Below are 60,948 nucleotides of genomic sequence, written 5' to 3' on the forward strand. Positions count from 1 at the left end.
AAAATCTTCAAGAAAACATTAGCAAACTGCACTTAACAATACATTAAAAGGGGGCACCTGGGTGGTTCAGTCGGTTAAGCATCTGCCTTCAGCTCAGGACATGATCCCAGAGTCCTGGGATCGAGCCCTGTGTTGGACTGGATGGAGAAAAAGAAAGCATTGTGCACTGTTGGTAGGAATGTAAACTGGTGCAGCCACTGTGGAAGACAGTATAGAGGTTCTCAAAAAATTAAAAATTGAACTGCCATATGATCCCATAATTCCACTACTGGGTATTTACCCAAAGAAAACAAAAACTCTAATTCGAGAAGATAGATGCTCCCTTATGTTTACTGCAGTATTTACAATAGCAAAATATAGAAACAACCCAAGTGTCCATCAGTAGAAGAATGGATAAAGAAGACGTGGTATATAGTATAGATATGGGAACATTACTTGGTCTTAAAAAAGAATTAAACCTTGCCATTTGTGACAACATGTATGGACCCAGATGGTATTATGTTAAGTAAAATAAGTCAGATAGAAAAAGACAAATACCATGTGATTTTACTTATATGTGGAAACTAAAAAACAAAAGAATAAATACAAAAGCAGAAACAGATTCATAAATACAACAAACAAACCAACTTGTGGTTGACAGAGAGGAGGAGGTTAGAGGGATGAGCCAAATGGGTGAAAGGGACTGGGCAGTACAGGCTTCCAGTCATGGAATGGGTAAGTCACAGGGATGAAAAGTACAAACAGCACAGGGAGCCCAGCAGTCGTCCTGTAAGTGCATTATATGGTGACGGAGGGGAGCTACGCCTGGGTGAGCGTAGCCTAACACGCAGAGCTGCTGCATCACTGTGTTGTACACCTGAAGCTGGTGGAGTATTGTGTGTCAACTATATGCCAATGAAAAATTTTAAATTAATTAATTAATAATTAAAATAGGCAAAGGATTTGAATAGAAATGTCTCTAAAGAAGATATGTGAATGGCCAATAAGCACATGGAAAGATGTTCATCAGGAATCATCAGGAAATGCAAACTGAAACTACGATGAGATATCACTTCATACCTGCTAGGACGGCTATAATTAAAAAGAAAAGGAAAGTAAATGTTGGCAAGGATGTGGAGAAATTGGGACCCTCACACAATGCCAGTGGGAATGTAAAGTGTAAATTGCTGTGTACAACAGGAGCCAGCCGTTTCTTCCCCCCCCCCAGGTACGTACCCAAGGTAGCTGAAAACAGGATCCACACAGACACTTGCACACCAGTGCTCCCGGTAGCATTGTTCGCAACGGCCACAGGTAGAAATGACACAAACGTCCATCAACAGGTGAGTGGATAAAGCCAAATGTGTGTATATACCACAGTGGAATAGTATTCAGCCATAAGATGGAAGTTTTTGCACACGCTAAAACACAGATGAACCTTGAAAACATTATACTAAGTGAAATAAGCCAGACACCAAAGTATAAATATTACATGAATCCACTTATATGAAATATCTAAAAGAGGCAAATTCATAGAGACAACATGGACTTGAGGATATGGGGAGTTGGGGGAAAACAGGTATGAATTGGTTGAGTGTCTATTTGGGCGATAGATAAAGATTTGGAAATAGTAATGATGGTTGGCGAACGTTGTAAATATAATTAATGCTTTTTAAATGTACACTCAAGGGGCTCCTGGGTAGCGCAGTCATTAGGCGTCTGCCTTCGGCTCAGGGCGTGATCCCGGCATTATGGGATCGAGCCCCACGTCAGGCTCCTCCGCTGGGAGCCTGCTTCTTCCTCTCCCGCTCCCCCTGCTTGTGTTCCCTCTCTCGCTGGCTGTCTATCTCTGTCAAATAAATAAATTAAAAATCTTAAAAAAAAAATAAATAAATGTACACTCAAAAGTGGTTACAAATGGTGTGCTTTATGCTATATACATCTTACCACAACACAATTTTTAAAAAGAAAACGAAATTTGATTTTTTAATAACATCCCCCAACAACACAAATTCAGTCAACATTGGAAAAACAGGAATTCTGACGTGGCAAATGGCTGACTCCAAATCATTGCCTGGAAATGACTTAAAACCAGCAGTTTGCACATAACCCACTTGAAATAAGGGGAAGGAAGCACAGGGTGGTGGTCTGAGTTTTTTTCTCCCAACCCCACTGATCCAGCTGTACCCTAAACTTGGGCCCACTGGTCTCCTTTACAGTCTGCCTTCGGAAACCACGGCACCGTGTGGGCATTCAGCCAGGGGCGGCAAAATCACAGGGGCCCTAGGCTTAGAAACAGTGTGCAGATGTACACACTGGGGGCTGTGCAAGCGGTTCCACCGGCTCATCTGAGCTGAGAATGAATCTCCTTAAACCACCTTCTTGTCTAAATCTGAACCTAACTCCACGGGCGGAACGGACAGGATTTCGACAAAAGGACGCATGGACTAGGAGACGGACTCCCAGAGCACAGAAGGTAAAGCACAGCGAGGCTGGCAGAAGCAACTCAAAGACTCAGGGGCTCTCGCTGCACGTGGGGAATCTCGTAAGGGTTCAGTCTATTCCGGGAACACGCTTTAGGCTCAGACTTCCCAGGGTCTACCCTCTTCAGGCTGTGTTCATCCCCTCGAGGCTAGTCCTCCAAGTGTATCTGGTTGAGGATGAACTGAAAGAAAGGAATCCTGAGAAATAGAAGGAGAAAGAGAAAAATCAGAAAGTCACTGAGATAGGAAGACATCATGAAGTGGAGACAAAAAGAGAAACGGATTTTAACAAGCAGTCTCAAATTGTTGGTGTTTGGTGTTTACTGGGTTTAGAACAACCGGTTTGGAGCCAAAAGAAATCGAAGGCATAGTTCATGCTCTTTAGAGAACTATCATTTTAATGAGTACCTGCTTCGTACCCAGCCACTGTGCTGGCCTCTGCACAAATTACCACATTGCATCCTTCCCACAACTCAGGGAGGGGGTGCTGCGTTGTGAACTTGTAACAATCAAGATGGAAAGACAAATGAGAGTTGCAAAACAGAGAATATGGAGAGCTGGAAAGAAAACACAGAAGGGCAGTCAGCTGGTATTCAGGAGAAGGATAATGGATGTCTCCATATGGGTAGCCAGATAGACTCACTGAATGACAGAAAAGGTAAATTAAGAAGAGGTGACATCGCAGGGCACCTGGGGGGCTCAGTCGGTGAAGCATCTGCCTTTGGATCAGGTCATGATCTCAGGGTCCTGGGATCGAGTGCCACATCGGGCTCCCTGCTGAGCGCGGAGTCTGCTTCTCCCTCTGCCCCCACTCGTGCTCTCTATCTCACAAAAATAAAAAATCTTAAAAAAAAAAAAAAAGAGGCGTAAAAGCTTTCCCTTGACTAAGTTAAAATCTGGCTGGGTTCACGGGTGCGAGGACAATCACGAGAACTCAGGAACAAGATAAGTACAAAGTGAGGACGCTCTCAGGTGATGTGGGGTCTGCCTGCGTGGGAGTCTTCATCCGCAGTGTGGGCTTCAGGATCCCAAGAATCACAAATGTATCTTCCCCGTGGACATAAGAGAAAGTACATCTCTCTGGAGTCCACCCTTGGTGCGAGCTTAGAGGTGAGCTTAGAGGTGAGCAGGAAAAACCTCACCCCTTAGCCCTTCCTTTAAATATCCTAGGAAGTTCCGCTTCGATCTTGATTATGTCCCGTCCCTAAGAGCATCCGTGTTAGTGCGCGTCCTAGTAAAATATGCCTGCCTCTTTAGTGTGTAAGTTGCTTCGAGGGATGATTAAAAAAAAAAGAGAGAGAGAGAGAGAGACAGCATAGTGTCTAAGGAGGATTTACAACCTTTTCAAATGGAATTCCTATGTATCTATAAAATGTATCCTTCAAAAAAGCTCATTGATCACTTCCCTCTACAACTCGTCAATTCTCCACATCTTAAATTGCCAAATGCAGCTCATACCCCCGTCCTGCCGACCCACTTGCCTGATCATGCTTGTCCAACCAATGTAAATCTACCATCTACTTATTTGAAGTCACTTCCCATCCAAATTCACCCTTCCACCTAAGCGTGGCCCACCCCCGACACCTCCGCTGGGCCCTGATCCTCCCCCTCCCCCAGACGTCCAACGCCTTATTCTCCTACCTGCCATTAGCCCAAACTCACATTTCTTCTTTCCCAAATCACCATACCCTATTCTTTCCAAATATCTGACTCCAGCCACAGAGATAACTCTTTCTCTCCTATAATCAGATCTCATTATCTTAAAATACTCACAGGATCTAACTCTCTCATGTGATATCTTCTCACCGTCCCAAATAGAGGCATCCTAGGAAGGTGTGGAATTTTCCCCGCCTCATGTTATCACAAATCCTGCTACTTATAAATGAATTCCTTTCACACAAGTGTCTCTCCTTCCACACAAAGGCTACTTCTAGGGCTGCCAAATAAAACACAGGATGCCCAACTCGATCTGAATTTCTGATAAACAATGAATCGTTTTTTAGTATAGATAGCCCCATGTAAAAAAGCTTAAAAATACATTATTTATCTAAAATTCAAATATAATAAGCCGCCCTGTATTTTTTTTCTTTCTAAATCTGGCAACCCTAGACACCACACACGCTCCTTGGGGCCGATGTGGCATCTCATTTTCTAGCGTCTCATCTCAGAAAAAGGTCTCAGACTGATGAAATGTGCCTGTCCAGGGTTGTAGGTCACAATTTCTAACCATTCACCCCTACTCACAATGGTTGTCCCTTACCCTTCATCTCAGTCCCCAAACCCAGATGCTCTTCAGAACCAAAGCAACCAGATGGTGACTCCTTACCCAAAGTGAATCCCCAGATGGCAAAAACAGGTGACTCTGAGGGAAAAAGGGGAAAGGTCTGGAAGGATGCTACCAAAATGAGGCACAAGAAGGAGAGTGTAATGGCAAAGACAATAAAACATCAGCCACAAATATTCTGAGGAGGAAATGGGAATTCCAGCTTGGGACAGGGGTCAATTCTTTTAGCCTCCAAACTCACATGCTATCCCCCCTCCACCTGCCCTGCTCATATCACACACTGTCAAGAGACGGGGAGCAGAGCTGAGAGAGAACTCAGAGAGGAACAGGTGAGCTCAGGGGCAGGATGCTGGAGGACTCAGAGAAGATGAAGAAGGTAGAGAGAATGGAGGAGTTTGGGTTCTGGGATGAGAGGAGTTCGGTAAGGGTGAGAGCTCAGTCTGAGCCGGTGGCCTGTTGGCACTTACCTGGAGGAAAGTCTACCTGGAGGCCAGCATTTCTTAGAGTCTTCCTACTATCACAATGGAAGATCTGGGTCAGGAACACCCACTGCATAGGAGACCTAGCCTACAATAAAGGAACCACTCCCTACAGTTGTCACAGGGTCCTGCGTTCCCTTTGCACCAGGAAAAAGTCAAAGATCGCCTTCAAAACAGATGTCACAGACACTGCTGAATGTCCGCTTGTCGAGAACATGACAGGTAGCCAGTCTAAGGAGATATAAGTCTATCTCAGCAAGAGGATGGCCGTGAAATTGAGGGCCAAGCCAGAAACTTGACCTGCTTCCTTGAGTTCTTCTTGGGGGAGATGCGTGTTCTGGTGAAGATGGAATGGAGCCACTAATGGCATAAGACAAGACATGCTTGGCAATAGCCCTCCGCTATCTCCCCTCCAGACTGGAGCTGGCTCCTTCCACTTGAGCTCTTTTGAAAGGAGACTTCAGATATGGCCAAATCTCCCGTTGCTTCCCGTCCGATTGCCCAAAGGAAGTTCTGCACTCCCCATATAATCCACTCCCTCCCTGTGTAGGGGACACTGCATACTACCGACTTTATTTCTGGTTACTTCCTTAAGCTGATTCTCTCTAGGCTTTTGTTTTGTTTTGTTTTCACCTCTTAACTCCTCTTACTCAGTGGATGTCACTGTTTCTTCATCCTCTCTTGCTGCAAGGGAATTCTTATTCCACTGTCCATTTACTTATTTGGGGTTCTATTCTTATGGAAGAAGACAAATACATATATTACATGTCAGGGGTTGGGCATTCTACATACAAGAGTCATGCTGAAAATAAAAAGAGACCACTTAACTTGACAAAACAACCATTTATGTGACCCCCTCCTCCCCTTCCTCCACCCCCGTCCCCAGGTAACGTCCATATTCATCTTCTTCCGTAGGAACAGAACTTGCGAGTAGGTGTGGCTATGTGACTAAGGTCTGGTCAGTGAGATGCAGGTGGGCTCCCTGGGCTGCGGCTTCTTGAAGATTTCCTTTAATAAGAGCTGGCAACACCCTTTGCCTTTTCTTGTCTCTTCCTCCATCTTTCTGTCTGAAATCTGAATGTGATGATTAGAAATCCACCCACCAGATAAGGGATGATAGAAAATGAACTGGAAGGAACCCGGGGCCCCGGAGACTTTGTGGAGCAAAGCCATCACCACAGCCACAGACCGCCTACCTCCGTTTGTAAAGCTTCCTCCGATCCCCCCGGGCAGAAACACCCTCTTCCTCCAATGTTCTTACTGCCCTTCGCAGGATCTTTCCTCTAATACATATCTTTTCGAATTAAACTTTCTCTTATGCGCAGGGATTTACCCAAATCAAAGCCCATTCTGACTGACAGGCAGTGGGTACCGTGTTGAGGAGGAACCAAGCCTAACTTTTCGTTGCTTGGAAAAGAAAGTCACAGGTGATGGGTGTTACCTGCCTTGACTATGGCGGGGAGACCGGTAATAGGCCCATAGATTTGCCACCTCTGAACTCGGCGTATATCTATTTTATTTTTAACTATTATTTCTAAAGCGTAAGGAACCAATCTTTTCTTATTTTCTATTTCCAGTGCCCAAGTAGACTGGAGGGTAGGATGCAAACTGCATGACTTTTAAAGACAGAATGAGACCCCTGAATTAATGCTCCTGGCGAGGAGCGGCGGGGCTGCCAAGCCACATGGGCAGAAGCTGCCGGGGCCGCCGGGCCCGCACACCGGCCACAAACAGCACTCCATGGGCCAGCCGGGGGCAGGGGGAGCTGGGGTCAGCGAGGCACCCACAGAACAGGGAACAAGCACCAGCAGAGGTGGCCCCGCGCAGCTGCTCCCTTCCCCTGGTGACCAGCGGGAGACTCTGCAGGAGCCACTGCTGGACACCATGGAATACGGGGCCGGTGAGCCACACAGGACGCGACCGCTGCGGAGCAGGACATTGGGACATTCGCGCCTCTCTGGTCGCCACTGCAGGATCTGCAAGAAGCCGCAGAACAGAGGCTTCCTCGCTCAGGCTTCTCAAGCCCGGGGCGCCGAGAGCGTAAGCACACGCGCATTCAGAGCACGCGGGGCCTGGCACGCCGTCCAGCCAAGGGAACAGACCGGTCAGAATCTCTGAAAGAAAGAGTTTTATTTGAGCCCAGCTTAGGCCAGCCGCCGGGGAAACAGGCTCTTCACAGGGCAGAAAACGTTCTGGAGAAGGAACAGTTTTTACAGGGTCCTATACTTTTTTGCATCTTGTGAGAGCTCAAAGGACGATAGATGGGCACACAGGCAGGAACGAGTTTTACTGCAAAGGAATGCCCGGAGCAGGAGCACTGACCGCTATCTCAAGGACAAGCTGGTTTTCCTTCAGGCCACCCATTTACAAAGCAGATGTGCAATGTATGCGTCGTGGGCCATGCATTAGGCTTTCGGTTCAACAAAAGTTTATGCACCATTACACTAACTTAGAAAGAAATTAAAAATGGCTTCCCTTGTGTATGTGGTCTTTAGAGTTTTTCTCTCATCACCTTCCGTACAGCGGTGTCATTCAAAGCTTTTCCACACCCCGCGCACACCCCGGGGGCTCTGGAATGGCCCCACACTGCCTGGAGGAGGGCACCGTGTGGAGCGTGGTCGCTGAGGGATTCCAGGGCACGAACTGGGAGAAGGCCACGAAAGAGCCCAAACGCATCAAGACCATGTCTGAGTGAGCTCCTGCTTCTTTCCTCAAGTTGCAGCGACTGGGGCCGGCAGCTCTGCTGCCCCTGCTGCCCTTCAGTGCTGCTCGTGAATGTGGCTTGTGAATATGGGCCCAGGCAGCTGGTTCCACAGGCCAGGGGCCATCTTGACCTCTGTGGTTTGTTCCAGCTGCTCATTTCTTCCTCCTCAGCCCAGATTTGGACGCAGGCTAGTTGACATCCGTCTTTCTCTTCCCAGCTTTTGTGTGACCTATTAGGAAAATAAATATTTTTAACAGTGCAGCAATTACTGTGGCTTAACAACAACAAAAAGATAAAATGAGACCCTTGAATTTGGCACCCGTGACAAGGCACTTTGAGGCACGTGTTCATTTTCCTCTTGCTTGGGAGTCCTTCAGTGCGAAAATCCGACTGCTCTAGAAAATCAAGAGATGAAGAACAGCAGTGCTGTTCTCCTGGAATTGTTGGACCATCAACATGGTGATGGTTGTTGGTGGTTACCTTTGGAGCAGACCAAACAAGAAATACTTTTGAGAGAATATAACTCCACTGAATCAGGGTTTTGGTGACTAATAGAACAAACTGGAAGCCTGATGAATATGGTACCTGTGGCTAGTTGGGATTCCTCCAAACCCTAAAAGGGTTTCTGAACAAGACCCAAGCAACGCAGATGTATTTTCCTTCCTCTGATCTCAGATCGCTTCTCTGGTTAAAGGATTGATTCTCCCCAGCATTTTAGAACCCAGCCTCTCCTATCTCCCGAGTGGCCTCAGATACCCCTTTTCTGAATCTTCATCCTCTCCACTGGCATTTTTCCTTTAGCAACTTAATAAAACCTCTTGCACCCTGAAGCTGTAGGCTTCCTTGTACTTCATTTCCCTCCTCCATAAGATGGGTTGTTGTGAGGATTAAACAGCAAAGGGTTCTTGGATGCTTGAGTTAGTACATAGAAGGAGCTTATAACATGCCTAGAACATTGGAATTCCCAACTGATCTCTATAATAAATGACACTGCTGTCATCAGTCTTTTATTTGAAACTCTCCTCTCTTGGTTGCCCTGACCCATTTCTGTTTGTTCATTTTCCTCATAATTTGCTGGCTGCTCCTTCTTATTCTTTATCCTTATCTTCAGGTTTCCTGTTTTGCTTCTCTCTATATTTTAAAATAAAATCATCTTTCTACACAAATAATAAAAATAAAATAATCTTTCTAAAGATCTTCAGTTTGGAGATAATTCGGCTGTCTTACGAATGTTTTCCATTTCCTACAAGTCCATTAACTGAAATCACATTCAACTACCTCCTTTTTCCCATCTTCCACTCCAGTCCCATCTTCAACTCATCGCTTCTATTCTTTTAAGCTTCACCTCATATTTCATCCCCTCCAGAGTCTTTTCTGAAGTTTTCTCAAACAGATTCTTACCTAAGTTCTCCTTCTCTATGCTCCCAGACTATGTCATGTAACTTTTACCTCTACAACACCACTCATGACACCTGCTGTCTCCATGCTAGGGTGTGAGCCATTAGAGGAATGGGACTGAGTCTCACCTGTCTTTAAAGTCCTCAAATCTAATATAGAGTCACACAAATTGGTAGTGCTCCATAAACATTTGTTGAGTGAATGAAGCAATAAATAAAATGAGCACTCTGATTGCGCCAATGTGTCTTGAAAGAAAACGCTGAAGAGTTCACCACATATTGAGACCTTCTCACATGCAGTGCGGGGATCAAAAGCATTTGCTTGATTTTTATTCCAGTACTTTCCCACAGTACACTCACCACTATCGAGGTAGCTGTACAAGGAGAGTGGTTGCAAGCACAGGCTCTGGTATCCGGCTGTTCATCTTTCAGCTTTCATTACGTGTGTGACCTTGAGCAAGTCACTTAATTTCTGTGCACACCAGTTCCCTCCTTAGAGAAACATAATAACGCATATCAGAATTTTTCTTACAAGGTAATGAGATAACACATGTAAAGTGTTTAGAACAGGGTCTGGAACATACCACATATACAAGTTAAAAATTATTATTTCAAATATTAAGACGACTCTGGATAGAGTATTTTGGCCTTACATCGTTTTCATTAAAAACAAATACCAAACTATGGGGCACCTGGATGGCTCAGTACCTTAAGAGACCCACTCTTGATTCTGGCTCAGGTCATGATCTCAGGGTCCTTAGATCAAATCCCAGGTGGCCGTCCCCTCTCAGTGAAAGTCTGCTTGAGGTTCTCTGTCTCCCTCTCCCCCTTCCCCTACTTGCATGCTAAATAAATACATAAAAATCTTTTTAAAAAACATTAATCTAAAATAAACTGCCGCTCCCCTGGAGAATTCCAGAATTAGAAACATGATTGGTTAACCCTGAAGGCGTGCCTGGTAAAACGCTGATGATGTTCTCACCGCTCCCCCATCCCCATCCCTGGCTCACAATCGAATTCCCTGGCTGCATTACCCAGGCTTTATTCCTTTATTTTCTCAGTATTCATCCTTCCTCTTTGCTGAGGGCTTTTTTTAAAAAACTTGTGTTCACTGAACAACTGAGCAGGGAAAACAGATCTCCATTGATATTTCACTCTGAAGGGAATTTCTGCTCCAACCCGAACAGAAGTGATTACTCTTCGTTCATTCCAGCCCAGAGACGGGACTGGGGACCCTCCTGATGCCAGCGCAGCCGTGGCCTCTGCGGCACCTGCCTCCACCTGCACGAGGCCGCCACCACCCCGGGTAAAGCATTTCCTCCGTCTCGCCGGCCACATCTTCGCTGACCGAGCGCTTCCGCTGCGCTTCGGGATCCTCCATTTCTCCCGGATCCTTCGGGGTGTTTTTCTCAGGGTCGGCGTTCGTCCCCGTGACGCTACTTCTGGCTCGAGTCCTCTTTTAACTGCTTTGAGGAAAGAGCACAGGAGTCAGACACTGTGATATAATCAACGTTGTTTCTTCTTAGACAAAGTGGCAGGGGAGGCCTCCCCTCAGCCCAGGACCCCGCAGCCTCCCGCACGCTCCCCAGTTCCCGGCCCGCTCCGCCCTGAACCGCCGAGGGCCTGGAGCGCAGGCGCCCCCGGGCCCCGCCCCGTCACCGGGGCTCAGCCCCCATTGGCCCAGAGGCCGGGGGCGGGGCGCCCCGGCCTCCGAAGCAGGGGTGGTCATGTGACTCGCGGGGGCGGGGCTGCGCCGGCCGCTTCCCAGGCTGGCTGAAAGGGCTCGCGTAGCCGGCCTTGTCGGCCCTTAAAGCGCTCACCGGGCGGCCTGGCCCCAACTCCCCTCCCGAGCCGCGCAAAGGGAGCTGCTCCTGGCTCTCGTCGGCCCCCCAGGTTTGCTTTCCTTCTTTTCCCGGAGGTGGGCCCTGAGGTCCACCGCCGCGAAGCCTGCGGCCGCCGGGAAGCCCAAACCCGAGAGTCCGGAGACTAACCGGAAGTGCGGTCCCAGGCGGAGGGGCGGTGCCGGCTGCTGCCGGGGTAAGCGCGGCCCGCGGGGCCTGGGAGGGGCGCGGCCGCGGGGCCCGGGGGAGGGGGAGGGGCGCGGCGGGACCAGAAACCACCCCCCTCCCGCCCTCCTCGGCCCCCCGGCCTGCGCAGGGGAGAGCAGCTCCTGCCGCTCGCCGTCGAGCGGGGTCCGGTACCCCCACCCCCCAAGACGGCGGACCGAGAGGCGGTCAATGAAAAGTTGAAAGAAGAGCCGCTGAGCACGACCGTTCTTGGAGAGATAATAGTAAACATTACCAGGCACTTTTCTAAGCGATCTGTATCTCTCATACTGGGAGAAACCCAAAGACATTGAAGTCCCCCCACCATCTTTAAGACAGAGATTAGTTAGGTTGTACTCAAATCTATATACAGAAGATTGTTCAAACATTTCATGACCACGGTTTGGAAAACTGCACTATATGTAACATTTATATGCACTTACCAACCACGTCTTGGGGTTTATAGTGGTAGAAGAATGGGTCCTTGGCCTTAGAAGTTGAGGTAATGCAAACAAAAAACAATCAGCAGAAAGAAAAATTTAAACGAACAAGGAAAACGGGACTCAGGGCTTTCTTAAGTTAAAGTTAGCTAGCCATTATCCAGAAGGATTCTTGATGTTTTATCTAGTGCTACTTGAGAAGGAAGTGATGGCTACCAGTGGCAGCTACTTCTTGCAGGAGAAACAGAATGTAAGCAAATGTGGGAAGAGGTAAGATGTGGTTGAAGGATGCCCACTGAGGACTAAATGAGACCGATATTTAGATGTCCAGCTCTAGAAAAAATAAAAATTTCAGAAAAAAATTACAAATTTTGACATTATTGATTTTTCCTCTAGGAGAGGGAAGAATTAAGTGTTACAAATACTTATGGACTAGAGACCTTTTGAAGCCAAAAGGAAGACGGTCTTGAGTCTTCGTCGTTATGGTAAGTGACATACCAGGCTGTATGTTTCTGTATACATGTGGATTTTGGAGCAGTTGGTGAGGGTTACTAGGGGAGGGCAAGAAGGATTGGGAGAATATAACATGAAAAAGGGATTGATACTTTCTTAGCTCCTGAGGTAGCAGAGTGATAAAACAATCCCGTTCCACCAATTTGAGTGTATTTTCTCCTTGTTTCCAACATGTGTATTCACAGTAGGCTTGTAGTAATTGCTTCCTGATTGATTTGCTGCCCAAAAAAAGGCGGTATGCCCAAAGCTTAGGCTCCATAGTTAGAAGATTGAAATTTAAATCATGGCTGTGCTAATTACTAGCTGTGAGTTCTTGGGTAAGTATTTAATTGCCCTAAGCATCAGGTTTTCTGTTAAGTGCAAGTATTGGTATTAATACCTATTTTACAGAGTTCTTGGGCAGATTAAATGAGGCAATCCATGCAATCAATGAAAAATAAATGGGATAGCCCCCCGCCTCTGGCCCGATGCAGTAAGCAATCCATGCAATCAATGAAAAATAAACGGGATAGCCCCCCGCCTCTGGCCCGATGCAGTAAGCAATCCATGCAATCAATGAAAAATAAACGGGATAGCCCCCCGCCTCTGGCCCGATGCAGTAAGCAATCCATGCAATCAATGAAAAATAAACGGGATAGCCCCCCGCCTCTGGCCCGATGCAGTAAGCAATCCATGCAATCAATGAAAAATAAATGGGATAGCCCCCCGCCTCTGGCCCGATGCAGTAAGCAATCCATGCAATCAATGAAAAATAAATGGGATAGCCCCCCGCCTCTGGCCCGATGCAGTAAGCAATCCATGCAATCAATGAAAAATAAATGGGATAACCCCCCGCCTCTGGCCCGATGCAGTAAGCATTATTTATTTTTTAGATTAATGCTTTATCGGCTTTGCTTGTCCCATACATCCTTTAACTGTAAGAATAACCTTGAGCTTTGAAGTTCTATACTCAGCTTCTCTGCTTGGACTTTTATTGTTGCCTGTTTATTCTGCACACTCTGTCCCTAGCCATGGAAGGGAGAACCAGCCTCTTCCTAGGGTGAGGTAGGAAAAACCTCTTGGAGGAGGGTACCCTGGTGGGCCAGCCAGGGCTACTAGCCTAGCCTGTTGTATTGCTAGGGGGGCTCTAAGGATTATGGTGGTCCTTTTTTTGCTGCGGTATTTATCATATTTTTCATTCATTCAACAAAGGTATTCTAGAGTCTAGGGATATTGTAGTGAACAAAAGACTAAGTCCTAACCCTAATGGAAGTTACATCCTAGTAGGAGAGAGAAATTAACAGATGTAAAAACATGCCACAAAGTTGGATGATGATGACTGCTACGAAGAGAAATAAAATAGGATAAGAGAACACAGCTGTTTGGTATAAAGTAGTCAGGGTGTGCCTCCTTTTGAGGAATTAATTTTCAGGCAGAGACTTGGATCAAATAAAGAAGCAAGCTACCTGGGGGAAGAATATTCCTGGCAGAAGGAACAAGTGCAGACTGAGGTGGCTTGTGAGGCTAAAGATAGGCGGAGGTGCCTCATTATATGGAACAGTGAGAACCGGGTTTTATTCTGAGTTTGATAGGAAACATTTATAATATCTTGAACTAGGGAAGTGTCATGGTCTACTTTAAGTTTTGACAACCAGACTATATTTTATTTTCTAGGTGCTGACATCTAAAAGACTTAGATGAGAATAAGAAAATGATTTCCTTTTTTTCTTTTTTTTGGATGCCCCACAGTTTATTGGCTACTTTGGGCAAATATGATAGCCTGGGGTGATAACTAGAATACTTTATTTCTACTCTGCTTTCCTTTTTACCTGAGCAGTAATACAAATTTTAAAAGACAAAAGCTTCCATAAACCCACTATCTTATACCAGCTATTTGTCTATATGCCTGCATATCTTTACTTAGTAGTGATTCTGAATTTTTCCTTTTCCTCCTAACATTTCTCCATAAATGTTTTTCTAGTTTTTTCATAATCTCCATATTCATTATTAACTGGCTGAGTTATTTTATTGTTCATGATTTAGTTAATTATTTTATATGGATTTTGATCAAGGCTTTACAGAAGAGGCAGGTGCAGAGGGTGAACTCGGTAAATAGAGTTTTTGTGTGTGTGTGAAGATGGAATTCAGAAAATAGCAGAACCTGTCATTTATCGAGTGGGTATCTGTTGAGACACAGGCCCTGAGCTGAGTCCTTTAGTGGCGACATCTGCGTTCTCGTGGCAGCTCCGTGAGGCATGTAGTAGTATCTTACCTATTTTATCAGAGGAGAAATTGAAGCTGAAGGAAGTTAAGTAATTTACCCAAGTTCTTGCAGCTACAGAGGAGCACAGTGGGAATTTGAACCAAAATCTGATTCCAGAACTTGAACATTCAGTTTTAACTAGCATAATATATCAACTCTCAGCTGCCATGTTCTTTAAAAAACAAATTAAAATACCTTTTAATTTTGAAATAATTTCAGGCTTATGAAAAAGTCGCAAAATAGTACAAAGATTATTCATATACCCTTTGTCCGTGGTCCTAAATGTTAACGTTTTACTATATTCGCTTTATGATTCTGTGTGTCTCTGTTTACACATACATAATACGTTTTTCTCTGAACCTTTTGAGAGTAAGTTATAGACCTAATGATTCTTCTCAAACTATGAGGGAATTAAGCCCTCAAGTCTTATGACATGCTAAGCCCTAAAGTCTTAAGAGAATTAAGCCCTAAAGTCCTAAGGTATGTAATGAATTAACTTCTCTCCTACGCATGTACAGTGCTCCTAGCTACATACCATCCTTGGAAGAATTAAAAAAACAATTACTCAAATCATTTTCTATAGGGCTTCATTCTTTCCCAGAACCCCAGTTAAGAATGCCTGTCCTAAAATATACAACAGTGTATTTCCTAAAAACAAGGCTGTTCTCTTACCATTACAACTATCAAAGTCAGGAAATTAACACTCAAAATACTATTATCTTATTCAAATTGAGCCAGTTCTTCCACTAGTGTCCTTTTCAGGAAAAGGAAAAAACAGTTTTTGTTGTCCAAGATCAATGCATCATTCCCCATTTCATTTAAATGTCATGTCCTTATTGTGGAATATATATCCTCAGACTTTGTCTTTTATAACCCGGACCTATTTTTTTTTTAAGATTGTATTTATTTATTTGAGAGAGAGAGGGCACAAGCAGGGGGAGGGGCAGAGGGAAAGAGAAGCAGACTCCTCCCAGGACCCTGGGATCATGACCTCAGCCAAAGCAGATGCTTAACTGACTGAACCACCCAGGTGCTCCATTGACCTTTTTTTTTTTTTTTTTTAAGTTTAGGCCATGTATTTAATAGAGTTTGTCTCAACTTGGGTTTGCCTGATGTTTCCTCATAATTAGGTTCAGGTTATACATTTTTGGCAAGATAGCACAGAAGTGATGTTCTGTTCTGTTCTTTACATTCTATTAGGCAAACTGGACACCATGTTACTGGTAATGGTAACTTTGATCACTTGGTTAAGGTGGTGTCTTCCAGATTTCTGTACTGTGAAGTGACTCTTCTGGTCTCTGTAATTATTAAAGAACTAGTAGGGAGATATTTTCAGATTGTGTAAATATCCTGATCTCATAAACTTTTCACCCACAGATTTTTACCTGAAACAATTAAATATTCTTCCTTTGATTGGACATGGTGATTTTTAAAATTCCATCATTTCTTCTACATTTAATTGTTGGCTTTTTTAATATAAGAAAAACTCTTCTCCATCTTTATTCACTTTTTTTTTTCGATCTGTATAGATTCATGGCTTCTTACTGTGTTACTAACTTATCGCGGTTACTGTTTATCTTGATGTTCTGTTTGCTCCAGATTTGTACAGTAGCAGCCCCTTTAACGTGGCTTCTGGGTCCATTTGGCACATTGTCACCACTTTTTGAGCACTTCCTTATCCTCTGGCACAGCAAGATGTTCTGGGTTCATCTTGTACTTTCTGAGCCATTTCTCCCAGGAGCCCTGATAGCTTTCAGTGGAGAATGGTGTTTAGAAACCAAGACCTCAATGTATGGTATGCTCATTACTACTGAGATTTCATTCTTTTTATGATCTTTCAGCAGATGTTACTAGAAAAATAAAATGAACACACACTTTGACACATACACGTATTTCTATTTTTTCTTTATATACTGTAAAACCTGGGCGTCGTACTGATACTTCTAACTCCAGTTAAACACTACAGGGTTCATTCTTGTCTTTCCCTTTTCTATATTTATAACTCCCTTCTCTGACAATGAGGAATCTGTGTGCCATTTTACCCATAGTATATTTACTCATTTGTTCAGTCCTAAGGTATACATTAAGCAGTATATCTTTACTACCTTGGGGAGAAAAAAACCCTTCTAATGAGAATTCAGTAATTGTTTATAGTTCTTTTTATCTTTAGCTTGAGTTTATATAGTCCTGATACTGTATTAAAGTACTATTTGAGTTATTTGAGGGTTTTTTTCCCCTTCTGGGTGTTGTGTTATTCATTTGAAACACAGACTCATTTGTTTTTGTTTGTATTACATTTTAACATTTCTCTCTAGTATCTTGTCTATTTATTTATTGAATATGTGAAATGTAACAGTTCTAAAAGTAAAAATGTGTGTGTTACAAAAATGTATAGTCCTAGAAGTGTGACTCTCCCTCCCTCCACCTGTTTACACCAGTTCCACATGTCTTTTTAATACCATTTCACCTACCTTGTGATGATAACCACAGTCATTAGTTTCTCTTACCTTTTCCAAATTTCTTTTTGGCCAAATGAATAGATACATGTGTAGTTGTTTGTTTTGTATAGATTTTATTTATTTATTTATTATTTTAGAGAGAGAGTGCACTAGCAGGGGGAGGGGCAGAAGGAGAGAGAGAGAACCCCAAGCAGGCTCCACACTCAGCATGAATCCCGATATGGGCTTGGTCCCACGACACTGAGATCATGACCTGAGCCAAAACCAAGAGTCACGCTACTCAGGCTCCCACAGATAACATGTGTAGTTTTTTATTTCTACTACATTCTTATACAAAATGTAGCATACTTTTTTATACCATTATTTTTTTAAATTTACGGTATGTCCGGAAAATCACTGCACATCAGTTCATAAAGGTTTTCTTCATTCTTTTACAGCTTCATAGTACTCTGTTATACGTGCATATCTCAAGTTTGTTCAACCATTTTCTTACATATGGGCATTTAAGTTTTAAATATTTTCAAATTATAAACATTGCTACAGTGAATAGCTTTATACTTGTATATTTTTATATTGTTGGAGGTGTATCTTCAGAGTCAATTTCTAGAAATGGGATTCTGAGTCAGATAAAATGCATGTCTAGTATTACTAGATGTTGTCAGATTCCCCTCCAGAGAGTTGTACCAATTGACTTTCCGTCTAGCAACATAGGAGAGTGTCTGTTTCCCCACAGTTTTGACAACAGAATGTGTTGTCATGCTTTTCAATGTATGAGAACTTGATTGGTGAGAAACAGTATTTCACATGCCCTTTTCAATTATTTCATTTTTTATAATAGCCCTTTTTTTAGAGTACTTAGGTTCACAGCAGAATTGAGTAGAGAGTACATATTGTTGCCGTATGTCCTCTGCCAGCCCCCACCCGGCCACCCTGGCCTCTCCAGCTATCAACATCTCAGCCCAGAGTGGTACATTTGTTACAACTGGTGAATCTGCATTGAGATACCATTGCCACCCAGAGGCCATGATGTACTTTAGTGTTCATTCTTTGTGTTGTACGTTCTGTGGGTTTTGACAAATGTAAAATGACGAGTATCACCGTTTATAGTGTCAAACGGGAGTTTCACTGCCCTGACAATCCTGTGTTTCATTTATTCACACCCCCCCACCCCTGACAACCACTGATCTTTTTCACTGATTCCATAGTTGCCTCTTCTAGAATGTCACGTACTTGGGATTGGACAGTTTGTGGCCTTTTCAGACTGGTTTCTCTCACTTAGCAATATGCATATAAGGTTTCTCCATGTCTTTCCATGGCTAGACAGCTCACTTCCGTTGTAGCGGTGCTGAACAAGCTGGCACTGCCTGGGTGTAGCAGTTTATTTACCTTTTTGTTGACTGCGGGACATGTTAGTTGCTTTCCAGTTCTGGCAATTATGAATAGAGCTGCTATAAACATCCTTGTGCAGGGTTTTGTGTGGACATACATTTTCAGCTCCTTTGGGTAAGTACTAAGGAGCACAGTTGCTGGATTGTATGGTAAGAGTATGTTTAGTTTTCCAAGGTGGCTGTACCGTATTGTATTCCCATTGCTTCGTATCCTTATTGGAATTTAGTATTGTCAGTGTATTGGATTTTGGTCATTATGTGTCTGAGTTTTTTTAAAGATTTTATTTATTTATTTGAGAGAGAGCTTGCACACAAATGGGGGGGGAGGGCCAGAGGGAGAGGAAGAAGCAGACTCCCTGCTGAGCAGGGAGCCCGGAGGAAGGGGCTTGATCCTAGGACCCCAGGATCATGACCTGAGCTGAAGGCAGGCATTTAACCAAGTAAGCCACCCAGGCGCCCCGGGTTTCGGTCATTATAATTTATAACAGGAGCTCATTGTTTTAACTGTCCGTTCCTTAATGACATACAGTGTTGAGCATCTTTTCATATGTTTATTTGCCATCTGTACATCTTCTTTGGTGAGGTGTCCGTTTAGATCTTTTCCCCATTTTTTAATCAGGTTATTCCTTGTTGTGTTTTAGGAGTATATAAATATATTGTATATTTTTGATGACAGTCCTTTATCAGATGTTTTTTGCAAATACTTCTCCCAGTCTGTGGCTTTAGACTGTGTCTTTCGCAAAACAGAAGTTTTTAACTTTAATAAAATCCAGATTCTTACTTCTTTTAAAGACTATGCCTTCCTTTGGTGTTATGTCTAAGAAGTCATCATTGTCTTTATTTTCCCCCATGTTATCTTCTAGGAGTTTTATAGTTTTGTGTTTTATATTTAAGTCTATGATCTATATTGAGTTAATTTTTGTGAAAGGTATAAAGTCTTTGTCTATTTCATGTTTTTGCATGTCGCTATCCAGTTGTTCCAGTACCATTTGTTGAAAAGACTTGTCTTTCTTCATTGTATTGCCTTTGCTCCTCTGTCAAAATATCAGTTGACTGTATTTATGTGAGTCTGTTTCTGGACTCTGTACCACTGATCTGTTTATTCTTTTACCAATACCACACTGGGTTACAGTAGCATTGTAGTAAGTCTTGAAGTTGAATAGTGTCAGTCCTCCCAGTTTTGTTCTCTTTCAATATTGTGTTGGCTTATTCTGGGTCCTTTGCTCTCTGTATAAACTTTATAGAGTCAGCATGTTAATATCAATAAAATAATCTGGCGTATTGATTGGAATTGAGTTCCGTCAATGATCGAAGATAGGAAGAATTGTCATCTTGACAAGGTAGTACATGTTCATGGATAGGAAGACTATCTGTTCATTTATTTCATTCTTTCTTAATTTCTTTCATCAGAGTTTTATGTTTTCTTCATACAGATCTCGTTAGTTTTATATGTATTTCATTTTCATTTTGCAGAGGTGCTAATGATATTGTGTTTTTAACTTGAAATTCCAGTCTTTTATTGCTGGTATGGAAGAAAGTGGTTGCCTTTTGTATATTAACCTTCTATCCTGCGTGCTTGCTATAATTGCTTAATTAGTTCCATTTTTGTTGTTGTTGATACTTTTGTATTTTCTACACTGACAATCATGTGGTCTGAAAGCAAAGGCAGTTTTTTAATTTTTCCCCCCATTCTGTGTTATTTTTATTTCCTCCTCTTGTCTTACTGTATTATCTGAGACTTCCTGTATGATGTTGAAAAGAAATGGTAAGAAGGGACATCCTTACTTTGTTCCTCATCTTAGCTAGAAAGGTTCTAGTTTCTCACCATTAAGTATAATATTAGCTGTAGTTTTCTTGTATTCTTTATCAATTTGATGAAGTTCATCTCTATTCCTAGGTATTTCATGTGCTTTAATTTTGAATTTCTCTAAATATAAGTGAGATTGAACATCTTTACATATGTTTAAGGAACATTTTTTTCTTTTTTGTGTGAGTATTGTCTTTTGCCTATTTTTCTCAGGTTTTTGGTGTTTTCTCTCAATTTTTAAAAGATTTTTATATAATAGATATATTATTTATCTCAAATATATGTTACAAATTTTTCTCTCAGTTTGTCCATTGACTTTTGACTTTGTTCTTTTTACATGCAAAATGTTTTTAATTTAGTCAAGTGGTCAGTCTTGTGTAATAAGCCAAAAAACCTTTCTGTATGCTGATATTACCTGTATATTCAGTACCATATTGTTTCAGTTTATAAATTTAGATCTTTGATCAATGTGGAGTTGATTTTGGTATATGGTGTGGGGAATAGATCAAATTGTATCAGTTTTCATGTGACTATCCTGATATTCTAACATTGTTTATTAAGAAGTTCATTTTTTCCCTGGTGATTTGAAATATCACTCTTATTGCATACTAAATTTCTGTGTATGTTTGTACCTATTTCTGGATTTTCTGTTGTATTCCACTTATCTTTTTATGTATTCATGTACCAGAACCACATTTTTTTAATATTAGAGGCTTTATAGCACCCTTCAACCTTTCTTTTCATTGTTTCCTGGCTTTTCTTGCATGTTGGTTTTTCTAAGCGAATTTGAGTAATAACTGTAGTTCAGGCATTGTTGGTTTTTCTGTAAAGGGTCAGAAAGCATATACGTTAGGCTTTGGGGGCCATATGGTCTTCAACTATTTAATTCTGCCATTTGAGAAAGAAGCCATGAACAATACATTCATGAATAAGTGTTACCTTGTTTCAGTAAAACTGTATAAAAACAGGCTGCAGGCCAGAATTGACTTGCGGGCCATCATTTGTCCACTTTTGGTTTAGTTCATGAAGAAGCTTATTATTTTTGTTGCAGTTGTATTCATAAATCTTCTAGGAGGAACTAACATCATTATACTGAATCATTCTATACAAGAACAAAAGATATCTTTCCATTTGTTCAGGTCTACTTTTGGGTCTTTTGGTAGTGTTTAAAAGTTTTCCTCTTCTTCATTTTACATAATTACATACATAATTTACATAATTATTGTTTAATTTATCTTTAAGTATTTCATAGTTTTGTTTGTTGTACCAGGAGTATTCTCTATCTGTGCTCTAGTTGGTTGTTACTTGTGTACAGAAAAGGGCTGTTCATTTCTATGTGTGAGTTTTATATCCTGCTGCCTTACTGAATTCCTTTGAGTCAGTTTTAATGTTGATTCTCTCTAGGGTTTTCTAATTATACCCTCCTATATCCAAACAGATATAATTTTCTCTCTTTTCTATTCTTAGACTGCTAATTGATTTTTTATTTTCTAATTGCATTGGCTAATACTTCCAGTTCAGAGTTTAATAACAGAAGAAATAGGGGTCATTCTTGACTTGTTCCTGATCTTATCGGAAATGACTAGTTTTTCTCACTTAGGTACTGGCTGTTAGTCTAAAGAATGTATATTTTATCATTTTAAAGGAAGTATTCATTAATTCCTACTTTCTTGAGTATTTTCATCAGGAATGGTTGTTGATTTCTGTTGTGAGTTCCTTCAGCATCTATGAAGATAATCATGATTTGTCTCCGTAGACCTGTTAATATGTGTTATTATATTCATGGATTTCCTGATATTTAACAAGTCTTACATTCCCTGAATAACTCCTACTTTGTTGTGGTATGTTACTTTTCTTAATGTGGTTTTAGATTTTTATTAGTATTTCTCACACTAATACTGGACTATAAACATTTTTATACTCTTCATCAGGTTTAGTTGTCAGTCTTAAACTTTTTTCACAAAAGACTAGAAGTTTTTCTTCATTTTTAATGCTCTAGAAAACATTTTTGAAGCACTGGGTTTATTTGGTCTTCGTAAGTTTGTTAGACTACCCTTACAAAATGATCTAGATTTAGTGCTTTTTGTGGGATAATTCCATAATGACTTTCTATTTATTCTGTGCATATTACTGTTTTAAAACTTTCTGTCTCTGATAGGGGTGATTTTGGTGAAAAAAACTCAGTCTGCTTCATAGGTTATCACATGTATTTGTGGAGAAGTCTCCAGAGTGATCTGTGAAGTGTATGTGGGGCTTTTTGTTTGTTTTATTTATTTAATCCTTATCTTTTCCTTTTTTGTAAATACGTACTTTCTCTTTTTCTTCATTAAGTTAGCTAATAATTTATCATTTCTTTAAGCTTTCCCAAGTAGGATTTTGATTTATAATTAGGTTGTTTTCTCTTTAGTTCACTAATTTCCATTTTTATTTTCTTCCTTAATTTCTTTTGATTTACCTTTTTCTTTGCTCTTTGATCTGAGAATCTAGTTTGTTCACTTAATCCTTTTTATTGATATAAAAGTATTAAGACTGTAAATATTCCTTGATCACTGCTTTAAATTCTTTTCATAGATTATAATCTGTAATAGTTTTAATTATCAGTATTGAGAAATTTTGTTTCATCTCCCCATTTGCTGAAGAGTTGTTTTAAGTTTATTTTCCCCATTTAGGTGAGGCTTTTTAAATTTGGTATTTTAATAAATTTTTAGTTTCATGTCACTTTATGGAACTTACTGATGCTGTCTCTATGACCTAATATATTATATGACAGAATTCTGTGACTGATCCATGTGTGCTTGAGAAGAAAGTTTCCTTCCTATTATGAGGGTGTAAGTTTCAGTAGCTATCAGTAAGACTTGCTAATTAGATTCTCTAGGTCTTCTGCATCGTTACTTACTTTTGTTCTGTATGTCTTTATACTGATAGTGGTATGTTGTTTTATTAATGTTTTTGTCTGTATTTCTTGTTATCTTTTGTAGTTTTTGCTTTGTAAGGATGACTGCTGTGTAATTTGGTTCAAAACCATAACTTTACAAGCTATATTATGTATGATTATGATTTTTAACATTAAAAAGTGTCCTTTATCATGTTTAATGTTTTTCAGCCTGAATTCTCCTCTTCCTGATATCTTGAACACAAGGCCTTCTTTTATTGCTTCTCTTTGCCTGTATTCCTTTTTCTGTCCCTTTAGTATGAGCCTTTCTGAATCTTTACGAGTCTCTTGTATTTAGCATATAGTTGGGTCTTCGTGAGCCCTGGTAAAAACATTTGAATAGGTGAGCCAAACTCATTCGCATGTACTGATATGATTGATAAGTTTCGTCTCAGCACGATCATGTTAGTTTTATTTGTCCTGTTTTTTCAGCCACTTGTTGTGTTTTCATTGCTCTTTCATTATAAATTTTTTTAGAATGTTTGATTTTTGTTACTGTGGCTACCATTGAACATAGATCTTTTGTAATGCCTTAGTCCCATTTTCTTATTTAGCCTTTAATTGTCTGGTTTTTCAGTTTTCAGTAGTATCCTTTAACCCCTGCCTGCCATTAATGCAATGACCAGTGAGGTTATTTTAGTTTGTTGTCTTCTCCTCCCAGTTGGATTATGTCTGTCTTATTAGAGCACATGTGTAGCAAGACTGCTAATCAGCGACACTTTGCTGCTTTTGCCATTGTGGTAAAGTTTTGTGGATTTTTTGTCTTTTTTTTTTTTTTCTACTAGATGGCTTTTTTTCTTTTTTTTTAAGATAGTGGGGACATGGATTGTGCCTTTTTATTTTCCTTTTTTCTAAAAAAAATGTTCTCTTCATCTTGAAGGATCTTAAATTTCTCTCTGCTCCTTTTTTCCTTTACTGTGCAGTCCAAAGGGTTCCTCTCCCTTCCTTGCTCCTCTCTTTCCTGAAGAATTGCCACTCCAGGACTGCCTCTTTAAGTCTGGCGTGCGAGCTAAGTCCCTTCCTAAGACCCTGTTCTGATCAGAACTTTAACCGTGCTTTTGTACTTTCTGGCAGGACTCTCGGGTGATTTTGTGCGCTGCGAGCCCTCCTCTCTACCCCGGGTTTTTGGATCGCTTTTGCTCATTGGTAGCCTGCAGGCTTGCAGATGAGAGCGAGCCGGCTGGGGTTTGGTGAAGGTGTGGGTTTGTGTTGTGCATTTGTTTCTCCTCTTGTTCTTACAGCTTTTAAAGGATGTGCTGGGAGATTGGGATTTCTGCAGCCACCATTTTCCCCTTCCTAACTTTGTTTTCTTACCATGTCCTGTGTAGTTCTTCCATAAGTAATTCGTTCGTTCTTCTTCCATATTTAAGTCTGTTTTCTATCCATTGAAGTCAGGTTGAAATTGTCATGGAAGCTCGTAGGTTTTCTGAAAAATCCCAGTTGAATTACGACTTAGTTTCCCAGACTTCTTTGCTTCAGGCTGTATTGCATTCAGGCTAGGGGGTACTCAAGGGAACGACAACAACAAAAAGAGTCCCCTCCCTGCTGGTTGGGTTGGGCTTTAAATTTTGGTCTCCCTTGACCTGCGTGCTCTTTACTTTTCAGAGTCCTCAAGTAGCTGGCCCAGACGTTCTGCGCAGGTGTCCTGCATGCATCGTGAGGGAAAGCAAGAACGGCCTGTGTTCGCTCCGTCTTAACCTGGAACCAGAACCGTGAAACAGGTCGTCTTGTGCTGGCAGCCGTGTAGGGACTAAGTGCCACAGAGCCCCAGCCAAATGTCCCCGTGTGCTGTCTGCGGTTCCTTGTTTGCTTCCGATCCTCAGTAGCGAAAGGTTCTTGAGGGAACTGAAGCCTCAGTGACCTGGAATAGGCAGGTTAAAGCTGCCGAGGGAACGAACCGGTGGACAAGTCTGAGCTCTTGAACTTCTTTTAGGCCCATAATTGACCGCCTCCCCAATTGTTCATGGCTGACACAGAAATCCCCTTAGGCCGTCGTACCTTTCGAATAACCAGCAATGTGATGATTGCGTGCCCTTCAGTGAGGGAAGGGCGCTGCTGCTCAACGATGCTTTTGTTCGGGCGCAGGTGTGTTTCGAGCTCCCGACTGCGCTGTGGGCGAGGGCGGCCTGAGCCCCTGCGGCGGGGATGACGCCCCGGCGTGTGCAGTCCTCCCGGGGAGTCAGGCTGGGGCCCTTGCCTTCCTCGCTGTCACGTCCCGGGGAAGCTGCAGATCGTGCACAGGGCTCTCCGAGTCTCTGTTGGCCCTTTTCTGTAGAGTTCTACGGGATGGTTTGGGACTGCGATCGACCTCCTCAGAACTGAATTTAAGGGGCTGTATAAGAAAAGCCAACTGCTCTTTTAAGGAAACTAGTTAACCCATGTTCAGGTTCTCCAAGTGAAGTGACCCAGTGCTAAATCTGCTCATATGTAACTATTTATACTTTTCTTATCCTTGTGTTTTACAGACGCTACTTCCTTGAGAAATCAGATTCTCAGGACCAGGAGGTAAATGCTGCTTTCCTTCCAGTTGCATTCTAGGGAAGCTACAGTTTCTCTAGCCTTCAGAGGTAGCCTCCTCTCTCCTAGACTGTGCCCCGTCAGAGACGCTCCCGTGTCTTCTGGCATTCGGCCCTCTTCCTTTACCACAGGGACACAAGTAGAATTGCACTAAGGATTTATTCATGCACTCAGCAGAGGCTTAGTAAGCACCAACTGTATGCCTCGCACTGCTCCATATACTAAAGAAAGAGCAGCACACAAAACAGATAAACATCCTTGCTGTATTTTAGACAATAGACAAACGGATTATATCGTGTGTCAGAAGGTGGTAATTGCTGTGGAGAAAAGCCAAGCAGAAAAGCGGCACAGGCAGCACTGGGGCATGGGGGCAGTTCACAGTCCTGATACAGCGGTCCGGAGGGGCGTCCTTGAGAAGTGACCGTTGACGAAATAGTTGAGGGAATTAAGAGAGAGCTGTGCACATCCCTGGAGGAAGAAAGCTCGAGAGCCAAGAAAGGAAGGGCAGAGGCCCTAAGGGGAATGTGTGGGTGAGGACAGCTAGAAGCCATTGTGGGCGCCTTGCAGCACGCAGAGGGAGTGTGAACGAGCGGGTTAGAGCAGCAGTGGTGGGGGTGGCAGAGCGGCCCTTGTGAGGCCTCTTGGGCCATCGTGAGGCCTGGCGGGGACGGGAGGGGAGAGGGGAGAAGGGTGGGGAGAGAAGAACCCATCCTCTTGTTTTAACAGGAGGTCACTGGCTGCAGGGTTGAGGGTTTGAGTGTAAGGACGGTGCTGATTGGAGGGTGGCACGAGGTACCGGGGCTGCCATGATGAAATGCCACAGACTGAGCGCTTTCAGCAGCAAATTTATTTCCTCACGGCTGTGGAGGCTAGAAGTCCAAATCAAAGCGCCAGGCTTGGTTTCTTCTGACATCTCTCCATGGCTTGCAGACAGCCACCTTCTCTGTCCTCATACAGTCTTCCCCCTGCACACGCATCCCTCCTATCTCTGTGTCCTGATGTCTTCTTATAAAGACACCAGTCAGGTTGGATTAGAGCCCACCTAACTTCACCCTTTAAAGGTCCTGTCTCCAGGGGCACTTGGCTGGCTCAGTCAGTAGAACATGGGACTCTGGATCTCAGGGTTGTGAGTTCCAGCCCCACGGTAGGTATAGAGATTACTTAAAAATAAAAAATCTTTTTAAAAAATCAAAAAATAAAGGTCTTGTTTCCAAATACAGTCACGTTCCAAGGTCATGGGGTTAGGGCTTCATACAAATTTGGGGAGCACCCCTTCAGCCCTTAACTGGTGGGAACCAGTTAGGAAGTTTCTACCATCATCCAGGAGAGAATGAATGTGATCTGGACCAGGCTGCAGTGGCAGACGCGGTGAGAAGCGGTTGCTTTCTGGTTTTGAGAGTAGAGCCCATGAATTTGTTGATGGCTCGATTGTGGAGAGTGAGGGAGAAGATTACAGGGTGACTCCAAGGTTTGGGCCTGAGGACAGGAAAGGATGGATTTGCCCTGAACTGAGATGAGGCAGAGGAGTGGCGGAGTGGGTCCGGATTTCAGCTCCGCGCAGCTGCTTTGCTCAGCTTCTGTTTGAGTGTAAGTAAAGCAAAAGCAGATACAGGGCGTTGAGTTCTAAACTACTGAATAGAGCCTGTTCTTTGTGACACCACAGGCTTTGGGGGCTGATTGCGGCCGCCGCAGAACGTCCTCTCTGCTTAGTACACTGCATGTTGTTAGTAGTTTTCGGTTTTGTTTTTTTGCTAGTAGTTTTTGTATAACTCTTTCTCAAGAGGCCCATGGTTCATCAGTACTCAAGGGTATGTGTTCTGCGGATACCCGCAATTTCTTTAAGTTTTGTCGATCATGGCGACATGATCGGATATTTGAAATATCTGGGATGTAGAGTTACTGTATTTAACATAAACGTGTGTCATTTTTGTTCAGCTCACCTGCTTCCCTCAGAGCTGTGCACTTGACTGTTTCAGCGGTGCATCCCGTTTTTCTCTCGTTCTGTCCCTCTGTAGTGGTTTGAACACTACATTTCCTATGGACGGTCTGTGCCTTGACTCAAGAAACTACTCCCACCCCATGCAGTTTTCTTCATCCCCTAAAACTAAACCTGAGAACATGTTTGAATTGACATTTGAAGCATTGGTATTTCTTTTTATATTTATAAATAACTTTTTTTTTTATAACAACTGTCTCTGTGCTTTACACATGAAGAGTTTACAAATTGCTGAATGGAAATTGGAAAACCAATCACCAAATTGATGAAACAGAAAGTCATCCATCTTCTGGATCCTTTCGCCTCATTGTTTCCTCTGAATTCAGGTGGCCGTTGCTTATTCTGCTTGTATTAACTGCTTTGTTTGAGTTTTGGTCCATCACACTTACTAGGGTGGTGTTCAGTCTGCTCTCGTATTGTGTCTTCACACACGAATACGAAGGCTCTCGGCCTACACGTCACAGTTGATGAACGGTGGACTCTGTCCCCAGAAGAATGTACACATACCGAATAACATTTGCAACCAATTTCAGTTTTCGTAGGTTATTTGGGAGTCCAGAGATGCCAAGTAAGGACTTCCATTCTACTTCGAGCACGTACTGTGTGCCAGGGATAGGGGAACAGCAAATGAAATGAACAAAAATCCTTATCCTTCAGGGGCTGACATTTTAGGGAGAAAAATAAAACAGGAAAGGACAGGAGTGTTGTAGGCGCGGGTCAGCTGGGATGCAGGTGTGTTACAGCGTAAAGATGGCCAGACAAAGATTAGAAGAAGACGAGGGAGGGAGCCTTGACAATCCAGAGGGGATAACACTTTAGCCAGGGTGACAGAAAGTACAAAGATCCTGAAGGGGGGTGACCTAGATGGTTTGAACGGCAGCAAAGAGGCCAAGGTGACTGGCATGTGCTCAGTAGAAGAGTCAGGAGAGGAGTCAGAGTGGAAACCAGGAGGCAGGTTGCTTTGGGGCTTGTGGGTTTCCAACAGGAGCAGTTTAGGTAGAGTGATGAGGGCGAATGTTAGGTTGGAGGATGTTCCAGAAACCTTGGAAGACAAGAGTTGGAGACAGTGAATGGATTTATTTCTTTCGTGGAATTTTGCTGTAAAAAGGAACAGAGGAGTAGGATAGTAGCTCTAGGGTGAGGTGGTCAAGAGAAGTTTTCATGTTGGTTGTGCATTTGTTTTAGGAGAGCAGGAACAGGCAGTTTGCTGGTTAGCGTGATTCAGAAGAAAACAGGTGCAGGACGGGGAGGATAGAATTGCTAGAATGATGTCCTTGTGAAGGAAAGGGATGGAATCCAGTACATGGATGGAAGGGTTGTCCTTAGACTGAGCAGAGGCAGTCTGTCCTCCAGAGTGACGGACGGAAAGGTGGAGTGCATGACCACACTGGCAAGAAGACGGCTGATGTGGTGGGAGCGCGGAGAAGCGGTTTTTTATGTTTTTGTTTTGAGCGTGTGTGTTGTGGTGTTGGTTTTTGGTTTGCTTAAATTTTCTTGGTAAAATAGGAAGCACGGTCATGAGTTTTTCCTCCTTAGATGCTGAGAAGGGCTTTAAATGTACGAGGAGGTTCAAACATGGAAATGATCTTTGAAAAGAGTAAAAGTGAAGAACACAGAAAATGGTGTATTTTCCCCTTTTGTTTCTCATGTGTTTCTTCTTTGGTATATTGTGAGCAGTTGATAAACACAATGACCAGTTCACTCCCCCAGACTGCTCTCCTGAATCAGCCCAACACACAGCATGAGTCTGTCTTTCCATATTTCCTGTTGGCTGTGACATCTTTAATTCATCTACTGGTGTAGCTTCATGAAAACAGGTCCTCAGTTGAAAGACCGCTGTATCTCTCTCCTCTCTTTGAAGAAGTGGCCGCATGTCTTACCCAGGAGTGGAACATTGGCAGCCTGAGCAAAGGGCCGTTTTCAGTTCAGTTAGAAAGGAGAGTCATGGGACTGTGATCTTCCTTTGTAGAAGGACACATTTTTTAAGATGCTCAGCCCGAGGTGCTTTCATACTTACACATGCCTCTGACAGGAGAGGAATTCTTCCACATCTCTTCACTGTATAAAGAAAAGCCTGGTGTAAAAGCAGGTTTGAAGCCAAGCTTTCCTCTGTAGTCAGTCAGGATTTTTGAGCAGGGTTTGTGCTCATGGGATCATGACAAGGCAGAACCTTTATCATAATCATAGCGTAAGAGCTAACACAGAGTGCTTACTGCAAGACGTGGCGTGGTTAGCTTACTGTTCAGGTCAACGATGTGAAATCATTTCTGCTATAAATCCCAGTTTACAGAGGCACGAACTAGGTGGGGAAGAGTTACTAAGTAACTTGCCCAGCATCACACAGCTGGGACGATGGAGCCACAGAAACCCTTCTCTCTCCTGGCGCCCTGGGAATTCTGATGATCGTTACCGTTCCTTCCACACCCTCCGACGGAGAGGACTGCATAGATGTTCACGGTCCCTTTGGGGTGTGCTTTGAGCAAGCATACTGTTAGGCCTGTCTTGATTACTCAGGTGAAGCAAGGGAAAGAGGAAGAACCCTGGTGTTGAGATCACCTGGGCTCCATAAGAGAAATAACTCTTCTTGGTCTTTTCCCCATATGTCTTGCTGACTAGTTCTGTCTTAGAAAAGAGGAAAACTACCTGGTTTCAACCCTTGTAAAAACTGGAGCATTTATGGACTCTAATGGAGAATTTCTGTCTTTCCTGCTGTAATTTTAACTTGGAGCATTCTTTTCTTAGTTACAGGAATATAAATAATATTTCTTCTTCGTCTCGCAGGGTTGGAAATACCAAGTAAGGAATTAGGGTATATGATGCTGGAAACGTGTAGAGACGAGCTGCTCGTGACGGAAAGGCCTGCGACAGATGTATCTTTCAAGTTCTTGCCAAGAAAACGACTGTGAAGAACACGATGGGTCAAGAAGACCAGTGGAAAACTCCCTAGGAGAGAGCCATAGAAAATGTACACTTCAGAAGAGAGATACAGTCAGAGAACTCAGAAAAGGAAAATCTATCATGTATGCCCCCAGAAGGGTAAAAAGATTTTTATTCATGTGCATGGGATTACTCAGATAGATGATCAGATACACCAGTGCCTTGAATGTGAGCAAAACTTCTGCGAAAACTTAGCTCTTATTATGTGTGAGAGATCCCATACTGGGGAGAAACCTTATAGATGTGATATGTGTGAGAAAACCTTCATCCAAAGCTCAGATCTTACTTCACACCAGAGGATCCACAATTATGAGAAACCTTATAAATGTAGCAAATGCGAGAAGAGCTTTTGGCACCACCTAGCCCTTTCAGGACACCAGAGAACGCACGCAGGTAAAAAATTCTATACGTGTGATATTTGTGGCAAGAATTTCGGTCAGAGCTCTGATCTGCTTGTCCACCAGCGAAGCCACACAGGCGAGAAACCGTACCTGTGTAGTGAGTGTGATAAATGCTTCAGTCGAAGCACAAACCTCATAAGGCACCGAAGAACTCACACAGGTGAGAAACCATTTAAGTGTCTGGAGTGTGAAAAAGCTTTTAGTGGGAAATCAGATCTTATTAGCCACCAGAGAACTCATACTGGTGAAAGGCCCTACAAATGTAATAAGTGTGAGAAAAGTTACCGACACCGTTCCGCCTTCATCGTTCATAAAAGAGTTCACACGGGGGAGAAGCCCTATAAGTGCGGGGCCTGTGAGAAGTGCTTTGGCCAGAAATCCGACCTCATTGTACACCAGAGAGTCCATACAGGTGAGAAGCCTTATAAGTGCTTGGAGTGCATGAGAAGTTTTACTCGGAGTGCCAACCTCATCAGGCATCAGGCAACTCACACTCACACTTTCAAATGCCTTGAATATGAGAAAAGTTTCAGCTGTAGCTCAGACCTCATTGTGCATCAAAGAATTCACATGGAAGAGAAACCACACCAGTGGTCTCCATGCGAGAGCGGCTTCCTCCTAGGCATGGACTTTGTTGCCCAACAGAAAATGAGAACGCAGACCGAGGAGCTGCATTATAAATACAGTGTATGTGATAAAAGCTTCCACCAGAGCTCAGCCCTTCTTCAACATCAGACAATCCGTATCGGTGACAAACCGTGTATCTGTAATATGGGCGAGAAAGGTCTTGAGCTCAGCCCTCCCCATGCATCAGAAGCCTCACAAATGTCTTGATCGGACAAGAAGTTATAATACCATAAAAAATGTATGTACGTGTCAGAGAACTCAGTCAAGAACTCCAGGCAAATCTCAGACTTTTCCTCAGAGCTCAGACTTCAGTGGGGACCAGAGAGTGCTGCTGTGGGAAGTTGAGAACTGGTTTGCCCATAGAGCTACCCTAGCAAAACATGTTATCAGTCACTCCAGTGAGAAACCTTACAAATGCCCTGAGTTTGGGAAAACTTTTAGTCCCAAGCTCATATCTTATCACCCACAAGGGGAGTCCTACAGGTAGGAAACCTTACAAATGCAGTAAGTGTGAGAGAGCTTTCTAGCAATGCTCACCCCTCCTCATCCCAAGAGAATTCACACCAGGGGACTTTTTAAATGCCCTCAGCGTCAACAGGGCTTCAGACAGTATGCGCGTCACGTTGGACGTCAGAAAGCCCACAATGGGGAGAAACCCCAGCAGGTGTGTAAAAAGCTTCTAACAGAGCTATGACTTCCTTACTCTTCAGAGAAGCCATACTGGTGAAAATGTGTGTATTTGTCTTGAATGTGGCAAAAACATGAGTTGGAGAGCCTTCTTGGGTTTGCACCAAAGAAACCCAATCCGAGGAAAGACCTTACAAAGTATCTGAGTGAGAAAAACTGTCAGTGTTCAGCTCTTATGGTACACCAGGGAACTCAAATAAGTGAAAACCCCCTTGAGTCTGAAAAAAGCCTTGCTGGAAACTCCTACCTTACTGGGTCCCAAAGAACGTATTCTGTGGAGAATTTTGCGCCAGCGAGAGATCTGATTGTAGACTGTGTACATATAATAGGTAATAGTTGACCCGTATGGTAGAGCTGACTTTTAATGGAGTCAATATGTAAACGGTTGTTTAGATACCCAGAAGCTTGTTCTGGGAGGAGCTAGGGCTGGTCACAGTAGGCCTGATGGGTAACTCAGGTAAAGATGCTTTTCTTTTATCTGAACCACTTAATGATTGCTTTACTTTTCACTTTTTAAAATTTGGAAATCCAATAAAGGAAAGGACTGTAACCGTGTGTTAGAAGGTGTGGCATGTGTTCCTGTTGGGGGAGAGGATTGTATTGACTTGGCCTCTGTCGATTTTTTTATTCTCGGCTAGAATGGGGACTAGTGTGCTGACAGTAGCCTGGGATACCTTCTGCTGGTAGTGAAAAGAACCGAACAGCTGGGGAGTAGTTCCCTAGATCAAAACTCTCCCAAAAGTTCCCCCTCTGGAGGGCCAACCTCATAAAGAGACAGAATGCTCAGCTTTTTACTTAGTGTGAGTTAAGGCATTCCCCTCAAAAGTTTCCTTTCCCTCGAACATCTTTGAGATGATCACTGGTATTTGAAATTTCAGCTTTAGAGATCTAGTTCTTTAAACTCAGAAATGCAGCTTTCGGTATAATAGACATGTCACGATGTCGCTAGCATCCGTATTTTTATGACTTTATTTAACTTGTCTCTTTGGGTGATAAAATGCTCTTCAGCTCCTTGCAAAATGATTAAAGGGAAACCAAAAGAAAGGTTTAAGCGTGAGTAGGCACAGGGTAAACACATGATGATGCATTATTAATGAAGGAGCTATTTGATTTTGAGTATCCCAGATTCCAAAGGTGGTGTTCTTTTCACTCCATTATCCTGCTGTTTATAACAAATCAAGCCTCATAATGATACGCCTTTCATTTATGTCAGTTCTGCCAAGGAAAGAGAAGACTTCTTATTCCCAGGGAAAGGATTGCAGTCACCACAACATAAGGTACCTGTGTGGCTTGGAATGTAGGGTTCTGAATGCTAGAAGGGAAAAGTGGTTGGCAGATCTATCCGAGATTAAGAATAAGCACTTATCTCCAATTTAACAGGAAAATTAATGATCATATTTAGCATTCTCTAGAAATACTATAAGTAATCCAGGGATTATAAATGGACAATTCTGAGGGGTTTTTTCTTCCCTCAGATTAAAGGACATGTAATATAAATACTTAAGATTCCTATAGACTGGTGAGTAAATATTTTGTTGCTACTCTGGGTTCTCTGGTTTATTTTAACAAACCCCTGAACCCCAGAGAGTGTTGGCATTCAGACTTATGGAGGCGGCCAACTGCTACCGTGTGTATGGCTCTCAGCTTTGATTCTAAAGACTGGTTGATGAGCTTAATAATCTTAGGGTCAGTCGGTATAGCTTATAGTGATAATAAGGAATCTGGTTCTAGGGTGGGATTTTCTTGGGGGTTTTTTTTGGTGTTTTGGTTATTTTAGAAAACAAATGCTGGAAGTTTATTTGACCTGTTGTGTTTTAGTAATTTTCATTAATAGCTCTGATACCATGAAAAGTTGCCCAGTGTGATAAGACACACAAGATGTATTTGTTTCTCTTTGGCGCAGATCATGCCAATCGCTAGTATATGTTTGACGGTTATAATACTCAAAATAGTATTGGGTGTATGGTATGGCGGTGATGAAAGTTAGTCCTTATGGCTACTTGTTAGTCATTAGAACTTGGAGAAGGAGACAGTTGGTATCCTTGGCAGGGCAATAACTTGCCCCTTCTTTCAACTAATTTTACTGGTAATTATCTCTAGTCTTTAGGTAAATTAAGGATGGACCATCCCTCAAATGGAGAACAGTCGGGGTATGAGACAGGTCTGAGTGTGAGGGCCTTTAACCGTGGGGGGAAGAAGGTGTTGGTGTTATTCATAGAGCATAACCTGAGGTTGGAGAGGACCACTTGGGAGCCTGTAACCAAAACTAGAAGGTAACTTCTGGGATGGATGGAGGTTCTCTTGAGACAGTGCCAACCTAAATCTACCTCAGGTAAGTAGTTAGAGTAACTTTTTCAAGATTTCAGACCAAACGAGACACTTGTATTCAGTCAATGTTCTCCTATGCTTTAATGTTTTTGTTTTCCCTTAATTCTTAAATAAACATTTATTCTGAAAAACTCCATTTTTGTCTCCACTCTACTAAGAACAAGCATTTCTCCTACACTCGCATGAGAATAAAGCAGACATTCAGGAGCACTTTCACGCTGCGTACATAAATCATGCCGTACACTTCACCTTCCAGTCTTGTCAATGAGAACTCAAGGAGACCAAACAAAAGAATAAAGTGGATATTCCTGTGACCCTTAGGCCTGGTAGACGTGATCGCCATTAGAACATCTCTAGAATTCCAGGAGTTTTTGATGCTAACGCAGAGAAGTGAATGGAAACTTGGAAGGAATTTTGTCTGTGCTCTCCTGTGGATATGGGATCCTTTTGGAGCCTCCCCACTGCATCACCGAAATAGCACAGGAGAGAGTAATAGCCTCAACTGCCTGTATTTGGGGCTAAAATTCAGTAACAACAAAAACATCTATTGTTTGAGTAACCTCTGTCCTGAAAAACAAGAAAAGGGTTGAATTTGCGGTTCTCAGTAGAAGCCACATACGGCCGCGGTCCTGCCACTTCCCACCTGATCTGTTGGCATGGGGGCCAGAGGTGGGGTCAGAATGGGGGCCCCGATTTTCCTCCCATTATCAAGTTTGTCTCCGCTCATATGTTTGCTCTGGCAACCAGAATAGGTCTCCGGGTTTTCAGTAGCTTTTTTTAATTGTAAGAAAAGAGGGGGAGGTATGACCTCTGGGTGGATGAAAAGGGGAAGGGATAATGGCACAGCTAAGTTTTGTTTTCCTCCTGACCTTCGTGTAGAGTGGTGTGCCTGGAACAAGGCCTGCGACCCTCATGCTTCTCTCCTCCCGCTGACCGTGTGGCTCCATCCCCACGTGGGCCGTGCCAAGGGACGTTTCTGGGGGAAACAGCCACATTCCTTACACGTATTGGAAGAGAAGTGGTGTCTGAGGAAGTAGAAAAGCCAAGGTGGATCCCAGCACACACATGCCACCAGTGTTTCCTGAAAGCGTTCTTTCCGTTGCTCTTTGAGCAAAACAAAAAAAGCTTATAATGAAATTGAAGCTTGCTTCTTTCATCCTCCAAACATTAGCTTGTGTCATCTTGTAGGGGCCCCACTATAGGTAGTGACCGATAACGCGAAAGAATTGGTGCTTAGTCTAGTGAGGAAAAGGGAGGACTCCGGAGTAGCTCTTGTCGGTTATCTTTTGTGCCCATTTTCAAAATCTCTGCAACCCTTCTTTACCCTAATTCCTGGCTCAGACAGTTGCGTTAATATATCTGAAAACGAGGAGAAGCCTTCTGGATAAAATTCTAAGTGGACCTTTCTCACTGAATCCGGTTCCTGTCCTGAATGGGGAGCCTCAGTCTTGCAGCTGGAGGAGGTTGGAGCTGCAACTCCTCCATTTGTCTTTTCTGTAGAACTTTAAATTCATTTCCTTCATTGAGATTTTTCCTCACGTGTTCAAATATGTATAGATACTCTTTCGTTCCCTGTGTAAAAAAAGTTTAGGTTGCCCTTACTGCTAGTTTTTCTCTTCTTTTCCCCTTCCAGAATTTACCGGCTTAAAAGCTATACTGCTTCCGTTTCTAAGTGTTCATTTCCTATCATGCTACAATCTGCCTTCTCTCAATTTTCTACTTAGCTGCTCTCCAAGATCACTGATTTTTGAACCGAAGTGCAAGAAGCGTGCGCTTTGCAGCTCCCCCGCCTGCCTCTTTCATCGCCTTAGCAACCCACCCTGCCTTCCTGACTTGTTTCCTCGCCCGACGCCCCCTGCCTCCGGCCACGCCCCCCACGGCCTCCAGTCACGCCCCCAGCCCCGCCCTGCGCCCTCTAAGCTCCGCCCCCGCCGCCGGGCTTCCGAAAGGAGGCCGCGCCGACCGCCCCAGCGGTTCCGCGGCGGTGGCTTCAGGCTCTTCGCCGGCGCTGCAGTCCGGGACTTGTGGTTCGCATTTCTCTGTCCTCCTTTCGCGCTCGCCTCACTGCGGCACCTCCGCACCTACTCCCTGAGTCTGTGACTTGGGCTGAGGCGTGTGTCTGCCCCTGTGTCCCGTGATGGCGGCCTCCCGAGCTGGCCCTGGCAGCGGGCTCTGTAGTGAGAGCCACGTATATGCAGTGTGCGTTTGCAGTTACACGTTCATATAGGAACGTTAAAGTGTTGTGCATTGTTTTGTCGTTGTAAATCAGATGGGAAACCGCTGGCAGATAGTCACTACGTACACCCACGGGATCAAGAGTTCCTTTTCCCCCAGAGATGGCAGGTAGAACAAAATGGGAAGTCCGGGAACAGATAGGCACTTTATGTAGGAATTTACTATATTTAAAAAGTGTTGTTTTAAATTAGTGCAGAAAGAATGATTGATTCACTCAGGAAATGTAGATTAGTCAGATAAAAGCTTGGGAGAAAAAAAAAATTACATCCCTACCACGCTAGGTGCAAAAATAAAGTACAAAGAATGGAATTCTAAACCAAACTCAACCATAATAAAATCAGATGACCTTGAAGAAAATCCCTTAATACCTCTGAACCTCAGTTTTCCACTCTATAACATAAGCATTTAAACCATATACTTGCACTATTAAGGTAGCTAGCCATATGTGGCTATTGAGTACTTAAAATTGTAGACCAAATTGAGATGTACTTGTAAGATAACTAGATTTGGGAGACTTAGTACTTAATACTTATACCTTAATAAGTTATATCAAGTACATGTTAAAATGATAATATTTTGGATGTATTGTGTTAAATGAAATATGTTATTTAAATTCTACCTGTCTAATTTTTCTTTTCATGTGGCTATTAAAAAATTTAAAATTGCGTATGAGGCTTGCATTATATTTCTTCTTCTTCTTTTTTTTTTTTAAGTTGGATCCATGCCCAGCGTGGAGCCCAACATGGGGCCTGAACTCAGGACCCTGAGATCAAGAACTAACTGAGCCAGCCAGGTGCCCCAGGGGCTTGCATTAGATTTCTATGGAACGGTCCTGCTGTATAATATCTCAAGCTTTAAAAGCCTATTGTTAGTATTTAACAGTGATCCCCTATATTTGTATAGTAAATTACATCACCTACAGCTGTTTTGTGACATATGGTCCCAGGTCCCAGGAACGCTGTGACTTAAGGCAGGATCCCAATGATTATCCGCATTTGGCAGACAGCGAGGAGACGAAGCCTTTATTAAAGACAGTTTCAAGGTTCATATGATGGAATCAGGACTAGAGCAAGTCCCTTCTCTGCTGTGCCCCAAGCCTGGATTCTGGCATGTTTCATCTTATATCTGAGGCATATATGGAACTTGATGTTTCTATCAGAGTTTAGTTAAGTGTCTGTGGTCCTCAGAGATCACACCAGGTCTGTGTCTGGGTGCCAGTGGTGTGTCTGTATTGGGGGAGGAGGTCCCTTCTTTTGACCTGTTGTTTGTTTCCCTCCTGGGGGTACGGGTAAGCCTCAGAGTTAGACCAGCTTCTTTAGGTCTGAACCTCTAGCTTCTATAGGAACTAAAGAGAAGACATGAAGAAAAAAAATTCCAGGGCAACAAAAATGAATCGTGAAAGAGACCTATGTGACTAAAGAAACAGGCATCCAGAGCTGCTCCTCATGTTTCCTAACTTGCTTCTCTGTCTACTCAGAAAATTTTACTACCATACTTTACAAGACAGCAAAGGTAATTTTTCCTCCCAAAGCTATAGACTAGCAAGTCCAGAAACAGATCAGTGATTTCGATAGAAAGTGATTTATCTTCAAATTGGTATTTAAATCATAGAGAAAGGATAGTTTATTTAAAAATATTCTTACAACATTAAGTGTTGGGGGAAATAGCATTAAATTCCTACCATACCAAATCTAAAAACAGTCTGGAGAGGTTTAATTGGAAAAATTAAATATTTTCTTAATGTAAAATACAAGATCATGGTTGTGCCAAAATAAAGTTTAGGGTAATTAAAAAAATAATAATCCTTTGTTGTGAAGGCCTTTCTTCACAGGCCTGCCAGTGTCAGAAATTATGAAAGAGTTATTAGGCTTGACGGTATAAAAACTAAAAACTTATGTTACCTAGTTACACCATCAGCCAGATAAGGAAGTATACTTACCGTATGTCGTTTGTCGTAGACAAGGGTTCCTATTCATGCTATAAAAGAGCATCTACAAATTAATAAAAGAAAAGGGGAAAAGATGGGAACACAGAGTTCACCGAGGGAATACAACTGGCCAATATACACTTGAATAGGGCCACATTAATATTCAAAGTAATGTAAAATACTTCGATTATTTTGAATTACCCAACTCTTTTGTAATGTTTCATATTAGCAAAGATTTAAAAAACTGTGATAGTCATGTTGGTGGCAGTTAGGAAAAATAGACACTCTGCTGTAGATTGAATGTTTCCATCTCCGCAAAATTCTTCTGGTTTCAAACATAATCCCCAAGGTGATGGCATTTGGAGGTGGGGCCTTCGGGAGGTGATTAGGTCATGAGGGTGAACCCCTCACGAATGGGATTAGTGTCCTTATGTAAGAGACCGTAGAGAGCCTTCTTGCCCCTTTGGCCATGTGAGAACACGGCAAGAAGACCACCGTCTGGAACAGAACCAGGAGGAAGGCCTTCACCAGAATTCTACCCTTTTGGCACCTTGATCTTGGACTTCCAAGACTACAGATTGTAAGAAATAAATTTCCGCTGTTTATAAGCTGCCCAGTCTATGAACAGACTGACACTCTTAAACGTTACTAGTGTAAGTACAAATACGAAATATTTATATACTTATATACTGTCTTATTGGAGTAACAAACTTAATGCCTGAAATGATTGGGAACTAGAAGAACAATAGCTTTCATATTTAATGTATATATTCTTTAACCCAGTAATTTCATGTTAAGAATGTTTCCATGAAACACTGGTGAAAAGCTGTGTCTCTATATCTAGATGGGTATTTATTGTAGCCAGCTTGTGATATAGCAGAAAATTGGAAATAATTTAAATGCTAAGTTAAATAAACTATTTAAATAAACTAAGGTGAATCCATTTGATGAAATGCCCAAAATATATTTGTGTAAATAGTAGTAAAGTAGTATGTACATTATTGTAAAAAATGGTTTGTTTGTAAATGCAAAGAAAAATAATATTCTAGGAGAATACTGTTAGTGTTTTTATGAATGTTACAAATAGAGGACATTTGCATTTTCTAATTAATGTATTTCATATCATTTCATTTATTTAAATGTTAAAATTCAGAAAAAAACATTCTGAACAGAACATTAAGAACTCTATTTTTTGGTAGGTAAATAGATATAATACTTTGTGGTAGAGGCAATATCTGAAAGGAATGTTAACTACTCTTCTGGTGTCTTCCCCTCACTGTCCTCTATATCTAACTGTCTTTAATGCGTGCGTGCGGCCGTCCATCTTCTGAACTAGTCACAGGCACAGCTCTGTTCTTGGCCCTGCTGGCAAGGCCAGCACACACTGGATCAGGTCCCTGTCCCCAGAAAGCTTGCACAGTCATTACAGAATCGTTAGGGATTCTGTGTATACACACACATCCACATGCCTTTATACATACATATTTATACGTATATTTAAGTGTGTGGTTAAATGGGCAGGGTAAGAGTTAAAGCAGTTTTGAGAAGGGGGAGGGTCTTGCAGGCTGGAGAAGGCAGGGAAAGCTTCAAATAGCATGCGGGGTTTGCAGTGGGAATTGAGTCCTGTGTACGAGTTTAGGATGTGACAGGCAGAGTGGGAAACATGATCGGCAGTGTGATGGTGGGGGTGAGTGTGTCATGTGTGAGAGCCAGACGGAGACTGAAGTTACTGATAAAAACGTAGGGTGAGGCCAGAGGGTGGAGGATCGTGACCAACAAGCCAATCGCCTGTACCCTAACAGGTTCCAAGGAAGAAGTTTGACTCGGTGAGAGAAGTGGATATACAGAGGAGGAAGGAAGTTCTGGAAAATGCCAAGATGGTTTTGTTTGGGGAGATTGAAGGATAGCTGTACTCCTGAGGAAGATTGGATTTGGAATGAATACAAAAAGTATATTCTCATCCGTACACCATCAGTCAACACAGAGAAGTAAGCAAAGGCCCAGGGCAGAACATTCCGAAAGAGCTGTTCGTAAGAGTTGCGGGGGCCCCTGGGGAAGCGTCTGCCCTCTGCTGCGGTCGTGATCCTGGGGCCTTGGGATCCAGGCCCCTGTCGGGCTCTCTGCTGAGCAGGGAGTCTGCTTCTCCCTCTGCCGCTCCACCCCCCCACTCGTGCTCTCTCTCTCAAATAAATAATAAACTTAAAAAAAAAAAGAGTTGCAAAGAGAATTCACACAGCCAATAAATGGCAGAACAAAGAGTCAGCATTGGCAGCTAAGCCGGTGGCTGGTGTTTTTTCACTCTGCTCCTGTGGTCTGTGGTTTAGTTTGGGTAAAGGAGCTCACCTGTGAATCTAGTACGACTCAAGTCCTGCTTTTTTCTTTAAAAGTAGGATTCTCAACACTGACTTCACATTGGCATTACCTAGCATACTTCTTTTAAAAAAAACACTGATGTTTTGGCCCTCTGTTCCACAGTTTAAACGAGAATTTCAGCGAGTTGGGCCTTGACATCCCTCTGCTTTAGAAACTCTGCCTCTACTTGTATTGTTCATCTGGAGTTGAGAGCGTTTAGGGAACTCCTTCCCTCGCGATGGTTGCAGACCCTGGTCTCCTTTCTGGAGTGCCTGCAGTACCCTGTGTCTGAACCAAAGAAGTTCACGATTTCTTTATGTGCTAGATGGTTTTGAAATTATTTCACATATAAAATTTCCAGTCACTCGTGGACTGGTATTTGTTATATTTCACGGAGACTCAAACACAGTACTAGACACAAAGCAAGAATGAACAGACTCGATTTGTCTCGATCAGAATCTCACTCCGTCATAGGTATATTTTGCTTGGCTTTGTTTTGTTCTACATTCCATTGACTTCTGGGCTTGGAGCCCGTCCGCTGAGCGATTCTGGATTTGTCTGGTTTTTCAGGAAGCAGTGACATTCAAGGATGTGGCTATAGAATTCTCCAAGGTTCAACTGGATTCTGAACAGAAGGGTTTACACTGGGATATGATGATTGAGAATTATAGAAATCTGATCTCATTGATCAAAAAGTCCTTTCCCTTTGAAATGTCTTTGTCTCTTTTTGACTGTTAACAGTGCTGACATATCACAAGAATTTAATTGACTTCTCTCTGATGCGGGGTCAGAATAATCATATATCTCTAAAGCACATTTTAAGCCAAGAGACTAGGTGTTTCAGCTTCCCATTCCCCAGATCTGTTAGTTTGAAGTACGGCTAGAAACTAGCCAGTACGTTAACTTACATGACACTATTCCCTTTACCCTAGATCAGAAACTCTCTCTGAAGTACTCCTCTGTCAAGATGTACTAGGAAATATACTAGAGCTTACTGCCTCAGAGCTTAGGGAGTTCATTCACCATGAAATCCACCAGCGTTACCCTGGGCGTGTCACTCAACCTTTCTAAGTCTACCTTTTGTCTAAGACAAAACAGCACATTGTTTGGCTACTTATTATTCTCCTAGCAAAGAAAAATACATTGTATCATAATATTTCCATCACCTGCCTCTACCCCTGCTCCCAGCCGGTGCTGTCTCTTTCGGGGGACGTATTCATGTTTGTTTTGCACTATCTTCCAGACCTTTCCATGTACCTTGTATTCCAAAGTACTCAAGTCTTTGCCAAGGACCCCAAGTAGATTTTTTTACTTTGAAATCTCCAAGATCTTATTTTACTCAACCAACATTTTAAATTCTTAATGTTTCTCTCCTTTTCTTCCTGAAGAAGAAATTCTGTCTCAGGACTGTGACATAGAGATCCTGCCTGAGTTACCGGCGTTGGCCCACTCTACACATAAACCAATTAGATAGGTAAGTGATGAGCTAGATAGATGGATAGATACAGAAGCGGGGAGATCTCTATTGAGAGGGAGTGAGGCAGAAAGATGAGACAGAGAAGGAGATGTATCATATATGTTCTCTGGAAGAACCATGACTCAAACAGCCACTGACATTTTTTAGCGTCTTGTTACAGAGAAAAAGCTAAATGAAGCGACAAGGCTAGAAGTTGTCCAACAGACCTAATTACATCCAAGTTAATCCTTTTTGGCAGAATATCATGTGCTGTGTGCTTCCTGTGACTTCATCAGGAAGCACATAATGTTAATTTGTCCCGTTAATGATGCTAAATCTGATCTCTAGTTTCAGTGGAGACATAAGTCTCTTCTTTGTAAAGGTTTGTTTTTCTCTTTGCAATTAGCAAGATAGCTCCGCGCTGCTACTTTGGTACGTGAGAATATGCTATTTCCCGGGAAGTACGCTTTTACCTGGTCACTTAAGGATGCATTGAGGAGCCTCTAGATTTTCCCCTAAATGGTTTTCGCTTCCTTGCTCTTCCTGGTATCTTTCCCATTTAATATATCTTCATCCATACAGAATCCTTCTAGGGGCTGTTCTATCAACTGAAGTGTCAGCGAACAGTCTCTTTTTGAACTGAAAATAAATTCTGTCCGGATGTCCTTTTTTCGATTATATTCACACTTATTCGGGTCAAGAGCAGTCCGGCACCCTGCTGCCCACCCACTCAACATTCTGAGGTTCCTAAGAATAATATCTATACCATCAAAAGTTGTTTTGAAAACAAACATAGGAGCAACAAAAATCATGAGGGGACATTTCTTCAATATATATATATATACCCAACGAAAGCTTCGTTTGTAAATTCTATCACACAGGTGAGGCTGGAAAAAATGAAATGATCATGTTTGACAATCCAACAGCAACCGTCATCGTCTCTGTGGCGCAATCGGTTAGCGCGTTCGGCTGTTAACCGAAAGGTTGGTGGTTCGAGCCCACCCAGGGACGGCCCTTTCTATTTAAGAACTCCGCGAATGATTTGCGGTTTTCCTTCCGAAATTTTGTCCGACAATATTGTTTCTGACCGTTCTCACAAATTAAATGAAAATCTAGCTGATGTACTTAGCCAGTTCGTCTTTGGGACTTTGGGAGAGGCGTGATATTCTCTTGTTCAGTGATTAAAAACTTAGCGAATGCCTTCAGTATGCCATCAGCATGCGCTCAGTCCCGTCATTTTGTACCTAATTCTACTGAATTTGCTCCCGGATTCCATCCGCTTCATCTGCGTTGGTCCATCCGGCAGCGTGCACGCCGCAAAGAGCTGCAGCGGTCGCTTGGCCAAAGCCCCGCAAAGCTCGCCGTCCGCCCGGAGCGGGCCCACCCTCTCCCTAAGTCAGCTCCTCAGGTAGGGCCTCGGACTGCCAACGACCAGCGCCAGAGGCTTCTGTCTGCGCTATCCGGCTTCCAGTGACTGGTATTTTTCTAAATCATCTGTTTCCTCACTTACAAGAGGAATCCCAGAAATGGTGGCTTACACTTTTCATAAAAGGCATTTTGACATTATCTACCAAAATTACTCTGTGAGTTCGTATACAATTACTATATTTGTACAAATAAAATTGACCCATGTCAGGGTCATTCATGGCAACATTAAAAAAAGAGAAAATTGTAAGTGTAAAAAAGATGTTCTCCTGCCCTCAAAGGGTTTAGTGTCCAGGGAATCAAACTGACAGTTCCTGGGAAATTCATTTTCTTGCGCCCATTCCTATTTTCTCACACGACCTGTGATTTACCCAGTTTACAGGTGTGAGCTCATTGTGCAGAACTATTGAACTGGAGCCTGAAATGCTGACCTTGAAGATACTGATACTTAATGCTACCCAGCCTGAGAACACAGTGTATTTCATTCAAAATATTAAGCCCTGTATGTGTTTCACTTTATAAGTTGTTAGCAACCTAAAGGGGAAGAAATTTCTTGATCTTGATATTCTCTTTATCTTGCAAAGGGGGCAATGAGCACTTAGAATTCTGGGTAAAGGAATAACTTATCAAATTCTGACACTGGATTTTTCTGGCTCACTTGGAAGACACCATGACCTGAGGAAACAATCCACATGAAACAAACTCACAAGAAATGAACACAGAAACAAGGGTATCAAGTTCCTAAGACTGAGGGTGTAACATTACACACGTTTTTGCTGGGTATGAGAGGTATAGCCATTGTGGGAAATGTTACACCATCATTTTTTACTGTATGGTTATTTTTATTCTCCCAAATAAAGTGCACCTGTCAAATTAAAATCTTAACATGCCTTAAGATTTTATTTTAGAGCCAAAGAAGTGGATTAATCCACTTCACCCAAAAAACAAATGAGTAATTATATTGCGGACAGTGCAGGGGGTGGGGGGGGATAGCACAAGCAAAATCCAGATTATCCTAGAAGTTTAATGAACTAGGTATTGACCAATTTCTTTAAAGTTTTTTAAGACTTTGTGAGCATGAGCAGGAGGAGCAGAGGGAGAAGCAGACTCCCCGCTGAGCAGGGAGCCCAGTGTGATGTGGGGCTCGATCCCAGGACCCCAGGATCATGACCTGTGCCGAAGGCAGATGCTTAACGAACTGAGCTACCCAGGCATCCCCTAAGATTTTTTAACTGATCTCTACACCCAACATGGGGCTCAAACTTAGAACCCCCAAATTAAGAGCTGTATGCTTCGCCAACTAAGCCAGCCAGGAGCCCGTGACCAGTTTTAATTTATATTATTTAATTGTGTTAAAATTTATTTTAGTTTACTGTGACACTCAGTTTTCAGTTTCTCTTAGTGGCTGACAGATTCTTTGTGGCCTCCAGGGCCGCTCTGCATGGTGTCTGTGAACCCGCCCTCATCTAAGCACTAACCACAGACGTGCACCTGCGGAACAGCCTTTGTGCCTGACCACCTCCCAGGCTTTGTCAGCCTTGACAATGGTTTGAACCCAACACTCCATCCAAGGAGCTTTGTTTCCAACAAGAGGCCTACACCAGGCTGTCAGACTTCTGTTCACTTTTCAGGACTGATCAGGAAAACTTGGTGAAAACTGACCCATCCCTGAAGAGTGTGATCCGGAATCAGCTCCACATTAAGCACTGCTTACCTTCCCAGATGGAGTCAACCACGGCCTCCCACGGCCCCTACTTTACCCCTTACATACATCTACTGTGATGCCTGCAGTGCCTCTGTGCATTTATTGCTTAAATGTCTGTCTCCTTCTAGTGGTAACTCTTAATGCCAAGGGCCATGTGTCATTACCTACTATACCCATGTCCTCATATAGTGACTTAATAAATGCTGAACTAGATAACTGATAAAATGGGCTAAGAAATTAATTTGATAGAAAGGGGTCCAGGCTGAACTGGGGGGGTGCGGGGAGGAATGGTGGCTCTGAGACCAGGAGATAAAGTTAAGGGGAATGAACAGGACATGAGGAGATAGAAGTTAGAACTTATAAAATGCCACCCACCCCCAATAAACTACAAAGGTATATAAATATATATATTTTTTCTTTTCTATACATACATTTGGAAGGTGGCTCCCAACCCAGTCCCACCCCATTAACCCCTGACTCTGTTAATCTTTTCTAAATAAAAAGGATGTTGCTGCTGCCCTTCACCTGTAATTGGGAAAATCGCTGCCTGGACTAGACATTATCACTCTAGCTTGAAGTAAAGGCTCTTCCTGGGTCCAGAAAGTGGGATTTTTCGAGGATCCCACTGGGCAGGAGGCGGACAGCCAAGACTCAAAGAAGACAGCCATCTGCAGTAGTCATACTCTTGCTAGTATGAATTAGGTGCCTCAGCCAGGCAACGGGAGTTGGAGGGGGGACCAGAGGCCCACAAGACATCTATGTCTAAGCACCCACCAGAGACTCCTGGTCTTAGAAAGATAATATAATCATTATCAGTAGTCATTATCAGCTAGACAGGAAGCAGGGCTAGGAGATGGAAGGGTCTCTCTGCCCTTCAAGAGTCCCTGACTAGTCAGGGTTCCTCCATGCTCTCTGAAGGTGGTGGAGCTCCAAAGATCTTGGCAAGCAGCCCTCGGTTGGAGCGAGCCTGGTCCTGGACATTGGCCAGGCGAGCCCGTTCACGTCCCCCTGGCCGAGCAGCCTTCCGGGCTCTCAGCTCTTGCTCAGTAGGACGCTGGGCAAAGGTCCAGGTGCCATTCGGGCGGGCAGAGTTCCCCTCAGCGGCAAGGAAGCGCTGTCCCCGTTCCACACTTCGAAGATAGAAGTCAGTCTCACGCTTGGCCTGGGCAACCTCGGCCCTCAGGCGCTGCCTGCGCACCTGGCGCTCAAAGGCAAGATGTTCACTGAGGTGGGACCACGTGAAACGGTGCAGGTACTGTGGACAGGAAAACAAGAAAAGATCTGGGTAGGGCACGTCAGGAATGGAGAGGAGATGAGAGAAAGTAGGGCCAACAAGAGGAAATGGTGTAGCAGGCGAGCCTAGCCCCTCACCTTGAGGTTCCATAGGTCGTAACGGAAGGGGCTGCGCTTTCGGGCTCCCATGGGCGTGTTGTGAAGACTGGCCGCCACGCGCTTGGCTACTCGCTTGTCCCGGAACTCCACCCAGCCCTCGGTGTAGTCCTTGCTGTACTTGGACCGCTTTTTGCCTCCCGCGGCCGAGGCTGCCGCTGCCTTCTTCTTGCGCCTCACGAACCCGTCTGCGGGCCAAAGACACAGCAGTGGTTGAGGAGGTCGACACGACACCCAATCAACGTCACCTCCCACTCGCCCGCGAGCCAGGATCCCACCTCAAGGCCTTTGCCGGCAAGAGAACTCCAAGGTCCATCCTTTCCCCGTACACCCTTTCCCTAAGTCAAACTCAAGCTTTTCCTCAGACGTCAACTCCTGCATCAGATCTGCTCCGCACATGCACACGCCCCCAATCCCAATTCAGTTAGTGCCTGCAGGAAAGCTGGCGTCAGCTGATCATACCCTGTCTCTAGACCTGGGTCACAATGACAAAGGGGATGGGTTCAGTTTTGTGAAAAAGCAAGCCGGTAGATTCGGTTCAGGAACGGGGGGTATGCGGAGTCGACATTACAAGAAAGGTAACTATCCGAGAACTACTCATCTGTGCTTACTGAGCTACCTACATCCAACCTCGGGCTCCCCAAAGAAGCCGGGCGCCGGCCTCGAGTCCGGTGCCCCCACAACGCCTCGGACCCGCGCAGGCGAGCCCACCCGCCGGCGAGCGCCACCGTCCTCCCCGCACAGCCAGGGCCTGCGCTCTTACCCTCGGGCTGGAAAAAAACGCGCCCGACCTCGCCATACGCGCTGAGAAGGTTCCGTACATGCAGAGGCCGAAAGCGGGGCGGGAGGTGGCCCAAGTACACAATACCCGGCACCACCCGCTTCTTGGCGCCACAGGCCGCCTCTTCGGATTCCTCCTGCTCCGCCTCCGCCTCTGGTTTCCGATCTGTCCCTTCCAGAGGCTCCTGCTCCGCATCTTCCTTCTCCAACCCCTCCGCTTCCATGCTGGCGGAGACAGGAAGCACGGCAGCCGTAAAGCGCTGCGCCGTGTGCCGCACACCGCGTGCGACGGCCGGCGGGGCCGCGGGGGCGGAGATGAATGGAAGGACCTGATCGGGTGGAGAGAGCGGAAGTGGGGGCCGGGCCAGTCGCGAGCTTCGGAGCTGGAAGGCGGGAGCGAAGTCGGGATGGCGGGATGGCGGCGGGACAGGCGGGGCCGGTGGGGCTCGGGGCTGGAGCGACTGGAGGCGAGCAGGTAGGTCCCCAGGTGAACGTACCCTAGCGAACGCCTCGGCGAGATGGAAGAGAGTGGGCGGCGGGCTCTTCTGGAAGTGTGGGGAAACTTTGGAAGTTTGGAGAGCTTTCTGTGTTCTCAGCGCTCAAACTAGCGTTTCACGCAAGGGACCCGGTGCGACTCCGGTTGGGGGATGATTCACCTCTTAAAATTGACTCAAATTTCAGTTTTTAAAAACGTCTTGAGTTTTGAAGTTTGAATGATTTTTCAAAATTTAACTTCGAGTTCTGAGTGTTTTTAAGTTTTGAAAATGTAGCTTAACTTTGCAAATACACGTTTTGGAAATTTAGATTTTAAAGATTTCAGTTGTGACCTCAGTTTAAAACGTTTTGTTTACTTTAAAATATTAGTTTTCAATTTGATTTTGTAAATGTCCATAAAATTTTAATGAGCAGCAGTTATTTCTCTTGTTTTCACAACGTTATTGGGCGCCTGTCGTACATTTGTATTGACACGTGATGCATATGGATATTATAAACACCTATTGTCATGTGTACGCGCGGCCCCGACCGAGGCGACCCCGGGGCGGCGCGCTTCACTCTGCTCTCCCGGGACGTGAGTCGGCTGCGGGCGGCGCGGGGCCGCGGGGCCGCGGGGCCGGCGGTCCTTGCACCCCAGCTGAGGCCTCTCTCCTGCGGGTGGTGGTGCGGGCGCGGCCCGGCAGGGGGCGCCGTCCGCAAGCTCTTGGCACCGCGATTTCTCCCACGCGCACCTGCTGCTGGGCGGACTGCAAAGACTAGCCGCCAGGAACGCGGACCACCGTGCAGCCGGCTTTCTGGAAGAGGCCCCGGACGAGTGTAAGGATAATATAAGCCCTCCCTCGCTGCAGCGGGACAGGATTTCCGATCCCTCTGGAACGGGAGGGTGGGCAAAGCCAGGCAAGGGGTCCGCAGCTACCATCCGAGGTGACAGCTCCTGCCAGGCAGGCTTCCCGGCATATTTCTGCCGGAACATGGCAGCACGCTCTTTCGTGGAGTGGGCGAAAGATCTAAGAAAACAGCCTCCTCGAGTTCTTACACCACTTATATTAATTTTATGGAAGAGAACTTTGTCATTTGCTCGCCGCTTCTTTTTTGGAGGCGGGAGGGGGCGGTAAAGGGAATTGAATTCCGGTCTTCAAAACACCAAGGATGAAAGGAGAGCGCAACTTGGTATTGCTTCAAAAGGTGGGGGGTTGGAAGGGGGCATATGGGGGAATCGAGGATGCCAGTGTACAGGTGTTATGCCCTGATGGTAATTTATGCTGTTTTCTCTACTTTGTGTGTATTTGAAACTGCCAGTAATAAAATATTTATGCACTTAAATATCAGCATAACGGAAAGGCCCATGGGACCTCCAAAATAAAACGAAAACCTTGGGCCAAGAGGTCCTTCCCGTTCTCCACGAGCACCATGACCCTTTCCCAAACTCCATGAAAGGTCAGTCTCCCTGGAGACCCCTTCTTACATAAGCAGTTTCTTGTGTATGTACCTGGGGATCGTTTATTTATTATCTTTTTATTATTATTTTCAGTCTTACAAGTTCATCTGTGAGCACAAACGAGAACGTGCCCAACTCTTCAAGTTTTCTTACCTGCACTAAGGGTCCACGCATGCGGCATCAATGACAACCTGTCAAAAGCTTAAGTCCTTCGAGCCGGATTCGAACCAGCGACCTAAGGATGACCACAACCGAACATCTACAGTCCTCCGCTCTACCAACTGAGCTATCGAAGGATTGGTGGTATGGTTTGTCAGAATACCTTGAATAAGGTGTAGCCCAGTGGTTTTAACCACCTTTTTAAAACAGGCAAACATGATTTTTTCTAGGGTGCTACAAATGTTCCAAAACTGATAGGGGTGGTGATGATAGAGATATATTAAAAAATTAATACCCTTGAACACTTAAGCTTTGTGCTTTTTGCTGTCTTTTTTTTTTTTTTTAAGATTTTTTATTTATTTATCTGAGAGAGAGAGCACAAGCAGAGGGGCCAAAGGAGAAGCAGACTCCAGGCTCAGCAGGGAGCCTGATGCGGGGCTCCATCCAAGGACCCTGAGCTGAAGGCAGATGCTTAACCAACTGAGCCACCCAGGCACCCCTGTTTTAGGTCATTAATAAAAGAAAACAACATGACCCATGTTCTGTGTCCTGCTCACTTAGGTATAATATGGATAGGACCATCACCCTTATTTCTCCTGCTGTCCCTCTGTCCCTTCTGCTTACCACCTCTCTATTAAAGTGATCGATAAATGACAATTTATCCTAAATATGGACAGCTGGTTAAAGAGGGACCAGCCATCTTGAAGCGGACATACTGCCGAGTTCATTTTGGAAACATTGCAATTCTTTTTGAAGGACGATGAAAATAATGTATAGACACAAATGTACTTGACCCAAAACATGAGAGGTATTGTGTGTGTGTGTGTGTGTGTGTGTGTGTGTGTGTGTGTTTAGGAATTGAGTGGCTCGTATTTAGTGGAGCAAGTAAATGAAACCCACCCCTCCCCAGATTTTAAAAAAAATATGTAGACATGTGTTTGTAGGGATGCTGTCACATACTGCTAGTGAACACTTATAATGGCATTTGGCTTCCTGGCTAAACACTGATGGAGAAAGTAGGAAGGCATCTGGACAGACTTTTCTTGATGATGTATCTATAGAAAAGATGTCTGGTGAATTTATAAAAGATTATTGCGTATTAAAAATCAAAGTACTTCACAACTGTAGTCTTGAAGAAATAAATTTTTCTTCAAAAGGTCCTGTCCAGTGATTTCCGTGAGAAATCTGCAACACATAATTCATATTTAATTCAGTTATTCAGTTTCCTCTCATGAGAAACTAGGAATATATGGTCTGGTACATTTCTTTCCAATAATCTAACCTAATCTGGAGGAAATGTGGGAAGCTAGAGTAGAAAAGGCTTAGAGAAACGAGTGGTTTCTGTGTGAGACCATCTCTTTCACATATCGAGTGTCCTGACAGAGACTTGAACACCACAGACTTGAAAGCAGCCAAACTCTAGGATCTAAGTTCACATTGTCTCTCAAATAAAAGCTTCCCCAATTTTCTTTCTTGTTTTTAATGGAAAAAAATGTTTAAATTTTACTTAAGTCTCTTAGAACACACAAACATTGACACAGTAGTCATCACACAGGACAACACTCCCTTTCAGACGTCTCTCCTCATCGTGGAAGCCTCCCTTGCCATAACGCAGCAGCTAATACAAATTTCTTTCTCTTTTCTCTCTTTTATAAACTTCCAAACTCTCTCCCTTAGACAGTGCTCTTTGGCTTTTGACTTTGAGTGTCTCCTCATCTTCAGCATCTGCCTTTTTTCTCGTGTAACTGTCTAGCTTTTCCAGTAGGTCAGTCCAAACTTTACTACCCGATCTACCAATCTCTCTCTTTTTTTAGAGTTTAAATTCAAGGTAGTTAAGATATAGTGTATTATTAGTTTCAGAGGTAGAATTTAGCGATTCATCAGTTGCATATAACACCCAGGGCTCATTACATCCAGTGCCCTCCTTAATGCCCAGTGACCCCATCCCCCACCCACCTCCCCTCCAGCCCCAATTTTCACAAAGGGCACAATGGGACCTGAGGAAAGGTTCTGTATTTTTCTCATCAGCCAGTGCTAGGTAATGTACAAGTGCTCATTTGAGATCGAGAGCCTCATGTGTCAGTCACGTGGTATCACAGAGTTGATTTAAGTCTGAAATGGTTCTATAGCTAACTGACTCAAAGTTCCTGCTCCAAAAGCCTACAGACAATATTCCAATGGGATACTCAGCGTAAAAAGAAACGAACTGTTGATAGATGTAACAACAGGGATGAATCTCCCTTACCCTGTAGGCAGGTACAAAAGGCTACATAGGACATTCTTACAAGCACAAAACTAAAGGAACAGAAATTGTCAGTAGTTAGCAGGGTAGAATGTAAGGGCAGGAGTTAACCACAAAAGGAGCATGGGGAGGTTGGGGGTGTGATGTAACTATTTCATATCTTCATTGTGGGTGTGGTTATATGACTGTACATTTGTCAGAACTCGTGGCACTAAAAAGGGGCATTTTTTGTAAATGTTGCCTGAATTTTTAAAGTGGGAAAAGAAACTTCCAAAAAATTAAAGCAGGTGAAAAGTTTAAGTATAGGTTGGAATTTATTAGAAATCAATATAATCCTGTTATCAGACTAAAAAAGACCTGTCCAATCATCTCAATAGTGCAGAATAAACAAGACAAAATCAGGATGCATTCATGGATCAAGTCTCCGCCAACTAGTAATATAAGAGAATTTCACCAACCTATAAAAGACTAACCTGAAAGGATAACCCTACTGTTAGCATATTTAATAGTGAAAGACTGAATGCTTCGTCACTGAGATCAGGTCTAGAACAAGGCTATCCGACCTTGACTTCTATTCAGTATCACCCTGAAGGTTCTAGCCAGTACAAGTGATGAAAGAAATAAAAGCAAAGATTTGGAAAGGAAAGGCAAAACTATCTCTACTCACATATGATGTGATCATTATGAAAAAATGCTGAAGAATTACTGTAAAGCTACTGAAAATTATAAGTTTACCAAAGCTACAGGCCACAAATAAATTATAATTCTATTTATTAATAAGTATTCTGGTTTATTAGCAATGAACAGCTGGAACTGGAAATGTAAAAATTTGGAAGGGTATAAAAAGTGAAGTTTTTAGAGATAAATTTAACAAAAAATACAATAAAAACAACACATTCTATGACAGAAAATTCCACATTTTTCAGATGCAAATTCTTCCAAACTGACTTACACATTGAATGCCATCCCAATCAAAATCTCAAGGAGCAGTTTTGTAAAAATGACAAGCTGACTCTAATTTACATGGACTGCCAAAGGTGCAGAACCAAAGCAGTTGTGAAGGAGAAGAGCAGAGTCAGAGGACTTAACACCACCTGGTTACAAAACTTACTATAAAGCGAGAGAGAGTCCAGAGAAATGGACCCGCGTATCTCCATGAGCAGTTGGTTTTGGCAGAGGCGCCCAGATAATTCAGTGTGGAACAAATAGGCCTTAACAAATGGCGCTGGAAAAAGTGCATATTCACATATTCACACGCTTCTAAGTGAACTCAGACCCTACACAGCATAACGGACAACACTTAAAATGGATGAAGACCTAAACATAATGACTAAAACCGTAAAACTTCTAGAAGAAAAACTGGGAGAAAATCTTTGTAACTTTAGATTAAGCAAAAAATTCTTAGAGCACAAAAAGCATAAACTATAGAGAAAAAAAACGATAAATTGGACTTAAGGTATAAAAAAAAATCTCAAAAGTTACTTAAGATAATTAAAAATCAAGTGACAGGTTGGGGAAAAATATGTGCAAAACATTTAGGTAAGTGTTTAAGTGATAGATGATAAAGGACTTGGGTCCAGAGTGTATAACACACTTACACAACTCAATAGTGAGCCATTTTGAGGTTCCTCAAAAAGTTAAAAATAGAGCTACCCTAATGACCCAGCAATCGCACTATTGGGTATTTACCAAAAAGGTACAGATGTAGTGAAAAGAAGGGGCACCTGCCCCAAGTGTTCAGAGGAGCAATGTCCACAGTAGACAAACTGGAAGGAACCAGTATGTCCTTCAACAGATGAATGGATAAAGAAGATGTGGTTCACTTATACAATGGAATATTAGCCATCAGAAAGGATGAATACCCACCATTTATATCAACATGGATGGAACTGGAGGGGATTATGCTAAGTGAAGTAAGTCAAGCAGAGAAAGACAATTATATGGTTTCACTCATATGTGGAACATAAAGAATAGCATGGAGGACATTAGAGGAAGGAAGGGAAAACTGAAGGGGGGAAATAGAGGGGGAGATGAACCATGAGAGACTATGGACCCAGGAAACAATCTGAGGGTTTCGGGGGGGGGGGGTAAGGGTTAGCCCAGTGATGGGTATTAAGGAGGGCACGTGTTGTAATGAGCACTGGGTGTTATACTCAAACAATGAATCATGGAACACTACATCAAAAACTAATGATGTATGGTAAATGATTTGGATAGATAGAACAAAATGATTTGTTCCCAAAACAAAATGTACAGATGACCAATAAGCCCATGATACAGAGCCTCAACGTTATTATTCATTAGGGATATGCATTTTACAAGCCTCAGTGAATGAGACTTCCTGTTGGCTTCACATCCTCACCAGCATTTGGTGTTGTGTTTTGTATTTTGGCCATTCTAACAGGTGTGTAGTGGCTTCTCATTGGTTTTTCAATTTACAGCTCCCTAATTACATATGATGTGGAGGATCTTTTATTTGCCACCTGTATATCTTCTTTGGTGAGTTGTCCAGATCTTTTGCCCAAGTTGTCTATTTTATTGTTGAGTTTTAAAAGCTCTTTGTATATTTTAGATAGCAGTGCTTTGTCAGATATGTAAATTTTGCAAATATTTTCTGCCAGCATGTAACTTCTCCTCTTATTCTTCGGACAGTGTCTTTTTGAAGAAGTTTTTAATTTTAATGAAGTCCAACTTCTCGATTATTTTTTTTCATGAAGTATGCCTTTGGTGTTGCATCTAAAAAGTTGTAACACACACCTGTACACAAACTTATTGCCATGTTCGAGGCTACCTACATTTTTTCCTGTCATCTTCTAGTAATATTACAGTTTTGCACTTTACATTTAGGTGTATGATAATTTTGAGTTAATTTTTGTGATTCATCTTTTTTGCATGTGGATATTCAGTTCTACCACCATTTGTTAAAAATACTGTTGATTGATTTTTGACATAGACGACAAGGTAATTCTATAGAGAAAAGATAAGCTTTCAATAACTGATGTTGGTACAACTGGACATCCATTAAAAAAAAAAAATCTTTGACCCTACATCAAAACGACGTAAAATAATTAATTCTAGTTTGATCAGAGATCTAAATGTAAAAGATAAAACTTCCAGAAGAAATTCTCTGTGATCTCTGGTTAGGCAAAAAATTCTTAGAACACCAAAGAACACCAAAAATACAAGGTATAAAAGGAAAAAAATGATAAATCGGGCTTCATCAAAATTTTAATGTTTGCTTTTCAAAAGATACTGCTAAGAAAATGAAAAGTCAAACCACAGACTGGGAGAACATATTTGCAGGACAAACACCTGAGAGGCCAGACTTTTATCCAGAATATATAAAGCGCTCTTAGAGCTCAAGAAGGAGGCAAACGATTCAATTTGTTTAAAGAAGGCAAGGATTTCAACAGTCACTTCACCAAAAAAGATAAACAGGTGACAGCTCCCTGTAAAGGTAGACATCATTAGTCGAGGGAAATGCAAATTAAAACCACATGAGATGCCTCTAGGCACTCATTGTAGGAGGCAGAATTCCAAGACGGCCGCCAGATTTCCACCCATTTCTCAGAATAGCGGAATAATCCCTGCCCCGTAAACGTGGGTGGGACGTGTAAACGTGTTGTGTTAGTTACAAATTTGAATGGCTAATATTTAAAAGACTGCTCCAAGTATTGTCTAAGATGTAGAGAAACGAACTCTCATCCACTGCTAAGAAGGTAAGATGTTACAGGCACGTTGGACAACAGCTGGTAGTTTCTTTGAAAGTTAAATATATACCTACCGTGAGGCGCCTGGGTGGCGCAGTCGTTAAGCGTCTGCCTTCGGCTCAGGGCGTGATCCCGGCGTTCTGGGCTCGAGTCCCACATCAGGCTCCTCTGCTGGGAGCCTGCTTCTTCCTCTCCCACTCCCCCTGCTTGTGTTCCCTCTCTTGCTGGCTGTCTCTCTCTCTCTGTCAAATGAATAAATAAAATCTTTAAAATTATACACACACACACACACACACACACACACACACACACACACCCCTACCATAGGATCCAGCAATCCCACTCCTATATATTCACTGAAAACAAAACACATGGCTTATACCCCAAATATTTATGGCCATGTAATAATTTGCGAAAACCGCCATCACAACGTACCGCAGACTGGGTGACTGAAACAAATTTCTCTCCTCACAGTTCTGGAGGCTGGAAGTCCAAGATCAAGGTGTCAGCAGGACTAATTTCTTCTGAGGCCTCTGCTTGGCTTGAAGAAAGGTTCCTTCTTGTTTCCTCTGTACATGGGCGTTCCTCTGTACACTCATGCCCCTAGTGTTTCTCTCTGTATCCTCATCTCCTCTTCCTACAAAGATACCGGTCAGATTGGGTCAAGGCACCCTACCAGCCTCATTTGAATGTAGTAACTTCTTTCAAGGCCCTATTTCCAAATACAGTCTCAGTCTGAGGTACTGGAAATTAGGGCTTTAACATATATGAGTGGGGGGCACGTAATTCAGCCCATAACAGGCAGTCTCATTAATAATAATAAAAACAGTAACAAAAAATTTTCATCAGTTGGTGAATGAACAAATTCTAATACATCCCTACGATGGACTACTGAACAGTAAAAAGGAACTATGGCTACATACATGACAAGGATGGATCTCAACAGCATTGCGCTGAATGGAGGAAGCCAGGCTCAAAAGCTGCATCTGTAGGAGTCTATTCTAGAACCATCTGGCAAAGGCAAAAGTACAGTGACAGCAGATCAGCACTTCTGAAGGCACAAGTCAACTTCCTGGAGAGATGAAAAGGTTCTATATCATGAGTGTTGTGGTGGTTATATGATTGAATATACTTTTCAAAACTCATCAAACTATACACTTAAAAAGGAATTAATTTTACTGCGTTTAAGTTACATTTCAATAGCGGTCATTAAAAACAAAACAAAACTAGTTAACCATACAAAGACTTCAACATGATTGGATGTCTTGCTGGACAGTCTGCTTCTGGTGGCACACAGCCCCCTTATCGGATTCCCAATTGACTTGTTTACTTTTCTTTAGCCTGTAGTACTTAACTATTTTTAACACATTATACAATTACACAAATTTGTTTTTATCATATTTTAAAATTTCCAGTACTTTCAAGCTGATGTTGTCAATATTATATCCAACAGTTGTAGTTGTCCTAAATGCCACATTTGGAAAATGAGATGTCCCTTCTGGAAGTTTGAGAGCTAATGGGCAATCCACCACACCCCTCCTTACCCTTACCCTGACAAGATAATTTATGATCTGAGTTGTAGAAGATCTATAAGCCAGGGTCCCAGAATGGAGCGGAGCCCACCCGCCAAGCCATGTTATATGACGCGGAAATAAGAATTTCTGGCTATGAGCCACCCTGATGGGCAGGAGGGAGGGAATGCTTGTTACTACACCGTAACTTAACCTATTCAGGTGGACACAGGAAATTTGAAAGTCTGAATCCGCCAAGAAGGCTTATTTGCCTTCAAGGAAAATACCGAACAAAAATGTGTGAACTTCTGTGCCAAGAGCTATGGTAAGAGTATTCAGATTTTTTTTCTTACAATTATCCATTTTATATTACCGAGTGAAGAAAAAACTCGGTGAAGTTTTGCCAAGAGTCTTTCTGTCAGCCTAATGTCATGTTATCCTATTTTAAGAGATGTATTTTTTTCAGTCACTCCAAGAAATGGGTTCTGGGAAAATGTTCTGAAATAATTGCTAATAATAGGCTGAGGCTCTTTGTGGAATTCCTAAGTGTGTTGAGCTAAAAGTAGAACCAATTTATTGGAGTGAATACAAATCTTGGATTGGGATCTAAACATACTATGTCGATTTTTCAAGATTGGAAACCGCGGGAGCTCCAGCAAAAAGGATTTAATTTAAATGCTTGGACAGAGGCGTTTCAGCTGCTCTGTGTCACGTGCCACGGCAGCCGTAGTGACTGCCCTTGTCCTTTTCTCTCTCAGAATCTCAGAATCTCTCTGCTTTCCTTTTTTCTTGATAGCTTCTCCCAGCCATTTGGTCTTCGGGAGTAGGCTTCCCCAAAGACAGACTAAAAATTATAGAGTCTTCAAATCCAAACCCTCCTAATTCCTTGCTGCTCCTGAAAATTACCATTCAAGATCACTTTTCAGGGTTGAGTTTTATAGCAAACTATGAGTAAACAGACTGAGCATGCTAGTCTGAGAAGTTACACGACTGTGTCATGTATGTGCCGTGGGTACTTCGTGGCTGAAAGATAGAGGCAACCTGGTCGCTGTCTTGCCCCCACTTGTAGTCCTATTGGGAGGGCGTGTACCCGCTGCAGCCGGTTTTCTCTGGACGCGTCCCGCCGCAGGGACCTCCCCAGGTGCGGGCGGCTGCCCACCCGCGCGCTGGTAACTCGAAAGGGACAGCTCTATGTGAATTGTCCTCCACTCCTGCCGTGTGCAGAGGGAGCAGAGGCGGTGAGCTGGTCCTGTCCGCATCTCCGATTTGTGCAGAAAGGGCAGGGTGCGGGAGGGGTGTGGATTTGGGGTAGATGGTGCCAGCAGGGTGGCTGTATGTGGGCGGTGGGTCCGGTGACGTTCATGGTGCTACTTCCCCCTTTGGGGTAGGTCTGAAATTGCTCCAGTGAAAGGCCCCTTGGGAAATTACCAGGGTGACCCGGGATCCGCGACTCCCCAGGGGCGGGGTCTGGAGACCTAGGGGGCGGGGCGCGCCTGGCAGCCGCGCGCGTGCGCCCTCCTCTCCGCTGCTTTGCGCCGGGGCCCGCCTGGGGCGCGGGGTGTAGCGCGCGAGCCGGGGAGCCGGGCGGCAGTTTGCAGAGCTGCGCGCCGCAGCCCCGGAGCCGGGGCGGGAAAAGTGAACGAAGCCTGCTGGGCAGGTCTTCCGCGGAGCCGGCGGCCCTTCCCTGCAGCAGCCGCGGTCGCAGTCCGCTCCGTATGTACTGCGTGCTTGTAAATAGGAGAGCTCAGCGCGCTCTTGTCTGAACGGCAAGTGCAACCTGTCCGCCGGAGACCCGCGGGAAGGGATTATTCCCCGACGTTCCGGAAGGATCTAAATTTTACGGTGGCTTCGTGGGAGGAGCCTGGGATTTCCAAAAGTCTCGTCCTTCGAGCCGGATTCGAACCAGCGACCTAAGGATACCCAACTGTCGCACCTACAGTCCTCCGCTCTACCAACTGAGCTATCGAAGGACTCCTGGGAAGGGCTGTTATAGGATTCCTAAAATAATGTCTCTCCAGATGGTTTGCGTTGGTAATGTTCATATTCACTTTTAAAAGTGCAGCCTTAAGCTGTCTTCTTCGACACCGAATGTATTTTATGCGGTGATCTGGATATCTGGTGCATGGGTTTATAAATCTGTAAAAATCGTTGGGTTGTACATCTAAGACCTTAGAATATTACTTATGTCTATCTCAAGAAAAAAACCCAAAGGGTATCCCATGTCCTCCTACCGTAGGAATAAGACAGCTGAAAATAACGCCTTGGATTACGCCCAATTCCTTCCCTGCTCTCTGGTTACTTCCTCCTTCTTCTCCCCAAAATGTCATAGTTTGCTCAATAAATGATACAGTTGCCCTAAATACAGGCAACTAGGTTGGAGAAGATCCCTGGGTTGTGAACAGAGCACTGCCCCCTGCATTTTGGGACATTGCAGTACTCCATTCTGAAAGTCGAATGGGAAATCGTGTATATTCATGACTGTAACGACGAAAAATGTGGAGTGTTCCTGTGTGCGTGTGTGTGTGTAAATTTTTTTTAGTTGGATAAACGATTTGGGTGGTTCATATTCTATTGCATAATTATAGTAGAGCAATTAAAATGAAACAAGTTCTTGAAATTCTTAAATGGAAATATAAATATTCCTTTTCCAAAGCAAATCACCCAACATTGAGTTTCAACAGAGACGGATCAGTTCCCTTGCACCTTCTGCAGAAGCAGGCGGATGGAGAGCATGCTACACTCCCCGGGCAGAAAGGCCTCCTCTGCAATATATTTAAGGAAAAGATTAAGTGAATTTCTCTATAAAACATCTGGGCTTATTAAAATAAAATTTCTACAAAACTAAATTATTGAAAACATTCTTCCAAATTTTTCTGCAGATGTCAATCACCAACCAGTGCCTCCTGCTCGAACTGCTGAAAGCACGTGTTGTTCTTGAACTCAGTAATTAAATCCCTTTCCATGAGAAACTAAGAGAATAGCGCCTAGGAACTTTTCTTTCAGTGTTCCTAACCTGATAGAGAATTTGCAGCTAGAGAAAAAGGATCCTAAGCAGTGGACAGTTTCTCTTGACGTTATCAGGTGTCCTTGAATACCAAGCGGAAAATAGCAAAGTTGCCAACAAGTGGTGAAATTTTGGGCTGGTACTGGACTCGTTACTGGGACAACATTTAGAGGAACAGAAGTCCCCAGAAGGGAAACAGGAATCAGTAAGCCCACCTTTCCCCTCCTCCAGCCTTGCATTCTTCTCCTAGTTTCCCCTCTGGCAAAGCCTAACAGGGGGGCAAGCAGGACACCAGTAATGTGGTTTCCGGAGGCTCATACCTTATCAGGGCAGATTTAAAAAGGATTATTGTCTTAGTTGGCTCAGGCTGCTGTGACAAAGGGCCACAGACTGGGCGGCTTAAACATCAGACAGTGCTGGAGGCTGGAAGTCATGACCCAGGTGATGGCCATTTGGTTCCTGGTGAGAGCCCTCT

At 43.4% G+C, this 60,948-nt stretch overlaps 2 protein-coding genes, 2 long non-coding RNA genes and 3 other non-coding genes across 13 annotated transcripts; 3 read left to right on the plus strand and 4 right to left on the minus strand.

Annotated features, from left to right (window-relative positions):
• Window positions 1-7,338: 7,338 nt before the first annotated feature.
• LOC123794202 (uncharacterized) lies at window positions 7,339-10,938 on the minus strand. Of its 3 annotated transcripts, none has more exons than XR_006780144.2 (3): window positions 10,361-10,936; window positions 9,687-9,818; window positions 7,339-8,158 (listed from the first exon to the last, which is right to left on the minus strand). It is a non-coding gene; the product is annotated as an uncharacterized LOC123794202 (long non-coding RNA). The 3 variants fall into 3 exon arrangements; XR_015722620.1 differs by having other exon boundaries at window positions 10,675-10,935; XR_006780145.2 differs by having other exon boundaries at window positions 9,687-10,938.
• Window positions 10,939-11,063: 125 nt separating this feature from the next.
• Window positions 11,064-34,781, plus strand: ZNF322 (zinc finger protein 322). Of its 5 annotated transcripts, none has more exons than XM_087858120.1 (5): window positions 11,064-11,363; window positions 12,208-12,296; window positions 24,758-24,895; window positions 25,618-25,657; window positions 30,447-34,781. In XM_087858120.1, exon 5 carries the CDS (start codon window positions 30,629-30,631, stop codon window positions 31,835-31,837), a length of 1,209 nt encoding a protein of 402 aa, XP_087714246.1. In that variant the 5' UTR covers window positions 11,064-11,363; window positions 12,208-12,296; window positions 24,758-24,895; window positions 25,618-25,657; window positions 30,447-30,628; the 3' UTR covers window positions 31,838-34,781. The 5 variants fall into 5 exon arrangements, with proteins under 5 accessions (XP_087714246.1, XP_045656339.1, XP_045656340.1 ...); XM_045800383.2 differs by having other exon boundaries at window positions 24,758-24,873; XM_045800384.2 differs by having other exon boundaries at window positions 11,064-11,219; window positions 24,758-24,873.
• Window positions 34,782-43,552: 8,771 nt separating this feature from the next.
• Window positions 43,553-43,626, plus strand: TRNAN-GUU (transfer RNA asparagine (anticodon GUU)). The gene has a single exon. It is a non-coding gene; the product is annotated as a tRNA-Asn (tRNA).
• A 1,272-nt stretch (window positions 43,627-44,898) lies between these two features.
• Window positions 44,899-48,178, minus strand: ABT1 (activator of basal transcription 1). Its single transcript, XM_045800394.2, has 3 exons — window positions 47,898-48,178; window positions 47,117-47,322; window positions 44,899-47,000 (listed from the first exon to the last, which is right to left on the minus strand). The coding sequence occupies exons 1-3, from the start codon at window positions 48,136-48,138 to the stop codon at window positions 46,638-46,640; spliced, it is 810 nt and encodes a 269-aa protein (XP_045656350.1). The 5' UTR covers window positions 48,139-48,178; the 3' UTR covers window positions 44,899-46,637.
• Window positions 48,179-48,212: 34 nt separating this feature from the next.
• LOC123794203 (uncharacterized) lies at window positions 48,213-50,315 on the plus strand. Its single transcript, XR_006780146.2, has 2 exons — window positions 48,213-49,846; window positions 49,941-50,315. It is a non-coding gene; the product is annotated as an uncharacterized LOC123794203 (long non-coding RNA).
• TRNAY-GUA (transfer RNA tyrosine (anticodon GUA)) lies at window positions 50,055-50,143 on the minus strand. Its single transcript is given in 2 exon segments — window positions 50,055-50,090; window positions 50,107-50,143. It is a non-coding gene; the product is annotated as a tRNA-Tyr (tRNA).
• Window positions 50,316-59,351: 9,036 nt separating the features above from the next.
• TRNAY-GUA (transfer RNA tyrosine (anticodon GUA)) lies at window positions 59,352-59,439 on the minus strand. The gene is given in 2 exon segments: window positions 59,352-59,387; window positions 59,403-59,439. It is a non-coding gene; the product is annotated as a tRNA-Tyr (tRNA).
• Between the last annotated feature and the right edge of the window lie 1,509 nt (window positions 59,440-60,948).

The sequence above is a fragment of the Ursus americanus genome, chromosome 32 (genome assembly GCF_024610735.1).
Source record: "Ursus americanus isolate L20-20 chromosome 32, mUrsAme1.1.p, whole genome shotgun sequence".
Lineage (NCBI taxonomy): Eukaryota > Metazoa > Chordata > Mammalia > Carnivora > Ursidae > Ursus > Ursus americanus.

Coding starts and splice junctions, on each gene's coding strand:
- ZNF322 (XM_087858120.1), top strand. CDS start 30,629: ATGTACACTTCAGAAGAGAGATACAGTCAGAGAACTCAGAAAAGGAAA.
- ABT1 (XM_045800394.2), bottom strand. CDS start 48,138: ATGGAAGCGGAGGGGTTGGAGAAGGAAGATGCGGAGCAGGAGCCTCTG. Junction 47,323..47,897: donor CGTTTTTTTCCAGCCCGAGG/GTAAGAGCGCAG, acceptor TTTGGCCCGCAG/ACGGGTTCGTGAGGCGCAAG. Junction 47,001..47,116: donor ACGACCTATGGAACCTCAAG/GTGAGGGGCTAG, acceptor TCCTGTCCACAG/TACCTGCACCGTTTCACGTG.